The sequence below is a fragment of the Haemaphysalis longicornis genome, unplaced genomic scaffold, assembly GCF_048455015.1.
Source record: "Haemaphysalis longicornis isolate Haplotype H1 unplaced genomic scaffold, Haemaphysalis longicornis Haplotype H1 scaffold_8, whole genome shotgun sequence".
Taxonomy (NCBI): Eukaryota; Metazoa; Arthropoda; class Arachnida; order Ixodida; family Ixodidae; genus Haemaphysalis; species Haemaphysalis longicornis.
Window position 1 is genome coordinate 57,888,708 of NW_027526445.1, and position 66,769 is coordinate 57,955,476.

General features: G+C 47.2%; 1 long non-coding RNA gene across 1 annotated transcript; it reads right to left on the reverse strand.

Moving 5' to 3' along the window:
• Positions 1 to 17,050: 17,050 nt before the first annotated feature.
• On the reverse strand, positions 17,051 to 60,745 carry LOC144149464 (uncharacterized). The gene is made up of 4 exons (XR_013318313.1): positions 60,610 to 60,745; positions 60,205 to 60,327; positions 41,885 to 42,015; positions 17,051 to 17,740 (listed from the first exon to the last, which is right to left on the reverse strand). It is a non-coding gene; the product is annotated as an uncharacterized LOC144149464 (long non-coding RNA).
• Positions 60,746 to 66,769: the final 6,024 nt, after the last annotated feature.

Genomic DNA, 66,769 nt, shown 5'->3' on the forward strand with positions numbered 1-66,769 from the left:
ATACATTGCTATTTACGCGTTCACATCTGCTATTCGTTCCACGGTGACGCGCAGTGGACGCAGGAAGGTGTCCTGAAGACATACCGAAGACTTCTCTTTCGTTTTTACTGACGAGGATTATATAGCTTCGTTGCGACTTATGTTCGTTCCTGTAGAGACTGCCAGCCTCGTAAGTCTCCTCAACCACCACCAACCTGCGAACTCCAGCCTCGGAACAGCCCTGCACGCCCATTTGCTAGAGTGAGCATCGACCTCTACGAGCCGCTGCGGTACACATCCAGAGAAGACCGGTGGATAATTGTTTAGGTAGACCACTTCACGCGATGCGCCAATGCACCAGCCCTGACAGCGGCCACATTTTGGACGTGGCAGCTACCTTCTCTGTCGTTTCATCCTTCTGCAGGAAGTGCCACGAGAGCGGGTTCGCGGCAGAAGTCGCGCCTTTTAATTAGAAGTTGTCAAACCGCTCTTTGCTGACGGCAACATAGTTCATCGCACTTCCACAGAACGCTCCTACTGCACTCTTTCAGACATTCTGTGTATGCATATTTCATCACATTCTTCAAACATCGATTTGGTACTTCTGTTCGTCACATACGCGCACATTAGCGCCACGCAGACCACTACCAAATTTTCACCATTTTTGCTCCTCTATCAACGAAAGTCAAACTGCACGCTGGACACGGTCCTGACTTGTGGCTCTGGCCTGGCAGTTCACCGAGGAATGCCACCAGCTGGCTAATTTGTATACTTATGAAGCCCAGCAGCTAAAGCAATCTCTTCATGATAGGTCCAGTGCACTACACGATTTCTCGAAGAGCTCCCTTATGTGGCTTGAGGTTCCACGTCCAAGTCTAGGCCTCTCCGACGCCCTTAGCAAAATGTCGCGGTTCTTACGTGTTATCGGGTAGCCAGTTATGCCTTCGTCAGAACTTCGAAGCGGCTGCCGCAAGCCTCTGCATGTGGGAGACTTTATCTGTAATATGGTGCGCTTGTTCCGCAGTCAACGTGAGTTGTGAGGAATGCGCATTCTTCTTGCACTGGGTGTTTGTAGCATAAAGTATGAACACCACAAGATGGACACGTTCTTAGTGGCTATGCCCGAAAATAGGATAGGAGCAGGTGGTGTGTGCACGCTCAGCTTGGACCTCAGCCCCGGTTTTACTATGCTAATTTGTACTCTGGCGTAGCTAGACGACGTGACCATTTACACGAACTGCTGTCCATATAGACTCCATAAAGTATATACATATATATACATATATTTATATACATATATATATATATATATATATATATATATATATTTATATATATATATATATATATACATATACATATAGATATAGTTAACAGGCGAGGATGCCAGATAAATATAAATTTCCAAGATTAAAATTAAAAAGCACTCGGCTGGGTGCTGATAGTTCATACTGAGGGATGCGCAAACATCACACCTAGTCCTCTTATTCCACGGAAACTCGTCGCACAATCCCGTTCCTTTACCTCTGTGGCAAATCCCCACATCACAACATATTTTGGTAATCGCTTGTCGGTGCCTCGTGTCATTATGCCCCAGCGGAACGAGCACCATCGCGGAGCTATGGGGTTACATCGTGCGGCGGAAAATATGGCTTCAATCCTACATGTACAATGTCTCTAGACGTAGCGTTACTCGACAGTGTCGACGCAACACCGGGGAGATCGCGTATGTTCAGCCGGAAACTTGGCGCAACTCGCCAAATGGACCACAGTAGCGGGGCAAAAGTTTTGTAGAAAGGCCCATACGGCGGGTAGGCTTTTAGAGGACGGCAAGGGATTCCGGAGCGAAGTGCGCCACCCGATGGCATCGGTAATACATCGTTTTCTGATCAGCTTGGGAGGAACAAAGCCGGTTTCCTGCAACCTGCCGAGCATGGTCAGCGCGAGCAATGGCATCCCAGGCGGGGTGCGATCGCATTGAGGGTTGGTCTACCGAACTAGGCATCTAGGCATGATGGTGTACAGTGGTAGGGTGCGCTCACGGCCATTAAGGAGGTAGAACGGCGAAAACCGAGAAGTAGCATGCCGTGACAAATAATAGGCAAACGTCACATCAGGCAGCAAGCCGTCCCAGTCGCGGTGTCCCAACAAAACGTAGCAGGAAAGCATATTGGTCAGAATGCAATTTATGGGTTCGGTAAGTTCGTTATTCGGCGGATGGTACTCTGTAGTTATATTATGTTTAGTAGAACAGGATCGGAGCATGTCGTGAACGACTTGTGAGAGAAAGCCACGGCCACGGTTAGTATGCAACTTAGGTGGCGCACCATGCTTGAAAATTACATCGCGAAGAAGGAAATCTGCAACATCAGTAGCACAGCTAATCGGCACAGTACGCAGGATGGCTTCGCGTGTGGCGTAATCCATGGCAAAAGCAATTCACATGTTTCCCGATGTCGACTGGAGAAAATAGGCGAAGCGTCCGGGCAACCCAGAAGTAAGGTTCTACCGGTATGTTGAGTGCCTGTAGTGTTCCCGCAGGAAGCGATGTTGGTGTCTCACGGCGCTGACACTGATTGCAAGAACTCACGTAGTGGCTCACGGAACGGTACAGGCCGGGTCAGAGAAAACGCCGTCGTACGCTTTCTTACATGCGAGAGATGCCCAGGTGAGCAGCAGTAGGCATGTCACGAAGCTGCTGGAGGACAGAGGATCGCACGTGCTCATGGACTGCGAGCTAGAGTTCCGGCCCGGGAGGGCGGGTATTGCGGCGATGCAAAATGTCGTGAAGCCCAAACATTCCCGTCGAGGCATCAGGTGAGGCAGATTTGATGTTGGCGATGGGCGATCATAATGATGGGTCACGACGCTGTTCTACTGGAGTGGGCAGGAGTCGGGATTTAGCTCAGAGAAAGACTGCGTCGTCGTCATCAGCGTGAGGTGGGTCCACCGGGTGGCGATACAAGTAATCAGCATCTTAGTGCAAGCGTCCAGATTTGTATTTTATGTCGAATGTATATTTTTGTACATAACCTGCCTAACGGATCTTTTAGCGAAGAAAGCCAGCACAGCACATGGCTGTCTGTTATGACTGTGAATGAGTGGCCATGCAGATAAGGGCGAAACTTGGCGACAGACCCAACGAGGGTGAGGCACTCTCCATCCGTAATGCAATAGTTGTGCCCTGGGGTGGAAAAACGACTGCTAGCTTATGGCAATAAACCGCTCAAGCCCACCCTGTCGTTGTGACAAGGCAGCCCTGATTCCGTACCCAATGGCATTTGTGTGTACTTCTGTGGGCGTATGTCAGGTTCGGTGGGAAAATAATAATTACAAGAGAAGAACTTTGGAAACGAGACTAGGTTTTATAATACCCGGAACTCACAAGGACACACATAGCAAACAGAGACCACTAAAGAGTAAGATGGAAGAAAACAAAGCTAGAGAACAAGGTATAAATTAGCGAGAATGCGGCATAGCAAACGTGAAAGAGTTCAAGAAGTGCGAAACAGTCAAGGTCCAGGAATGCAGGGCGAGCACACAGTAATTGTTCGCTGCGGGGACGGGGTTCTCCTAATTCGCGTTCCAGTAGTGATGTTGCGGTTTTGAAACGTCCAGGTGATGTCGTGGCGGCGGTAGTAAGGCGCGCTCCCAGCTCCCGTCACCGTTGTGGCGAACGCAGCTGTCTTGGGGTGTCGCTGTCACACACCGACGCACGGGGAGACACCTTCCTGGCGGAGGAGAAGTCTTGGAGGCTGCAGTGGTGGATGACCTCCTGGGGCACGGCACGGGTCCGGTCGCCCGACCGCCGCGCATCCCGGTCACGCTCCACTCCCGGTGTTCCTCTTCGGCCGCTTCTGCCGCCAGCTTTTGTCGTTGGCCGCCTCCGATTGGCTGGCCCGTGAGTGCGAGATAGCTGTCCCCGGAAGACGATGATGATGGTGTCGTCGGGATGTTTGCAACGTACCCCGTATAGCATATCGTCGTTGTCGTCTTCATGTTCCAGTTCACTTCGTGACAATGTCCCCCCGCTTAAGCATTTTTTCGTGAAAAATGTTTCTTCGTCGTCCACCCCACCAAGCACACGGTCCTTGAGGTGAACAGTCACGTAGTATCCAGTCCTCACAAATGCACTCGAAACGTCCCAAGAGAAAATACAAGTTCACAAAACACTGATCATAGTACATGAGTCAAAACACCAACCATATGTACACATGACATTCAAGTGAAATCTCGGACCAGACATCAACGGAAAAGGCAATCAGGCAGATAGTTTATCTCTTTTCCGACAGTGGCAACGGTGCTACTCCCTGCCTCTTACGTACACACGTCTCACCGCGTAGTTACAGGGCTTTTTATTTAAATCATATGGTTCCCGCACAAGTGCGAACTTTCTGACAGACCATGTAAAACCCTGAACAATATGTCTTTTGGTGACTTTTACATTTCGTGAGCCACTCGTGAGTCGTAATACAACTCTTTTTTCGGTACTACGGATCTTCTCCTTGGGTATTGAACTTCGATTCTTTGCCCGACTAGAATAGTGCCTTCTTAGCTTGAGAGGAGGGAGATTTCTTTTTGACACTACCTGGTCTTTTCGGACTGAAATTTGGGGCTGTGGGACCTTGTCTTTGACAAGAGTCTCTTTCGCTACAGAGCGGCGCTCCGGCGGCCGGATGTCTTCCATACTATCTCTAACTACACCATCAACCTCAAGCCCAGCAGACGCGCCAACAGAAAAATTTCATGTCGCTGCCTGCGCTTTCACAGAGATTGTGGTGTGTCGCTTAGCATGAGGCACCGTCTCGCGTTTTGTAGTTACTTCAGGTTCACATGCCTGGCTGGCTCTTCGTACCTCTTCAAACAGCGGCAGAGATTTCTCTGCGCTAAATCTGGAGTGTACGACAGGTTGGGTTTGATCAGGTGCTTCTCGAATACCTTCTGATTGAGATGCGGCCTTGAGCTTCGCTTCCAGTTCCGCGAGCCGTAACTTTAGAGCCAAAGTTTCTTTTTCAATTTCTTCACGTGCTTGCACGTTCTTATCCCGCTCCTTCTCTATTGCGGCATGCACCTTCTTTATCTCCGCTAACTCTCTGGCCGCCTCGAGCTCTAGAGCCACTTCCTCGCACCAGAGAGCTTGCTCCTCTAGTACCCACTCTCTAAGCTCGTCGCCGCTCAAGCCTAAGCGCTTCCCCAATTGAAAAAAGCTCTGCTGTGTCCATGTTGGGTTTCTAGGGGTATACACAACGAACTAGTCTCCTCCTGCTTTGACGCCAGTTATTGTCAGCTTCGGTGGGGCAATAATAGTTACAAGAGAAGAACTTTGGAAACGAGACTAGGTTTTATAATACCCAGAACTCACATAAGGACACACATAACAAACCGAGACACTAAAGAGTAAGAGGGAACAAAACAAAGCTAGAGAACAAGGTATAAATTAGCGAGAATGCGGCATAGCAAATGGGAAAGAGTTCAAGGCGCGCGAAACAGTCAAGGTCCGGGAATGCAGGGCAAGCACACAGTAATTGTTCGCTGCGGGGACGGGGTTCTCCTTCTTCGCGTTCCAGTAGTGGTGTTGCGGTTTTGAAACGTCCAGGTGATGTCGTGGCGGCGGTAGTAAGGCGCGCTCCCAGCTCCCGTCACCGTTGTGGCGAGCGCAGCTGTCTTGGGGTGTCGCTGTCTCCCACCGACGCACGGGGAGACACTTTCATGGCGGAGAAGAAGTCTTGGAGGCTGCAGTGGTGGATGACCTCCTGGGGCACGGCACGGGTCCGGTCGCCCGACCGCCGCGCATCCCGGTCACGCTCCACTCCCGGTGTTCTTCTTCGGCCGCTTCTGCCGCCAGCTTTTGTCGTTGGCCGCCTCCGATTGGCTGGCCCGTGAGTGCGGGATAGCTGCCCCCGGAAGAGGATGATGATGGTGCTGTCGCCATGCTTGGAACGTACCCCGTATAGCACATCGTCGTTATCGTCTTGATTTTCCAGTTCACTTCGTGACAGCGTATAAGGGTCAAAGTGAGCCAGTTGTGGAGAGTTGGTGAGTACGGATATGACGTTGGAGTTTGGTAAAAGCGGCAGCATGGTCGAAGCCCCACGAAAACCGAACGTTTTTCTTCAAGAGGTTGGTAAGAGGTCTAGCAATATCAACAAAGTTCTTGATGAAGCGGCGAAATTACGAACAAAGTATGAGAAAGCTTCGAACATCTTTCGTTGACCGCGGGACTGGAAAGTTTCAAACTGCGCGATCTGCATCAGGGTCGGGACGAACCCCGTTCGCGTAGACTAGGTTTCCGAAAATCGTGATTTGCTCACGACCGAAATGGCATTTGGAGGAATTCAGCTGGAGACGGGCTCGTTGGAACTGGGTTAGAATGTCCGAAAGGTCCTTGACATGGGTCGTAAAGGAGGGAGAAAATACGATAACGTCGTCCAGATAACAGAGGCAGGTGGACCACTTCATGTCCTGGAACAGGGAGCCTATCAAGCGTTCGAATGCGGCTGGAGCGTTACAAAGGCCAAATGGTATCCCTTTAAATTGTACAGACCTTTGGGTGTTATGAAGGCGTTTTTTACGGTCCATTTCATATGCGGTGATTTAACAACATCCAGACCGAAAGTCAATGGAAGAAAAATACTTAGCGCCGTGAAGGCAGTCAAGGGCATCATCTATCTTTGGGAGGGGTACACATCCTTCTTTGTGAATGCGTAGAGATGTCCGTAATCAAAGCAAAACCGCCATGTGCCAAATTTTTCTAAACCAGCACTACTGGAGAGGCGAATGCACTGCAAAGACTTTCAATGATGTCCTTCGCGAGTGTCGTATCTGACTTCCTTTTTGATAATTCACCGCTCTACACAAGTGACTCTGTAAGGGCGTTGTGACTGGGTTTTTACTGGCGATGTGAATCCGATGAATGACTGACGAGGCTTTCTCTAGGGAGCGATTTTTAAGTTCGACAATGTCCCAAAATGAAGCCAGGAGGCAGCAAATCTGGGGCCACCATTTCCGCAATCGGTTTGGTCGGTGCAGCCGCGTCCCGAAAGTGAGGGCCAGTATTTTATCGGCAATCGATGCCAATGCAAACACATGGAATTCCTCTAAAGCGGAGAGAATGCCCAGAGTGATGGCAGGCGGCAGAAGTTGGGTAGAAAACTTAAATTTAGGAAGGGAAGAGAAGTCCCATTGTGCGGGATTCGCGGACTTTGTGTGGGAAGGTCACGTTGCGTTCAAGTAAAACTGCTGGTATTGGAGAAATGACGTAATCGCCGCCAGGAACAGAGAGGGATGTACACAGAGGCACGTAAGAAATAGCTTGAGGCGGAAAACGGGTGTCTTCGAGGCAGTACAAGCGGGGAAGGGATCATTGATGGTGATTGGCGAAGATAACAACAGATCAGTGCAGAATGGTCCGACAGAAAATCCTGGCACAGAATGAGGTTATGGGTGCAATGGTCTAAAACGGTGAACAGGACAGAGGTTCATGACCAGCAATCATGACGCGTGCAGTGCACATGCTCGCGAAGGCCGCAGTTGCTCCGTCAGCGACTCGGAGAGAAGAAGTGACTGGCGTCAAAACTTTGCGCAGGCGGGAGCTAAGTTGCGCACACATCACGGACACCTGCGCCCCGGTGTCGATCTGTCCACTCACAAATACACCGTCAACTCTAACGTCGAACAAGTTCTTTTCGCCAGGTAGCATTTTTAGAGGATTTTCGGGTCATCGGGAAAATGCAGCGGTACCTATGAGCGCTGCATCGTCTAGTTTTTCTGGTTGGAGCGTGGGTATGGCAAGGAAGAGCGCCAGGGTAACAGGGACTGACGGGTCTCCGGTGATGCCGAGTGACCGGACCAGTGACTGTTGGTAGAATTATAGAAGTTTGTCGGTTGCGTCTAATGGCTGGCGTAAAAGCGTCGATTGCACTCGTCGATGTACCAGGAGAAGTTGGTCGGGCGAAATGGGAACGAGCGGTTATGGAAGTACGGTCGACGTGGCCGGCATGGCAGCAGCTAAGCAAATTGGCCAGACGTCGGGCATCCTCCATTCATGTGGGTTGCGGTACTGGAAGCGCGGCGATATATTGTCGCGTCGAAGCGCTTGAAAGGAAAGAACAGGGCGATGATTTGGATGAGTGAGTGCCGGCGCAAATAGGCTGGAATCCGAGATGGAGGAGCTCGTGGCGTACCACAGCTTGTATCAGATACCGGAGGCACACTGAAGGGTTGTGGGTTAGGCTGAACAGCGGCTAGAGCCATGGCATCAAGTTCACGATGCACAATATGTTTAGTTTTTCGGAATTCGGTGCCGCCTCTGTCGAAGAGAACTGAGCTGGTGTTAGCTGTACTTGTCGGCGCACGACGAGGGTGCAGCCATGTTCGGAAGTCGTGTGAAACCTTGAACGATGCGGTGACTTTTCGCCTCCTGAAAGCGACAACGTTCGCCGATAATACCGTCTACTTAATCACACTTCTTGAAAACCAGTAGTTTGAACGCGTCGTGCGCTATCCCCTTCAAAAGGAGTCACACTTTGTCTTCCTCGGAAAATTGTGGGTCAACCTTTTAACCAAGGGCCAGTACCTCGACAATATAGGTGACGCAGGACTTAGTGGGACCCTGCACGCGAGTAGCGAGATTGTTCTCTGCTGTTAGCTGACTACTAGCGGACGTCCCGAATTTGGCTTTGAGGTCTTCCTTGACGACGTCGGAGCTGGTGAGGCGTGCCTCGTTCGTGAGAAACCATGTTAGTGCCGTACCTTTGAGGCAGAAAGACAGGTTGGCGAGCATGATCATCTGAACCAAGCGGTTGTGGCCACTAACGCGCTCGCACAAAATGATCCAGCCTTCTACATCATCGTAAGCCGTTCCTTAAAAGAAGGCAGGTTCCCGTGGTGTGACAAAATGATGTGGGGGCCACTCAAACAGGCAGTAGCCGCTGAGGTTTCGTTTCGAAGCGGGGTTGTCATTGCTGCAGTAGCCTCTGATTCGTCCGAGCGAAGCTCGATGAACGAAATCTGGCCGCCGCTGCGAAGCTCCGTCATTTCAACAGGCCCAGCACTTTCACCACAAGTCGTTACAAGACCAGGATGCCGTAGAAAAATGTGTTTGCACTATTCAAAACGCAAGTGGCTGGGAACCACTGGAACATACTAAGGGATGCGCAACGGTCCCAGCTCGTCCTGTTCTCCCACGGGAACTCGTCGCACAATCCACGTTCGTTTACCTGTAGCGAACCACCGCACCAACACATAGTTTTTTAGTCTATTGTCGGTGCTCGTGTCTATATAAATAAATATCTATATATATATATATATATATATATATATATATATATATATATATATATATATATATCTATATATATATATATATAGTGAACGAAGTCGACTGACACGTTTCCCGTTTTTGTTGCCAACGGTTTCGGAGTTAGAAACTCCTTCTTCAGGGCTGTATTTTAATTTCTCACATTGCGTCTTTATACAAAAACTTCTGTGAGGGAGGGTTACTTCCCTCATCCCTGCAGGAAAGCTCGCGGGTGAGGGGTGTTTCAAACAGTTTGAGCAAGTGAGACATTCCTATTGGCTAGAAAGGTGGAAGGTGAGGGAAGGGGAAAGAACACGGACGAAAAGGCAGCACGAAAACACGTAACAAGAGGCACACAAGCAAACACAAGAACAAAAACAAGAGTGAGTCCTACGCGCTCCGCAAATGGTGTAAAATAAGTAAGCGGGGAAAAAAAGGGGGGGGGGTGAAGGGGACGGACATAAGATGGCGGCACAGGCATGGATCTTCGATTCAGTCAAACTCGAAAGACCGCATGCATGCACGGCCCGCCCAGTCGACGCATGGTCCCCGCGCCATACTCGGAATTTTCTGTCCCATTTTGGGTTTTGTTTTACTACTGGTTAAACCTAAAAAAGCTCTCGTCTTGGCGCCGCTTCGACGAAACCGAGTGGTGCAGCCAAGCTTTGCTACGCGGCCAGCGAGCCGCGGAACAAGTCACACTGGGATTTGGTTTCATTTGCGGCGCATTCTTCGGCCGTTTGTCTGTCAGTGGTGCGGCGGTCATAATTCAGGCCTCTGTGCGTCGGCGGGCCCGCGGGGCGCGCTCACAGCTGTTCAAGGTCACTGATTAGTCTGGTGGTGGTTGCCGAACGGGCGGGGAAGGGGAGGCGCAGGGGCGGCGTTTTACCCGTTTGTTTTGCTTGACTTCGTCCCTAAAGCGGGGTTTCCTTTTTTTCCTTTTTGCTTTCTTTTTTAAGGTGTATGCACGCTCTCGGTTCCGCGCTCACCCCCTCCATTGCCCGCAGGGTCCCGATATTTTCGTCCAAGGCGCAGCTTTTTGTCACAAGAATGAGAGGCGGCCCGGGTCCTCATTGATGCCATGGGTGAATGCCTGGAATTTATGTATAAAGTAGGACTCCCCCTGCTCGCGTTCGAGGGTAGAGCGGAAGCCGGACTGCAGGAGAGTGATTCTGATATGCTCAATGGAATGGTCCGGCAGGCGCATTTGTTTGGAAAATGGTAGATCCGGCTGTGAGGTGACGTGGGATTTGTGGTTGTTGAATCTGAGTCGGAATGCATTCTCGGTCTGGCCAATATACTCCTTGCCACACATTTCGCAGTGCAGTCTGTATACGACGTTACTGGAATCACAGTCGAGACTTTCTTTTATTCGGAAGGAAAATTTGGAAAAGTTAGATTTTGTTGTGTCGGTTGGGGTGATGAGGGGACAGATTTTGCAGCGCGTTTTCCCGCATGGGCGGCAGCCTGAGTGTTGTTTCGTGATCCCAATTTTAGCCTTAACAAGCATATCTCTTAAGTTCTTGTCTTTACGATACACTACACGGGGTGGTTCGGGGAAGACAGCTGACAGGTGCTCACTTTGTCTGATCATGTTGAAATGCTTGCTCAGTATGTTGTTCACTCGCGGCATGTTCGCACCGTATGTTAATATCAGGTTGGTCTAGGGTGTTTCCGTTCTTTGTGAATTGGCTTTTGACAATGCTGACTGGTGGTCTGTTGGGCGGGCTCGGTTGATTGCGTCATCAATTATATTTTCTGGGTAATTTTGATTCAGAAGGGTGTTCTTTAGATTTTGCGAGTTTCTGTCAAATTCTTGGACATCAGAACAGATTCGGCGGTATCTGTATGCCTGCGAGTATGGTATTCCAACTTTGCAATGTCGTGGGTGGTTATATATATATATCGTGTCAAAAGATAAAAACTCACACAGAGCGCGAAACAAATAAGGTTAGTAGAGACAGAGACAAACGAGAAAGACGTAGAAAATAGAAATAAGTTGACTGACGTTTTTAGGGAGAGGACTCCCTTTCTTCAGAGTACAAAATAAGTTCGTTTCAGAGTTAAATATATACAGAAAATGTAGCAAGGTCGAGGGCAAGGTAAGAAGAGGGAGAGTTTGTACAAATGGATCATGGTTGGCGGGTAGCAAAAGAATGAAGATAGAGCGAGAAAATAAATTATGAGAAGGATAATAAGAACACACAGTCCCGTGTTACGAACATGGGAAAAAAAAGAGAGAATAACCAAACACATAAAAAAAAATTAAAAATAAATAACAAGGTAATATTCCCCTCCCCCGTGGCAACGGGGGTGAAAGAGGGGTAAAAACAAGATATGGCCATGCACGTGTTTGACATGGGCAAAAAGATTAGTCACGCGGAACAAAGAAGTTTCCAAGAAGATATGCAAATTCACACAATGGGTGAACATCTGCTCATACACACCCGTTCTGAGAAATCGGGTAAGGTCATTGAAACATGTTTCAATGACCTTACCCGGTTTCTTAGAACGGGTGTGTATGCGCAGATGTCGCCCTTTGTGTGCATTTGCATATCTTCTTTGAAACTTCTTTGTTCCGCGTGACTAATCTTTTTGCCCATGTCAAACACGTGCATGGCCATATCTTGTTTTAGCCCCTCTTTCACCCCTGTTGCCACGAGGAAAATTACCTTGTTAATTTTTTCCCCGCTCTTTGTATACCAATGTACACTCATTTCATGTCGAAACTGCCTGTCCTACTGCTTTTGGGCGCGACCCTTGCCTCCCACCAATAGAAGCCACGTGTCTCTTGTTTCAATGACCTTACCCGGTTTCTTAGACGGGTGTGTATTTGCAGGTGTTCGCCCTTTGTGTGCATTTGCATATCTTCTTTGGAACTTCTTCGTTCCGCGTGACTAATCTTTTTGTCCATGTCACACACGCGCGTGGGCATATCTTGTTCTGACCCTCTTTCACCCCCGTTGTCACGGGGGAGGGTAATATTACCTTGTGTGATGCGGGTTGTTTTTCTGGATGACGAGGATAAAGTTTATCGGGCGGAGAAGAAGCGAGGCCGTTTTGGCTACGGACAGGGACCAAATTATATTGACGGGACAAATTACAAATTAACGTGCACAAATGAACATTCAGCTAATCTAATGACAACAGTCCTAGGATAACAAAGTCCCCTGCGAGAAGTCCCACTCCAAATTGTTCGCGCTCACGTGTAGGTCCCGGTCGGTGAGTTGACTCGGTGCGCAGGGCTCGGTGCGCTGGGCTTGGTGCCCTTGTCAATGCCGGGGCTGTGCCCGATGTCGGTGTCGGTGCCGGGCCGACGAACAACACGTTGTATTCGGCCCGGGTGTTCCGTGGACAGTCTCGACTAGAAGAGACCAGGTGTTTCTCGGTGTGAAGAACTCCTGAGCGTTGACGCCCAGCTGAGAGCTTCAAGAAGGAATGTGCGGCTCCGTGACGAAGGCCCCCTAAGCGTTCTCGCCCAGCCGAGAGCTTCTGGAACCACCTGCTTCCTGCCTCCAGCGCTCGCCACCTCCTCTTCCTCCTCCTCTTTGCCTCTCGCGCCCTGCTTCCGCCTCCGCACACACCTCGTCTTCCTCGCTTCGACCTGCCGACCCCTGTCCGGTAAGCAGCGCCTCCTCACAATTGCCCCCATCGAAAGAAATGTTTTGGGGGAAAAAACACTTCCGGTGAAAAGTCCGTCGATGGTCACAGTGGAATGTCCAGTCAGCTTACACGCAAGGCACCACGTATCACCCCTACCACCAGAACACTTTCACGTCATATAGTAACACTTCCAAAACACTGCATAACAATGAATCCAAACAGCACACAATCAAACTCAAATACAAGTACTTATAATACAACACTCTGCATCTCCTAAGTCACGGCTTACAGAAACCACCCAAAATAAGTAGTGACTAACAGAACCAGAATTATTCCAACCAAACTAAGGAGTCACCGACGTTTTAAACAATACCAAACAATAATTAAATTACCACCGTGCAAAACCGTCCAGCACTGGATACGGGAGGCTGTCGTTCAAGGTTGCTCGAGTAACCCGCACACAGTTAACAGAGTACAACCTATGAACCTAACATGTAACAATCAACCAGTTTTCTTTCCTAAAAAAATTTTCAAACCTGTTCCTCTCGTTTAGGCATGAGATTTCTAGCCATGTCGAAATCGTGTCTTCAGTCCCGTTTGTTCACATGTCACTTCATCTTCACCTTCTTCCGGCGCGTCCACTCCGCACCCTTAGGGATGGGATCCCTTTTCTTCTGAGAGCGAGCTCTTCTGGAGCACCTAAGGCACGAAGCCTGGCTCAACGGTTTCGCTAGAAACCGGCGCTTTACTAGCTCGTCCACTACCTTTCGCGCGCGAGCGATTCTTCGGGCCCACTTGTAAGCTCGCACGCGGCGGGACAATTCAGGTAGTAGTTCGCCAGTTTGCGTTTTCTGACCTCCCCGACAGTGCGGATAATTATTCTTTCCTGTTATCTTGAACCGTCGCCTGCATGTCTGTTTCTTTCTGTGCGCTCTTGGCACGAATTGCTTATTTGGCCTGCATTTCAACTCAGGTCGACTCTCGCCTGTATCAACAACACGACGCTTTGACCACTTGACCTCCCTCTTATCTGCAGGCTTGCTGGAGGGTGCGCACTTATGCTCCAAAACATTTGTTACAGGTTGGTCCCTCTGGGTTTGCAAAAGCTTTTTACCGGGTCCCACGAGCTCGTGCAGTGAGTCCCTCTCTTTTTTTCGAAGCTCTTCATCTACTCCCAAGAGCTTCCCTGCACGCTGCAAGGATACCTCCATGCCACACTCAACACGTGCACCGTTTCGTGCCTGGAATAAGTCTTTCACCTGTACGTGTGGCAGTTCGAAATCTGTTCTTTTTTCTTCCTTTCCGCACGCGGCCTCTTCGCTGCCACTGACCCGCATGCCCTCTGTCGCACGTGCGTGGAGTTCCAAACTCTTTTTCCATCCTTTTTCGGAGACGCGGCGCTCTCTGTCTGCAATTTTGAGATCTAAAGCTAGAGTCGCGCGCTTGTTCTCTTGCAGCTGTATTTCACGATCTAGCTACTCGCGTTCGAGCTCAAGCCTGCGAATTTCGGCTTGTCTCGCGAGTGCTCTTTCTTGTCTCGCATCCTGTCTTTCCGGTCTTTTCTTTTCCATCTCTCTCTCGACCCATTCCTTCAGCTCACTGCCCACCAGGCCTAACTCTTTTCCCACTGCGAGCAATTTGTCCATGTCCATTCCGGCGCCAAGTGCTCTGCTCTCCTCCGCGAAAATTCCCTCCTCGACTCTCTGGAAGTTACGCAGAGAGTCCTGCCGTGGACGCCATTTTGTGATGCGGGTTGTTTTTCTGGATGAGGAGGATAAAGTTTATCGGGCGGAGAAGAAGCGAGGCCGTTTTGGCTACGGACAAGGACCAAATTATATTGACGGGACAAATTACAAATTAACGTGCACAAATGAACATTCAGCTAATCTAATGACAACAGTCCTAGGATAACAAAGTCCCCTGCGAGAAGTCCCACTCCAAATTGTTCGCGCTCACGTGTAGGTCCCGGTCGGTGAGTTGACTCGGTGCGCAGGGCTCGGTGCGCTGGGCTCGGTGCCCTTGTCGATGCCGGGGCTGTGCCCGATGTCGGTGTCGGTGCCGGGCCGACGAACAACACGTTGTATTCGGCCCGGGTGTTCCGTGGACAGTCTCGACTAGAAGAGACCGGGTGTTTCTCGGTGTGAAGAACTCCTGAGCGTTGACGCCCAGCTGAGAGCTTCAAGAAGGAATGTGCGGCTCCGTGACGAAGGCCCCCTAAGCGTTCTCGCCCAGCCGAGAGCTTCTGGAAACACCTGCTTCCTGCCCCCAGCGCTCGCCACCTCCTCTTCCTCCTCCTCTTTGCCTCTCGCGCCCTGCTTCCGCCTCCGCACACACCTCGTCTTCCTCGCTTCGACCTGCCGACCCCTGTCCGGTAAGCAGCGCCTCCTCACACCTTGTTATTTATTTTTATTTAATTTTTTTTTCTCAGTGTTTGGTTCTTCTCTCTTTTTTTTCCCCATTTTCGTACCACGGGACTGTGTGTTCTTATTATTTTTTTTCTAATTTATTTTCCCGCTCTCTCTTCATTCTTTTGCTACCCACCAACCAATATTCATTTGTACAAACTCTCCCTCCTCTTACCTTGCGCTCCCCGTTGCTACATTTTTTGTATATACATAACTCTGAAACGAACTTATTTTGAACTCTGAAGAAAGGGAGTCCTCTCCCTGAAACGTCAGTAAACTTATTTCTATTTTCTACGTCTTTCTCGTTTGTCTCAGTCTCTACTAGCCTTATATATATATATATATATATATATATATATATATATATATATATATATATATATATATATATATATATATATATATATATATATATATATATAGGGTTTGGAAATGAGGGGCTCGTTAGGAAAATACAGAAAGAAATGCCGGCAGAAAGAAATGCCGTGGGTCCGGTCCCCACTCTGGGCGCGTGTTTTTCTTTCTTTCTCATGTAATTAATAAAAAAAAATGTAACGTAACTAACAGTAAAAAATAGTACAACCATTCCCCTATGCCTTCTTTGGCGTTGAAGATTGCCGGCATTTCTTTCTGTATATATATATACATATATATATATATATATATATATATATATATATATATATATATATATATATATATATATATATATATATATATATATATATATATACATATATATATATTTATATATACCGAAAAATAGGTCGGCAGTCCTCAACGCCAAAGGCGTTGAAGACTGCCGACCTGTCCTTCTGTATTTTCCTCAACGAGCTCCTCATTTACTATTTATATATATGTATATATATATATATATAGCGAATCAGAATAGGAAATGAGGGGCTCGTTGAAAATAAGACAGAAATAAGAATTGGCATTCAAGAAGACCTCGGAAAGCAAAGGGGAGGATGTAGTAGCTCAAGATAAAGAATTTGGAAAATAAGAAAGTGGAGAAAAACTGCCCGCCAGGTGGGATCCGAACCCACGACCTCCAGAATACCAGTCTGGGGCGACCGATTGCACCAGACCGGTATTCTGGAGGACATGGGTTAGGCCCCACCCGGCGGGCATTTTTTTCTGCACTTTCCTATTTTCCAAATTCTTTATCTTGAGCTACTACATCCTCCCCTTTGCTTTCCGAGGTCTTCTTGACTGCCAATTCTAATTTCTGTCTTATATATATATAAATATATATATATATATATAAATATATTTATATATATGTATATAAATATATATATATATATATATATAATAAGTAAAGATTCAGATATCCAGCAACAACAATAACAAAGAAGGTTTACTCACATAAAGGCAACGGGAATTTATTTCATCATAGTGCAGTTACATGGATCCCACCCGGCGGCATGTTGTTCTCCACTTCCTTTCGATTTCTCAAATATGTGCCCTGTTTAACAGAATATCTCCCTATTTCTTTCTATCTCTCTCTCTCTCTTTCTCTCTCTCTCTCTCTCTCTCTATATATATATATATATATATATAGTGAAAGAAGTCGACTGAGATGTTTCCCATTTTTGTTGCCAACCGTTTCGAGTTAGGAACTCCTTCTTCAGGGCTGTATTTTTTTTTCATATTTCGCCTTTATACAAAAACTTCTGTGAGGGAGGGTTACTTCCTCGGAACATTGCTGGCGCTAGGCTGGACAAGGACGACGAATTACACACAACTGGACTGCACACTACCAACTGATTTATTAATCACAACAAACACAACTTATAAAGGAAAAAATTCAGATGACGTGAAAGGTGGAGTTAATCAGTCTCGCTGAAAATGAATACAATATTTGTCATGCGCATGCGCTTGCCTACGAACTGTCAAGTAGTGCCATCTCAGTTGTCGACAGTACAATCGATGGCGAACTGATATAGTCTTTTTCTTTTCGGATGGCGTAAGCTTCCCATATCTCGCGGGTGATCGTTTCTGAAGATTCAGAGAGGATCGTGGTGCTTTCGAATTTCGCAGAGCACCTATGTCTGGCGCAGTGGGCAGCCAAGTGTCCTGGGGCTGAGACTTGCTTGCACATATTGTTGTGTTCTCTGAGTCGTTCGTTAACGCAGCGTCCAGTTTGGCCAATGTATGCCTTCTTGCATGACAAAGGTATCCTATAGACAACCCCCGAGCAGCATGCGACCAACTTACTCGTGTTGCTAATGCCACATCCTGTTTGTTTAGCATCTCTGGTTTTGTTAGTCATCTTTCACAGCATTTTTAGTTTTTTGGGAGCAGAAAAAACAACCGGGACATCATGCCTCGTGCCAACCTTCTTTAACCTGTGGGAAAATTTGTGGATGTACTGCAGAACGGTCGGCTGCTTCTTTGGTTTTTTGCTGTCTTTCTCTGTGTTAATCTTCTTTACCACTGGTTTTAACAGTTTCTGCAACAGAGACAAGTACTTGATTAGTGAACCCACTTTTTGTTAGACGGTCAATTTGAAAAGATAGACTTTCAGTGACTCTGTGTTCGCAGGATTTTTTGATGGCTTGCGACATGCAAGAAGTGGCTATGGCTCTCTTAATTAACTTTGAGTGCGCCGAATCGTATGGCAGCAGCGCCTTCTCTCCTCTCGTGCGATAGCACCAACACGTGTGTGACAGTCCTGTCTTCAAGTTAATGTCAAGGAATTGAATGGCGTCATTGACAGGTTTTTCATATGTGAAATCAAGGCCCTGGTGCGCAGACTCAAATGCTGCAATGATTGGAGGGATGCTACTTTCAATGTCAGTACCTGGCATTAAGCAAACCAAAAAATCATCCACATACCGGAAGCATTTCTGCACATGCAAATCTGGTAATACACTTTCCAAAATGCGGTTGCCTTGTGCCAAAAATATGTCAGAAAGCACCGGCGCTATACACGAACCTATTCCAATTCCGTCGGACTGGACTAAGGGAAGCTCTCTTGATGACACGTCGCAAAATTTATTTTTTTGTGTTTTTCTGTTGTGCCTCCGTATTTACTTACGTTATATATATACTTACGTTATGCTAGTGCTATACCACCCCCAAACGATTAAACAAATACCATACCGTATATACCGGAGCAAGGGGAGGGAAGCCCAGCACCGACGCGTACGCTAGAGGTCGTGAGTTTGGATACCACCCGGAGGGCATGTTTTTCTCCACTTCCTTTCGATTTCTCAAATGTGTGCTTGTGTTCAAGGGATAATAAATTACACCTCACTTTCTTCCCCTCTGCCTTCCTTGGTCTTCTTGACTGCGTAGTCTTTCTTATATAGATGTAACATTGTAAGCTTACTTGTGTCCACTGCAAGGCAAATGTTTCCCACAAATATCTCAAGCAACGCCTTTCGAGGGAATTAAGGCCATTAGCGTGAAATCATAATCATTAGGCGGTTTGTAGCAAATGTACTCAAGTCGTTCATTTAAAGCACGCATTGAAGATTTTTCTTGTGCATATCGCCACACCCCCAGTACTCTTCCTGGGCAATCGAATTGGCACGTCTTTGAAAAGGCAAGCACGCATGCAATTTTCTTAGCAGAAACAGTTTTCTTTATCGTATGCGGGTGGAAGAGCAGTCCCAGAACAGTGACACCAGTGCCGTCATGGTAAACGTCTGTTTTGTGTTGGTGACAGCGCCTAATGGAAAAGATTGGGCGATAACATGTTTCGTGGCAGGAGGCAGTGTTACCTCGAGTTGTCTGTGCGGTGACGTGCGCTGTGGAATTGCACAACAAGTTTCGGTTTTCACATGGCGATAACACGAAATGTCAATGTTATGGTACATCTACCGAAGTGTACTACAAGGATGACTTGAACTACTAGTTCGTCCAGCGGAGCAGACTCCTTCGGCATCTGCAGTGCCTTCATGCACACACCATCACATGCAGCGCTCTTCCAACCTGTTCCACGTTCGCGAAAATATGATCCGAGTGACCATGCCAGAGTAAATACCCCATTGGGCTCCGGAGGCTTTAGTTCCCTTCGAAGTAACTTCCCCTCGTACTAGAGTGATCAGTTCGCTAACAATACAGAGAAACAAGCGCCTAGTCGTGGCAAAAGCGTACATTAGCCATCATACCTTAACCAACAAAGAGTTTCGCTAGTGAACTGATTCCTAAGTTGAAGAAGGGACTAGTTGTGGTAACTTGATAACGCCAGCCAGAGAGTGGGGATAAATGCGCCTGCTGTGGATTTGCTTGTCCCTCGCATGTGTGCAACTCGCGTGGCTATCTGTTCAGGCCATTGACGTCACAACGGCCCTATGCATATTTCTTACTCAGCCCAATATAGAACATCATTGTTTCTTAAAAATAACACTGGCCCAATTTTTTCGCCTGGAATAAAAGGTGCAGATGCGATACAAAAAGGAGGCTTTACCAAGCTAAAAAATATTTTGGTTGCGCACTGAAAGCTTGTCGACATGATCATACATCAGCACAACTGAAAGGGATATGATTAGGCAATTTTGAGTATACCCCAGAATAAAAAAAAAACTTTGCATTTCGCCCGCAAACAGAAACCCGGGATTATAATGCCATTTTCACAATCAAAAGACGGTTATGAAATAAATGCGATTAGTGCTTATTTTGCCTGAACTTTCTGTGTTCTAGAGTGTAGATGCTAAGGATAGAAAACACCCTCTCATTATAAACCTGACGTTTCTCGGAAGGGAAAATAACTGTTTGGAGGCACTATACTGGAAATACCATTGCGCAGGGAGAGGGGAACTAAAGTGTTCTTGTGATTATATGCCACTTCATCTGCAATGCGGCAGAGCTGGTCATCATTGTAATTAGTTCAGCGTCACCATTCAGTGTAATGATGGCCGGGCTTTTGTGTTCTTGATGCCCATTTGACCACTAATAAATTCATCTCCAAGGTCAATTGCATAAACTGAATTCTTTTTACCTGTATGACCTTCTGTTAGCCTTCGCATTCTGTATAGAAAACTTTATAGAAGAGGGCATCGGGGGCATCGAGGGCATCGGTTCACGCACATTATGAATAATATGTCGTATTTTTCTTGATTAACATTAACCTTGTGCGAGCCACTATTAGATGATTTTTATAAAATATTGACCACAAATATTTCGTTTTCAGATAATACATTGCAGTACAAACTATAGATGACCAGAATTTCACTGACGTGAAGCATTTCAATGATCAAGTCACCATTTAACCTTACATATGAGCCGTGGACGAGGCATTTTGCTTCTTTTTAAAAATGACTTACGGTAATTATCATCTGTTCAAAACAAGTTATAACTAATTGTGCATCTAATTAGGTGTATAGATTTGTGTTCTTCTGAATATCCTCATCAAAAAGAAAGCTGGATGAGTGCAGAAGCGCACGTCACAAGCAGAGACAGTTGACGCTGTGCAGTTTCCAAGTAAACCTTGATTGTGTAAACATCATTAAATGTATGTAGCTGTCTGCCCGAGCAGCGTCCAAAACAAAATCAATGCGTAAGTTTTGTGCGTCATATTTGATTGCTTTAAAACCGAAAATTTCGGAGTGAAAAGGTCCAGAACAACAAATGCGTGCTAAAATATAAAAAAAAAGTGGTGCGAAAGTAATCCGGCCCTAATCTATTCTCGTCGTACGTTTTTTTTTTCTTTCGGACATTCTTTTTGTTCTATATTTGCGGGGCGTAGCTAGAAGCATGTATGAACAGAACATGTTTCTCCTAATATTACAGTGTGGTTCTGGTCGTTTTTGGAGTGTTTCTGGGCTACTTCAGCTTTCAAGTTGGGTTATATTCGAATTCTTCTTTGCAGCCTCTGCCGTGTGTATTTTCGATCAGGTTATATTCCCGAAACACGTAGGAAAAAACGCATTCAGGCTACAATATTTAGTCATAAACTAAAAGCAGTTTTTCTGTTTGTCTCGCGCGGATGACGCTCGCATGCTTTAGGCGACCTATAAGTAGCCTAATATACTCTAATTATACTGTGCGCATGCTACATTTGCAGCACACGGACCTCCCTAAAAATCGCCCAGTGAAGCCATTCATCTCAATCAATGTTTGTATGTAGTTGTGTCTGTAGGGGAAATTACATACTTCCCTAAAGCAACGCATATCTTCTCAGTTGCATGTAACTACTGTGAGGAAATAGTGTTCAGTTCTGGGACCTGCCATGCATCTAACCATCCTATGATCGCTTCTCCGAATCAAACTCCCATTGTTGGCCATACTAGGTGCATATTCTATAAAATCTGCGGCACTGTTTTTACGGGGAATTAGTTGATGTTTATTGTAGTCGAAAGCATCTATCCAGAATAGAGATTTTTGTTTTGTGCAGAAAACACATGAGGCCCTGAACAGGTTACCTCGAAAATCGTTTATAACATGACTTCACTTAGAACAATAAATACTTCACAGTGGGTTTACGGGCTTTTATTTCTGTATTTTCTAAATGCTATAGGTTTTGTTTCGAAGTGTTGTGTACCACGTATAAATACCAGAAAATTGGAAGTTATTCGTATTGGTTGTCTTCCAGTAAATGATCATTAAAGGGTAACAGTGTCGTCGTGTTTATTTCGTAGCGCAAATTTTGTAATCTTCAGGATTTGTTGTTTTTAATCGAATTTTTAATCTGTTCTAATTCGCAATTAAAATTCGAGCTTTTTACATTGTGCCACATTGGGTCAGTGGCTAAGGCACTGCTCAGCTGAGGGCAATGTTGCAGGTTCTAAGAAGAACTGCCGCATCTGCTGTTTCCATGGAGGCCAAAAATGAAATCATTGTGTATAGAAAATATAGTGGATCGTAAAGGCACACATTGTGAGATTAATTCGTGTTTGGTAAGGCAAACCAATACCCGTGGGACGAATTGATTAACTGAAAAACAATGTGCTGAATAAAATTCATCAACCCACGTACAGATTGTTGACTAAAAGCAAGGGAAAGAATTTGTATAAGGGCAGGATGAGTAAAAAGTTTGCATAACTACCGTCAACCCTCCTAATGAGACACCAGGATTATTGCACACGTCAACAAATGACGGTTCATTGAAACACAGGACGAAATCCAGTCATGCTCACAGCATCGAAGGCTAAGGTAGGGCATGCGTACTTGTTAATGTTTTGTCAAATATTCACAGAGTCAGTTTTCGCTCCAAGATAGAAGCCGTGAGAAACACTAGTTACTATTTCCGAAAACTATTCCTTCTTTGGCATTGCCACCTCTTTAGATTTTGCTTACATGTAGACTCCATTACTGGCAACTTGAACCATTTTTAGCTTGCATTATAAATGCAAGGCAGGAATGCAAAACGAGGTGGTATTTGAGGTTGTCACGTTTTGTAGCAGGCAAAAACCCAGTTTTACACACTTCACTGTAACACGAGGAATTACCCGAATACTCCGAAATATTTCTTTTGGCCGTAGTCATAGTATTTTAAAAGCTGTTCTGCATTAGAGGAGTGTGCGTTGTTGCCTTGAGTTAGACAGAAGTACGCTAGATAGAAGTACGCCATCAATTTTAACGAAAAAACTTCACCGAAAAAAAGATTGTATGGCTTTCTAACCATACGGCCAAACACATTAATATATTTGTGTCTGTGTGTAATGTAGGGAGACAAGTTAGTGCAAATATAGGCATCACATACGTCAATAAAAACGCTAGAAAAAAATGCGAAAATGTTGCATATTCTGATTAGAAGCCGTGGAGGTATACCAGATGCGGTATCTTCTGTAAAAATTGACAATCTCCATCTACGACAAGAAATATACTGCTCCTGAAGTTAATACTGTTCTCCAATCAAAAAAGCTTGGATTAAAAATAGTTAGGATCAGGGCAACTTCAATAGATGACATTCTACAGAACTTAAAGAAAGCACTGATCACTGGTACGCATTTTTTGCTAGTCTTAGGTAGTATCTTCATGTGGCGTTTTCATGTTCGTAGGCAGAGTGGGCCCAACTGTTCTTTTGAAAATGAGAGATGTTTTTTGTGGTTAAAACATCATCCGTTGTACCAAATTATTCATGCATACCGTTTCACGAAATATCTTACTCTGTTCAAATTATTTCTTGTTGCCTACATTGCGAAAGCAGTCTTGCAAAAAAAATTCCCACATCTCCACAAAGTGAATTATGAGGAGTGAGCGAAGCACAGCGGATCGTTCTTACCACAAATATCTCGTGGCATTGCCCACTCGCGCAGGTACACGAGTGACAATGCGTGCGTACAGCATATACAATTCCAGTGCAATTCAATCCGATACAATTCAATTTATTCCACTGTAATTCAGTTCAATCCAATTCAATCCAACCCAAACCATTTCAATCCAAGCCAATCCAAGTTAATGCAATCCAAATCAATCCTATCCAATTACAATGCTCCTCACGCATGCGCAAAACTGTGTTGAAGAACGCCAAGCCCCGCACAAAGCGAGGTCCTAAGGTGCTTCGTCCCTAAACGTATTTTTTTACAAATGCTACTCCTTTGCGATGGATGCCATGTAGACCTTATACGGGGCCAAGTGGATCCGAAAGTTGAAATCCCGGTGATTACTGTGTTCCACATTGTAGCTGCTATGGATAGAGAACACCCACCCATTATAAACCAGACGTTATTCGCAAGGAAAAATAGTTGGTGTGAGGCAATAACCCGGAAAGAACGTTGCACATGGACAGTTGGAATAAACTTGTCTTGCAGAACATGCGCCAGTTCATCCTACATGTGGCAGTGGTGGTCATCATTGTGATTAGTCCGGCGTGGCCATTCAGTATAATTATGGCCGTGGGATTGAGCTCTACACGCCCATTTGACCATTATTAAGTTATTGGCCAAAGTCACTTGCATAAACTGTATTTTGTTTACCTGTGTGACATTTTCTTTGCCACAGCGTTCTCCAAAGAAAACTTTTATATCCGGGAGGGCATCATGTGCCTCAGCCAGCGATTCATGCCCACTCTGAATATTAGTTTGTATGTTTCTAGGTTAACATTACCAGTGTGTTTGCCACTTTCACATGAGGGCATTTATAAAAAAAATATCAATCGCAACCGTTTTGTTTTGCGATAACATTTTGCAGTACAAATAAAAGGTGTCCAGAAATTTTCTATGGTTCATTGATTTGGTATATTTCAATTGTCCAGTCATCATTTTATCTGAAATATCAGCCGTAGACAAGCCCTCTAGCTTCTTGTAAAGTTGACACAAAGTAATTGTCATCTCTTCAATACAAGGTATAACTAATTGTACACCTGATTAGGTAAATAGATTTGTGTTCTTCTGAATATCCTCATCAAAGAGAAAACTGGATGAGTGCAGAAGCGCACGTCACAAACACAGACAGTTCACGCTGTGCAGTTTCCAAGTAAACTTTGTTTGTGTAGTCAACATCAAATTTATGTAGCTGTCTGCGCGAGCAGCGTCAACAACAAAATCAATGAGTAAGTTTAGTCCGTCATATCTCATTGCTTCAAAACCAGAAATATCGGAGTGGAAACTTCCAAAATAATTAATGCGCGCAAAAATTTGAAAAGAAACAGGTGCGAAAGTAATTGGGCCCTAATCTTTTCGGGTCCTATTTCTTTTCCCTTTCGTTTTTTTTTGTTGTATATTTGCGGTGCTTAGATAGAAGCATGTATCAACAGAACGTGTTTCTCCGAGTCTTACATTGTGGTTCTGGGCGTTTTTGGAGCATTTGTGTGCGTCTTCAGATTTTAAGTTGCGTTATTTCGAATTCTTCTTTGCACCCTCTGCCGTGTATATTTTCGGTCATGTTATATTACCGAAGCAAGTTGAAAAAAAACGCATTCAGGCTAAAGTATTTATTTATAGATTAAAAGCAGCTTTTCCATTTGTCTCTGGCGGATGTCGCTCGCGGCTTTGAGCCCCCTATGGGTTACTCGGCACATGCTTCATTTGCAGCACTCGGACAGCCCTAAGAATCACCGAGTTGAGCAATACATCTCAATAGATGTTCGTTTGTTGTTTTTGTCTCTGTAGGGGAAATTACATACTTCCAAAGGCAACGGAAATCTTCTCAGTTGCATGTAACTACTGTGGGGAAATACTGTTCAGTTCTGGGACCTTGGCTTGAATCTAACCATCCTATGATCGCTTCTCCAAATCTCACTCCCATTGCGCAATACTAGGTCCATATTCTACAAAATATGTGACACTGTTTTTACGGAGAAATAGTTGCTGTTTATTGTAGTGGAAACCACGTATCCAGAATCGATATTTTTGTTTTGTTCAGAAAACACATGAGGCGCTGAACAGGTTAGCCCGAATTTTTTTTAAATATCGCTTCAATTACAACAAGAAGTACTTCAGAGTTGGTTTACGGGTATTTATTTCGGTATTTTCACAATGCCATAAGCTCTGTTGCGAAGTTTTGTGCACCGCGTTTAAATACGAGAAAATAGGAGGTTATTCGTATGGGTTGTCTTCCAGTTAAGGTACGTTAAAGGGTAAGCGTGTCGTCGTGTTTATTTCCTAGCGCATATTTTTTAATCTTCCGGATTTGCTGTTCTAAATTGAATTTTAACCTGTTCTTATTCGCAATTAAAATTCGGGATGTTTACAATGTGCCGCATTGGTTCAATGGTAAGGCACTGCTCAGCTGAGGGCAAGGTTGCAGGTTCTTAGAAGAACTGCAGCGTCTGGTGTTTCATGGAGGCGAAAGATTAAATCATTGTTTTGGTGCGAATACAGCGGATGGTAGAGGCGCACAGTTGCTGACAATATCTTATTGTTGGTAAGGCGCATCTCTACCCGTGGGACGAATTGATGTACTGAAAATCAATGCGCTGAATAACATTCATCTACCCACGTACAGATTGTTTCTTAAAAGCTAGAGAAAGAATTTGTATAAGGGCAGGATGAGTATAAAGTTTGCATAACTACCCTCATCCCTCCTAGTGAGACACCAGAATTATTCACTTGTCAACAAATAATGGTTCATTAGAACACAGGGCAGAATCTAGCCATGCTTACAGCATCCAAGGCTAAGATAGGGCGTGCCTACTTGTTAATATTTAGTCAAATAATCACAGAGTCAGTTTTCTCTCCAAGGTAGAAGCCGTAAACAAAACTAGTCTACTATTTCTGAAAAAAATTCCTTCAATAACATTGCCACGTCGTTCGATTTTGCTTACAGGTAAGCTCCATTACTGGCGACTTGAAGCAATTTTAGCAGGCATTAAGAATGCAATGCAGGAATGTAAAACAAGGTGGTTTTCGAGGTTGTCACGTTTTGAAGGCGGCAAAAACCCAGTTTTACACACTTCACTGTAACACCAGTATTAAAGGAGCCATGAAGAGAAAACACAAGTTTGGTTCATTCGAAAGATTGCCTCGTTAGAACCATAACGACACCACTTATAACGCAAACTTCGCTCAAATAAGCTACATAATTAGGAAAAACGGGAATGGTCATGCGACCCACCAGCTCATTTCCCGCAACAGAACCTATGCCGTCACATGGGCTAAGCTCTGCGATTGGCGGAGGCCGGCAAAAGCAAACGCATGTTAGGCAGGGCTTACAGCTTGCATAGCGAGCTAAATGCCCGTGAAACATACTGCACATTCTTTTTATGACAAAGAACGGTGGAGTAAACGGTTGAAGGTCCGAACGAACTCGCAAGCGTGTGCGCCAATGCGTACGAAACTAGCGCGCCGGCCGAGCTCGACATCTCGCCGTCGCGCAGACGAATTTTCGGGTTCGAGGCTCTTCGGGGCCAACGAACCGATCCAGCACGCACAGCCGCGACCTTGCTTCGTATCGTAATCCCTTCACAGGAGGTTGGCCGTCATATCGCCAACCAGCAAAGGTAAAAATAGAAACGAGGGGCGTAAGGAACAGCAAGAAGCGACGAGATAGTGCCAGTCGTCGCGTAAGTTTCGAATGGTGTTGGTTTGCTGCTGTCGTTACGAGCTCGTTTCCAGTTTACAACCACTGAAAACTTCAGTTTGTTCAGTTACGGCAGGGACCCTTACGTTAGCTCACTCCTGGAACATGCTGGCGCTCGTTGCCGACTTCGTCAAATCGCTCTGACCTTGGGGAAAAAAATGCCGTAAACACCGCGCATTGACGCTCGTATCTTTCTGGTCGAAGCAGAGAGCTCGCGCGAACGGCTTTCCATACACGACACCGGCCAACTGGCATAAGTGATACTGCTACTGAAATTGAACTATTATTAACCGTAATCAAAATACGGCACATACGTACCAGTCTATATTCGTCCGTCGCGACGGGGCTGACGAGGCAGCGGTGCCGACGGCTGGGCGTTCGTCTGTTGTGGCTATCGCGGAATGGTCGCTTTCACGTCCACCGCTTTTCCCACAACTCTTGCCGCTCGTGCACTTAGAAGCATTGAGCGTTTTTGTGGTGTGAGGTTGTTAAATGCAAGCCCGAGCTCCTCGGCGAGAGTTTTGTTCTCCGGATCAGGCGATTCCATGACTAGGGCTGCGGGTGCACTAGGTTTTACTAGTATTTTTAAAATGGCCGCCGTCTCGATCGACTCCCGCGTGTGGGTGCTATATGGAGTCGACATACTAAGTATCTGTTTCATGGACCGGCTCTATGACGCCATTGTACACGTCACGGAATGTTCAATTTTAGCGGGAGATTTAAAATTTTGGCTTAAATTGCCTTATTTATCAGTGAATAAAGCATCATTTGCTTCCGGGAAAGCGCTTGGGGTACTATGAAACACCTAATCTTTCGAATAAAACAAACTTTTGTTTTCTCTTCATGGCTCCTTTAAGCGCAATACTCTGAAATGTTTCTTTTGGCCGTTGTCATAGTATTTTGAAAGCTGTTCTGCATTACACGAGTGCGCACTGTTTGCTTCAGTTTGATTAAAGTACGCTAGATAGAAGTACGCCATCACTGTTAACGCAAACACTTCATATAAAAAACACCTTGTGTGTCCTTCGAACAATATGACAAAACGCATAAATTTATTTTTTTGTCTTATGTAGGGAGACAAGTGAGCTAAAATATAGGCATCACGTACGTCAATGAAAACGCTAGAAAAAAGCAAAAATGTTGCGTAATTCAATTAGAAGCCATGGAGGTATATCAGTGTCGCGGTGCCTTCTGTAAAAATGGACAATCTCAATTAATGGCAAGAAAAGGAACGTTCTTGAAGTTAATACTGTTCTGCAAGGAAAAAAGCTTGGAATAAAAAATGGTTAAGATCAGGCCAACTTCAACAGATGATATTCTACCGAACTTGAAGACTGCACTGATCACAGCTACGCATTTGTTGCCTGTCTTAGGCAGTATCTTCATGCGGAGTTTTCATGTTCGTAGGCAGAGTGGGCTCAACTGTTCTTTTGAAAATGAGAGGTCTTTATTGTTGTCAAAACATCATCCCTTGTACCAAATTGTTCTTGTATACCGTTTCCCGAAATATCTTACTCTATTCAATATAATTCTTGTTGCCTACATTGCGAAAGCAGTCTCGCAAAAAATTCCCACATCTCCACAAAGTGAATCATGAGGAGTGAGCGAAGCACAGCGGATCGTTCTTACCATAAATCACTCGTGGCATTGCCCACTCGCGCATGTACACGAGTGACAATGCGTGCGTAAAGCATATACAATTCCAATGTAATTCAATCCGATACAATTCAATTTATTCCACTCTAATTCACTTCAATATAATTCAATCCAACCCAAACCATTTCAATCCAAGCCAATCCAAGTTAATGCAATCCAAATCAATCCTATCCAATTACAATGCTCCTCACGCATGCGCAAAACTTTGTAGAAGAACGCCAAGCCCCGCACAGAGCGAGATCATAAGGTGCTTCGTCCCTAAATGTATTTTTTTTACAAATGCTACTCCTTTGCGATGGATGCCATGTAGACCTTATATGGGGCCAAGTAGATCCGAAAGTTGATATCCCGGTGATTACTGTGTTCCACAGTGTAGCTGCTAAGGATAGAGAACACCAACCCATTATAAACCAGACGTTATTCTCAAGGAAAAATAGTTTGTGTGAGGCAATAACCAGGAAAGAACGTTGCGCATGGACAGTTGGAATAAACTTGTCTTGCAGAATATGCGCCAGTTCATCTTACATGTGGCAGTGGTGGTCATCATTGTGATTAGTACTGCTTGGCCATTCAGTATAATTATGGCCGTGGGATTGAGCTCTACACGCCCATTTGACCATTATTAAATTATTCGCCAACGTCACTTGCATAAACTGTATTTTGTTTAACTGTGTGACATTTTCTTTGCCACAGCGTTCTCCAAAGAAAACTTTTATATCGGGGAGTGCATCATTTGCCTCAGCCAGCGATTAATGCCCATTCTGAATATTAGTTTGTATGTTTCTAGGTTAACATTACCAGTGTGTTTGCCGCTTTCACATGAGGGCATTTATAAAAAAATATCGTACGCAACCATTTTGTTGTGCGATAACATTTTGCAGTACAAATAAAAGGTGCCCAGAAATTTCCTATGGTTCGTCGATTTGGTAAATTTCAATTGTCCAGTCATCATTTTACCTCAAAAATCAGCCGTAGACGAGCCCTCTAGCTTCTTGTAAAGTTGACACAAAGTTATTGTCATCTGTTCAATACAAGAAATAACTAATTGTACACCTAATTAGGTAAAGAGATTTGTGTTTTTTCTGAATATACTCATCAAAGAGAAAACTGGATGAGTGCAGAGCGCACGTCACAAACACAGACAGTTCATGCTGTGCAGTTTCCAAGTAAACTTTGTTTGTGTAATCAACATTAAATTTATGTAGCTGTCTGCGCGAAGAGCGTCCACAACAAAATTAATGCGTGAGTTTTGTGCGTCATATTTGATTGCTTGAAAACCTCAAATATCGGATTGAAAAGGTTTTGATTGCTTCAAAACCTCAAATATCGGATTGAACATTCGAATTGTTCTTTGCCGCCTCTGCCATGTATATTTTCGGTCAGGTTAAAATCCCAAAACACGTAGGAAAAAACGCATTCTGGCTACGATATTTACTCATAGATTGAAAGCACTTTTTTGTCTTTGGTGGATATCCATCGCGGTCATTATGCGAGCTATGGATTATATACTTTGCACATGCTTCATTTGCCGCTCGCGAACCACCCTAAAAAAGTTCCAGTTGAGCCATAAATATCAATATATGTTCGTTTGTTGTTGTTGTGTCTGTAGGTGAAATGGCATGCTTCCGTAAGGCAATAGAAATCCTCTCAGCTACATCTAACTACTGTGGGGAAATACAGTTAAGTTCTGGAACCCTACTGTGCATCCCATTATCGAATGATCGCTGCTCCGAATCCTACTCCCACAGTGGGCCAGACTATGTTTGTATCCTACGAAATATGTCAGTGTTTTTACAGAGAAATAGTTCTGCTTATGGTGGTCGAAATCATGAAGCCAGAATCGAGAGTATTGTTTTGTGCAGAAAACACATGAGGCCCTGAACGGGTTAGCCCGAAAATCTTTTATAATATGGCTTCACTTACAGCAAAAAGTACTTCACAGCGCGTTTACCGGGATTCATTTTGTATTTTCAAAATGCTATACGTTCTGTAGCAGAATCTGGTGTACCTATATATACCAGAAAAAAGGAGGTTATCCATATTGGTTTTCTTCCAGCAAATGATTGTTAACGGGTGACCGTGTTGTCGTGTTTATTTCCTAGCGAAAATATTGTAATCTTCCGGATTTTTTGCTGCTTAATCGAATTTTTATCCTGTTCTCGTTCGCAATTATAATTCTGGCTTTTTGCAATCTTCCACATTTGCTGAGTGGCTTCGGCACTGCTCAGCTGAGGGCAAGGTTGCAGGTTCTGAGACGAATTGCAGCATCCGGTGTTTCAATGGGGGCGGAAAATAAAAACATTGTGTATCGCGAATACAGTGGATTGTACTGTAGCACAGTTGGTGAGATTAATTTTCCTTCCTTTGGTAAGGTTGGTAAGGCACACCTATAGCCCTGGGACGAATTGATGAACTGAAAATCAATGTATTGAATAACATTCACCAAACCATGTACTAATGGTTTGTTGAAAGCAAGAGAAAGAATTGTTATAAGGGCAGGTTGAGTAAAAAATTTGAATAACTACCGTCATCCCTCCTTGTGACACAACTGAATTATTGCACATATGCAGAAAGAATGGTTCGTTGAAACACAGTGTGGACTACAGTCATGTTCACAGCATCGAAAGCTAAGGTAGGCTCCGCGAACTTGTTAATATTTAGTCAAATAATCACAGAGTCAGTTTTCGCTCCAAGATCGAAGCCGCAAGAGAAAGTAGTCTACTATTTCCGAAAACAATTCCCTCTTTGACACACCCACTTCGTTACATTTTGCTTAGATATACGCTCCCTTACAGGCAACCTGAAGCATTTTAACTTGCAATCTGAATGCAAGACCTCAATGAAAAACATGGCGGTATTCGAGGTAGTAACGTTTTGTAGCTCGCCCAAACCCTGTTTTACACGCTTAACTGTAATACCAAGAATAAACGCAATACTTCTAAATGTTTCTTTTCGTCGTAGTCATAGTATTTCGAAGGCTATCTTGCATTAGACGAGTGTGCCCTGTTTGCTTGTGTTAGATAGAAGTACGCTATATAAAGAGGTTCTGTGAACTTTGGAGAATACAGCCAAACTCAATAATTTATTTTATGTGTTATGTAGGCAGACAATTGAGTTCTAATAAAGGCATCAGGTACGCCAATGATAGCACAAAAAAATTGCGAAAATGTTGTGTAATCCAATAATAAAAGTCGTGCAGGAATACCAGAGTGCCGATACCTTCTATAAAACTAGAGAGCCTTAATTACAGCATGAAAAATAACCTTCTTGAAGTTATTACTGTTCTGCAAAAAAAACAACCTTGGGTTAAAAATTAGTTGAGATCACCCAACTTCGAATGTGACATTTGCAGAACTTAGAGACGGCGCTAATCATTGGTCCGCATGTTTTGCTTGTCTTAGGCAGTATCTTCATGCGGGGTTTTCCAGTTCGCTACAGACGGTGCCCAACTGTTCTTTTCATAATGAGTGAATCTTTTTGTTTTGAAAACATGAGGCGTTGTACCAATTTGTTCATGTTTACCGTTTCCCGGAATATCTGACGCTATTAAAATTGTTTCTATGCTGCGGACACCGCGAAAGCAGTCTTGCAAAAAAATTCACGCATCTCCATGCAGTGAATCTTGAGAAGTCAGCGAAGCACTCCGGGTCATTTCTACCGTAAATCACGCGTGGCATTGCCTACTCGCGAATGTAAATGAGTGACAATGCGTGCGTACACTATATACAATTCCGATGCAATCCAATACGATACAATTCAATTTATTCCGGTCCAATACATTTCCATTCAATGCAGTCCAACTCAAATCCTTTCAATCCAATTTTATCCAAGACAATCCATTTAAATCCAATTCAATCCACTGCTCCTCGCGCATGCGCAAAATTGTGTACACGGTCGCCAAGCCCCATACAGAGCGAGGTTCTAAGGTGCTTCGCCCCTAAAGTTACTTTTTTACAAATGCTATACTCTCCCGATGGATGTCAGGTACACCTTGTATGCGGCAAAATAAATTCAAAAGTTTATGTTCCTGTGATCACTGAAAAAAAAGGTTGTAGAAAGAAGGAGGAGATTACATCAATGTACTCATAAAAAAACGCGCTCTTGCATTCCCAGTCGTGGCTCTCAATCGGGTGTGACATATAATGGTGAAAGTATAAGAATTTGAGCGGGAGCCAGTTTGAGTAGCCGTATTGTATATTGAGACGAAGGGAGGCATCAGTGCTGCTGGTATGTAGTGAGATACCACGTTTTTGGAAGCAATTACACTAATTTTATACAAAAATTTTACGACAACTCCGAAAGTCCGTAATGTAAAATTTGAAAGCAGCTTTAACTCCCATCATCTCGGAGAGAGCCCATGGCTGCTGCGTTTCCGGAAGTGATAGCGTGGTACGCGAACGGACGATGGTGTGCGATATCTGGGGTATTCCAGAGTTTCGTCGCTCCGTTTGCTCCATCTGTACCATAGTTAACGGGCTGTCTGGGACTTCCCTCGTCAACTGCGTATTCGTTCCGGTGGCGGGATTAGCTCCACGGCCCGCCTTCACCACGGCGGGGCCTTTAGTTAGATTGGGTGCGTTCTCTTTGGCGTGCGGGCACGCGCAGGCGAAGTTTACCCAACAGGTTAAGAAAAAAAGAATCCACTTTGTTTGCGTACACTAGAACTCGGTTACTCACGACCACAACGTGCATGCCATCCTTTAGCCCTTATTGAAGTAAGTGAAATTTACGCGGAAAGTTGGGTGCTTGGTGAATTGATCCAGCGGTAGAGCGGTAGGAGGTGCAAAACCGCCCCGGGCAGCAGCAGTCGTTGCTGCAGGTTTCTGCCAATACAGTAATCACGGAATAGAAGTACCTTAGGGAGTGCTCAAGCTTTCTATTAGCAGCGCGACCACAGCGAAGATTGTTAGGAATTGTGCCTCAACCATCAGCCAAGAGTGCCGCTGTTTAAATGATCCACGCGACTGAGCTGACCACGAAACACTGTTGTACCTGCAGCGCGTATAAGGTGTTAGGCTTTTGTACTTTTTGTGAAATTGAAAAAATACAGTACGCTAGGTTTAATTTTCGCCTCTGTTCGTATCTCCTTCCTCGGTCGACACTAGATGTCAGTGAAGAGGCAGTCGCAAATTCCTTGGCGGCTTCGGGAAACTGCCCTCCCCCGAACACTTTCAACGTACCTTTATCCATTGCGCTCCTGCTCGACGTATCTCGCGAAACTTTCTTTCTAAACGTCTTTAGCTCGGTTGCGTCAAGGCATGACTGCGCCGCGAAACTACACAAGCGGCCACTTACGAGCTTGCCGTCAAACAATAAAGACCGAATTTGCTCTGCATACCTAAATTTGCTCGGGTTTTATTAAGCAATTTCATATTCTATGCGGAAGTAAATGTTAGTCAACCGATTCTGCCGTATTGCTTCCAAATACTACTCCTGTCAAAACAATGAATAACCATGTTTTCCTCTCAATTCTTCGGATTACAACCAAGGGGGTAAGAAAAAAGAAATGACTTTGTTTTCGTACACTAGAACTCGGTTACTCACGACAACGACCTGCATGCAGTCCTTTAACCCTACACTGATGTAATTGAAAGATACGCGAAACGTTGGGCGCTTGGTGAAATGATTCAGTGGTACGAGGTTCAAAACCGCACCGGGTAGCATGAGTCCTTGCTGCAGAAGAGGCCCTTAACTTTGACGTCGTACACGTAATGAAATCGACGCGCCTTCTTACAGCAATCGTTTATGTAGCAGGTAAAACGGTTCGACTGCATTTTTGTGACGTCAAAAAAGATCCATAACAAAATGCAGATGTTGCTCTAGGAACCGAATAGTTACACTAAGAACGTTGTCACGTGAACTGATGGTGGGGTTGTCTTGACCAGCTCGGAGAGATGGACGTACGAAAGCCCATAGCGGGTTTGACAAAACACGCAATTAATGCACAGTTAAAACCCTGAAGCAATCACTTAATAAACAAATTTCACTCAACCAATAACCCTCAAATAGATAACGAAAAACAAAAAATATACAATTCACAACAAAATTCAAGTCTCTACAATGAAGTCTGACACCATTACTTTAAGTCCCCTCAAACAATCACCTTCTAGATGACCTCTCTACAAAGACAACGTCATAGCCGTGTCCTGCAATTGCGTCCCTATTGGGCTGGCCTACCCCGGTGGCTTTAATGGATCCTGAAACATGAAACAGTGTGTGAGGAACAAAACAGATCAGACCTTGACGGAGTGAAGTTGTGAATAGAAAAGTTTATTGTTAGTTTTATTAACAAACAAAATAGCTTAAATTGCACAGCGCATCGCAGACAATAAGCTCACCCCCAACACGTTAGATAGACGCAAAACTGAGCGCTGCATGTACAAGGCTAACAAAATTGTCAAACTGGTCGGTTCGATTTTACAGAACTGACTCAAACTCATCGCTGTCCGCTTTATACGAAATAGCACACTAATTGTGTCTTAGAGTAACACCTTTGTTCCTTTTTAAATGCGGAGCATTTCTTAGGCTCGCGATGTTGTCGGCGCGGTCCACATGCTCACTGCGTATGCGCGTCGCGTCGAGGCGCAGGTGCGCGTCTCTCCCCCGTACCCTCCTCGCTCTCAACAACAGCTCCGGCGGTGCGGGGGGAGGGCTTCTGTGCGCGCATGCGTCGTAGCTACAAGTGCGCTGCGTCGCGCTCAACAGTAACGGCAGCAGGGCGTGTACACGTGATAAGGGCGTGGTGGGTGCGTGGAAGGTTCGCGCGCTTGTGGACGGCAGTATACGTATGCGCGTCTCTCCCTCGTAGTCCTCTCCCTCGAACGCGGGCGGTGTGTATATAAGCGGCGGAGCGCGCGTTCGGAATTCAGTCAAGGGCGTCTTTGCTTGGCTTTCGCTTGACTTGGCGCTTTGCTTGACGGCACCAAGCAATAAAGACAGACTTTAACTTTACACTCCTTGCCTTCGCTACTCCTTCATTCCATAAATAAAAATAATAAAGACGAAATAACAATTAAGCATTCCCAAACCATACCCAATTACGCAACATTCACGTGATACCCCCACCACTCTGCGACGCATTTACTCGAGTTCCCCCGTGGGGATATGCGGGCGGGTTTTTTTCTTTTGAGCAGTTTTGATGCATCCCCTCTCAAAGGGTGCTCGGACACATGACAAATCACCCGCCGGTCTAAGAGGTTTTTCTCAAAAAGCTGCTTACCATTGACCGCCGATGTCCGCTTGTTCTACAACACCTGTTCACTTCCAAGGTCACACTTCCCTCCACTTTCATTTCACTTTCACAATTTATCACTTATTTGTAGTTCACTCCTCCTCACAGACCCCACACGTCATGTTCACCCAACGTTCACACTCCTTTTGCCAAGATCACATTTTCTCAAACCCTAGATACCCCAACTCTTCTCCTACACATCGCTGCAATCAAACACTTCCATGATCTCTAGTCTGTAACACTCTTCCTCTATCAGCAAAACAAAACGTTTTTTCCTACGCCCGCTAATCAACCTGCACATTGGAGCTACTTCTTTTATATCTATATTTCATACCCTTACAATTCCTTTTCGTTTCAACTCGGTACCTAACTTATAGGCAGTTACACCAACATACTCATACAATCTGTTTGATCACATCACCTAGTCAAACACATCAATATTCTAATATTCGTCATCCCAATTTGTCAATACGAACTTCGTCACTCACTCATTCATATCTGTATTATATGCAACTACACCAACCTTGCCCTTTTACTATAAAACAATATTCATGCTGCGCCACAATACACAACTTATTCGAAACCAGTAAGGGTCCTATTCCCGTCCAAGTCAACTCCGCGTCCTGCATCAGGTTTTTTGACCCATGGCTTCATCCTCCTCTTACATTCAGCACCCTTCATAATACTTTCGTCTCTGTTCGAACCACTGTGAATGTTCACTTCTCTCACTGGCCTATAACCCAAGCCCTGTATCCAGTACTTGCCTACTGCCAGCTTTCTCTGGATTTCGCGAATCTCGCACGTTCTCTCCGTTTGTGTCTAATTGGCGCGTCGGCGCTTGCGCTATCCTCTGAAATTAGTACTCTGGCTACTGCCGGAGAGTTCAATGCCTATCACGTGGCCCACACGACCTTGGCTGCGGTGCCGATTACAGAGGCAGCCGTTCGTCTTAGATGCCTTAGCTGGTCTGCTGCGCGTCATCTTGGTAGCGTGCGATAACTATACGAACTTCACAGCTCCCGCATCACTTTTCGCACAGCTCCCCTCATGCAGTCGAACCTTCCGAAGACCCAAAGTTTTTTCCTCCTCTGTATCACCCGATTGCGTAAACGCGTGCACTTTTTCTCGCCCCCTTGCTTCCCAGCCAACTTATGGGGTGCAGGCAACTGCCTTTTACCAGGGACCAGCCCCTGTCTTGTGCCCAATCTAAATTTCATCAGTCGTGACTCTTCAGCAACAAGAAGGAGCTTGGTCAGGCGGAGCTGCCCTAGCTGCTCTGATATACGCTTACTTGGCGTCGCACTGGTGACCCCGTTTATAATCTCAGACGCTTAGCTGTCCGGTGAGCTGTCTAAATTTGCACTGGCCTTCTGCGGGACAAGTGTACTCTGAATAGTCATAGGCATTTTTACCTCACCAGAAATAAAGATTTCTGTCGAGATGCTATAACTGCCAGTTCACGGAGTGGCAGGTACCTCCGTCTCAATTATTAAACTTTCAGTGACCGTGACATCTACTGAGTCATCATAGTATTTGGCGACCGCAATCTGTCCACGCCTGGCGTATTCTCAGTGGGCTCATCTGCAAGCTCCTTGCCTGCGGTGGCGCCACATTCGCCACTTCACTGCCTCGCCTCGACTACGCCTTTCTACACATCGGGCAGTCTAAAGCAACAGCTGGTTTTTTAAATGCGGAGCATTTCTTAGGCTCGCGATGTCGCTCGTCGATGTTGTCCGCGCAGTCCACACGCTCACTGCGCATGCGCGTCGCGTCGAGGCGCACGTGGGCGTCTTTCCGCCGTGCCCTCCTCGCTCTCAACAACACGTGCGGCGGTGCGGGAGGAGCGCGTGTACCCCGTGCGCTCCGACGCTCTCAACAACAGCTGCGGCGGTGCGGAGGGAGCGCGTCTGTGCACGCATGCGTCGTAGCTACCCGTGCGCTGCGTCGCGCTCAACAGTAACCGCGGCAGGGCGCGTACACGTGATAAAGGCGTGGTGGGTGCGTGGAAAGTTCGCGCGCTTCTGTACGGAAGTGTGCGCATGCGCGTCTCTCCCCCGTACTCCTCTCTCTCGAACGCGGGCATTGTGTATATCAGCGGCGGAGCGCGGGTTCGAAATTCAGTCAAGGGCGTCTTTGCTTGGTTTTCGCTTCACTTGACGATTTGCTTGACGGCACCAAGCAATAAAGAGAGACTTTAACTTTACACCCCTTGCCTTCCCTTCTCCTTCATTCAATAAATAAGAATAATAAAGACGAAATAAGAATTAAGCAATCCCAAACCATACCCAATTACGCAACTTCACGCGATACCCCCACCACTCTGCGACGCATTTACTCGAGTTCCCCCCATAGGAAGATGCGGGCGGGTTTTTTATGTTCTTTTAATCGCAGACTCATCATGATCTGCGACCTGCGTTCTTTCTACCTCACGTAACTCATTGCCATCGGCGGTCCACGTGCCTTCAGTCTCACGTATTGCGTCTTCACCGTTCTTTCCGCGCTCCTTATCATCGAGGCGCGTGTTAATTCTGCATTTTCTCGTTCCAACTATGCCACTTTATTAAACATTGTGTCTTTTTTGCCTCAGTCGTTCTTTTCACCGCCTCGAATCTTTCCTTTCTTTACGACACTTTTAATCCAACTATTAAAACAACTGCCCCTTGTTCAAACCTCGAGTTTGAACCAAGTCAGCAACCTTCCTAAATCCATTCTCCCAATTAGTAAGACACGTGACTGGGCCTGAGAGAAATATCCTTCCTGAGGATAAATATATCCTGGCAGGCTGGCCATTTGTTTTTATTGTTACATAAACGGATGGTAACATTGCCTTGACCAGCTCAGAGAGATGGACCCAAGAAGCTTGATGACGAGTTTGACAAAACACACTTTTATTGCACACGAAAAAGCCCTCGAGCGAACCATTTATAATCAATTGTACTTAACCAATAACCACTGAAATGACTAACTAAAAACCCTTAAATACGATTCAAGATAAATCGAAAAGTCTCTGCAATCCAAAGTCTCTACACCGTTAGTTCAAATCCTCTCAAAGAATCACCTTGTAGGTGACCTCTCTACCACCGAAACGCTCTAGTGTCATACGACTGCGTCACTGTTGGACTGGCCTACCCCAGTCGTCGGCAGTTACGTGTCGCACCCTTGCCTGGCCGTGACCCGGTGGTAGCCGTCATTGTCTTGGTTCTGTAGTGGCGTGCACCTCATCTTCTAGCAGCGCCACTATCATCATCCGCATCATCCCACCATCAGCATCAGCGCGGCTTGCCCGGCTGCGTGGGTCGTGCCACGCGCCACAGAACAGTTCGAACACGACCCAGTGCCAGGGCAGTCGCATGCCATCGCCGCTGTCGAAGTGCCGACCGGGCCTTGTACACCCGCAATAAATGTAAGAGAGCCACAGCGCATACATAACCTAGTCCATGGCTCCGTTTCCTACAGTTTGATGACGGCTTTCGATGCTCACGGTCGTTCCTTGTACAGCGTGGGCTCCGCGCGTCATGACGTTTCCTCTGGCTACCCCCTGGTAGCCGCGGGCGCTGGAGGTCCCAGGTAGGCCACGGCACGATGAAAGCCCTTCTGGGCCGTCGAAGCGAAGGTCGACGGAGCGTCGACGTTGGCTGCAGGTGCCCGACCGCCACCGCTGGGGCCAGGAAGACACAGCTTCGTGATGCGCCTATGATGCTGCATGCGGTGCGAAGTCGTCCCGCTCCCGCCGAGGCTTGGTAGGCATAGTCGATAGCCTTGTCACGTCCCCCTGGCTTGTTCCTTGCTTTTAGCTCACGTGCTCCTGCCACGTCCTGGTTTTTGCCTCCCCCGTTGTCCTTGTGCTCCGGGATTTTCACCCCTCTGGGCTTGATGGCTGCGCACTGTCATTGGCTCCTTGCATTTTCATGAGCATATATAGTCCTAATGCAACTGGTCTTCTTCAAAGCGCTCTCTGATTCAGTGATCATTGCACTGCCATATTTGACCGTGATGCCTCGGGGTTTAGGCGCTGGGGTTTGTTCATTGGTGCACTCCAACGCGCGCATGTCCAATGGCCGTTTCTTGGTTCAATTTTTTGGGGGGTGAAGGGGGGTTTCATGCATCCCATCACATGGGGTGCCCTGACACCTGACAAACCCTTCAACGAAGAATTTTTGAGGTGTTTGTAGGTATTGTTTTTATTGATAGTTCGACACTCTCGTAACGCTGCTTACTGACCCTTGGTCGGATTTCTCTGGCACTTATACATCGCTCAACAGAGTTTATTGTTACCAGCAACGCTCTGTATTAATCGCGTGCTTCTTCTTAGCTTGATGCTAACACAGAGGTAATTCTTGTTCTTTTTGTGCACTGCTTATTTCCTTTCACCCGGATGTGCTGCTAAAAATAATGTTTGCTTTTCAACATCTCTCGCTTCATATGCATTCTTTCGGGAGGGGGCGACTTTCTGTTGTTTCTTCAAACAGTTTTTTCTGCATCTCTTATGCTCCGTATAAATCGGCTATTGTGACTCTCTGCTGTTCAACTGCGAGGGGCATGTGGGATTACATCGAAACCCGGTGTTCTCTACGTGGCGTTATACCGCACGGGCTGGTTCAGCCATTGACCCACGGACCGCACGATTTGCGTTGCGGAATTTAGGGGCTGTACCTGACTAACGAAGTCCTTACCAGGCACGCTGAGAATATGGCGACTGATCCAAAAAAGCACTGATCCAAGTAACAGCGGAAAAGTAAAAAATAAGAATTCGCGTGTCGATTATGGCTTTTTAGTGCAAATCAATGTTTAAGAACGGCATACTAACAAATATTTACTTTGTAAAAGCAGCCTAAACTTCCAAGACTTGTCAATTATCGAAGGGATTTGAATGTGAAGGAATATTGTAAGACTGAACGTATGTGTAAACGATTTCATTGCGGCATATTCATGCTATATTTGGAAGTTGCAATGCCTGACAATCCAGGACTATAATTGATATTTTTCTAAATAAGTATAATTTATCAAGCTTGGCTGATTGGCTAACTTCAAAAGTATCATAATGCAATTACGTATCGGTTACTTCTACTCCTTCGTTCATCGAACTGACTAAAATCGTGGCCTCTTCTTCGGTCGTATTTTCTCTGGTTTCTGGCATAGTTAAGAGAACAGCGCTGTTTGATGCATCAGGTGTGTCCCCAAGCTCATTATATGGTGTTCCGTACTTGTGCCGCTGCGGTGTGTTAATTTTAGTGTACGCGGGTAAGAATTTTAAGGGTGGAAGCCCGTACGTTTTATTTCTCTGGTGCTTTCGCAGTGTTCGTTTTCTTTTATTATATTTTAAGTTTCTGACGCTTATAACATGCTAAATTATACAATTGTAGAGCAGTCTTCCAAGCTAACTTAACCTGGCCCGTTTGCTAGGTACAATTCTCAAAGCTTGAAATGAGTATTCTAAGGGCGCAAGCCTAGCATAAATAATGTTTGAGATGGCATGCAGAAGACTTCATAGCACCTAATGCAGTGCGCAAAGCAGTGGTTGCAGCAAGCGCATCGCGATGCGTAGATACGTTGACTCCACTCCGTTTTTCTGTATACTTGTTTCACATGAACGTTATTACTAGGCCCTACGCTTATGCTAGTCCTCTGCTATACAACGCATAGGACATTGTCAGGGCGCTGGCAGGCGACATTTGTTCCAGGTTTCTATCGTAATCATTATTACATGCGGGAACCGTTTACTTAACCCTATTTTAACAGGATTAGCTGTCGAAGGGTTCTATTCCGCACTGACAAACGGAAGAAATAGTACACCGTTACCTTGCCCGATGGTATGAATGGAAGCAGATGATCAAATGCATCCAAGTAGTTCATTTGGAGCTCTCTTTGGTTCTCAATCCTCTTCAGGCGTAGGGAAGAAAATTTTTCATCGTCGTATTGCAGTAATTCAGCTGAAAGACATTACACTGACTTATTTAGGTGGCATTGTAATCACGGGCGTAGCCGAATACATCCCAGATACAACCACAAAACATACCACAATACATAACACAAAACAAAACACAAAACAAAAAACATACCACAAAAATTCCGAAGGTCCACTCAAACACCATTTTACAGCATTTCTTTACATGTGTGTGTTTTAATATATGTATATGTATGTTTTAGTATATATATAAATAAACAGGTATGCATTAATGTATTTATGTATCTTTGTATGTTTGTATGTATGTGTATTAGTATGTTATGCATGTGTTTATGCATGTAAGAATTCACCGGTGTATAGACGGATATGTATGACTATGTTACCATGTCTGAGGTTGTGGAAAAACATTTTTCACAAACCAGTGCACATTGTAAAATTATCTTGTGGAGGTCTACCAGGGAGAAATTGAAAAAATAATGAGATTTTAGTAAGCTTATTTGTATAAGCTTGGCTTATTTTATAGCTATGGCTTATTTTATAAGTAAGCTTATTTTATAGGCTTCTTACAATCCTGGCTTGGACCACGATTTTGTGCGCTTAGCCGCTGTGGGTCACATTTGCGTACAGGCGTTGCCCATGCCACCCGCGCAAGCACCCATCGGTTGGCCAGAGACACAGGAAAGATGGTTGCGACTGCATGTCGACTTCGCGAGGCCGAAGTCGACATGCTTGTCATCGTGGAATCTCAAAGTAAAGGAATTAAGGCCATTCCCCTGGCTCATGCGACCTCGCGCAGCTCAGTGAATGCCAAGCGAGCGCTATTTAGTATATTCTGTCTGCCACACACAATAGTGCCTGATAATGGCACGCTAGTCACCGGATGGGAGTTCAACGAGTTCTTGCAACAGAACGGCGTAGTTCACGTGCGGGCACCCCCCTACCACCCACAGGGAAATGGACTGGCCTAACGTGCGGTGCGAACCATCAGAGACGAACTAAAGATGGACTGCAGGACTAAAGAAGTGTGGGTACGTAGACATGTCAACGACGCCAACTGAAACTCTTTGCCGCTATAGAACAACGCCGCTCCCGTCAGGACGCTCACAATCAGAAATTTTGCTGGGGGACAGGCTCCACACGTGACTAGACATGTGTTTCCTCCCAGAAGCCAAGCTACAGGGGAAGTCCACTCTGCTGACAGCGCAGGGTGGAACTTTGCACCGGGAGATCTTGTGTATCTTTGCAATTACGGCCGTGGTGACAAATGGACACCTGTCAAGGTCCGGTCAACCTCGGGTGCACGCATCGTGTCTGTTGACACGGAGAGCTGGCTTGTTCACCGGCACATGGACCTGCTCAGGCGGAGAAGCATCAAAGAACTTCGACTTCAGAGGATCCCCTTAGCCCCCTGATAAGCCCGGACCCGCCAGTACAAGAACGCGAAGCTCCAATTGCTACTGCCCCCGGTCTTCCGGACAATCGGCCCCCAGAGCTACGACGTTCCACACGTGTCACGAAGCCAGTGGAGCTTTCTGGATTCTAAGGAAGGAGGAATGCCAGGAACTGTTGGCCACCGATAAACAAGCGCTGCCAGTCTACGCATGCGCGCGCCTTCAATCTTATCTACCTCTACCGTCTTCCCTTACCTTTCGTTCTTATAAAAACCCAAGCCGAACAATAAATGCTCTCTTTTGCCCTGGTCACTCTCGTCGTGCATTTCTGGGTGCGGCCCAGCCGCGGGGCAGGTTGCAACAGCCCCAGTGGATGAAGGGTTGCTTAAAGGACACGGGTGTTTTATTCTCAGTACACACCCATTTGGTGTGGGTAGAAGTGTGTCCTGTGATTCCAGAAATGCATCGAAGAAGATTAAAATATATTTTATGTGCATTCGACGCCTGATCATCCCAAGAAACGTTGGTAAGGAACAACTTAGTACAGTTCTCGTCCCCAGAATTTGCGGAATTCTGGTTGCCTAACGGCGTGCAGCACGTTCGCATTTCTCTGGATCGCGCTGCGTTGAATCGGGCCGCGGAACGCAGCAGGGTGCAGACATTATACCGAACGTTACATATTGATGATGGCACTTTGACATCATCCATTTTCAAAACACGCTGGCTCAGCAACAAGTTTAACTACTCCTCGGCGAAGACGTTTCGTCCTATCAAACCGGCCACGGGTTGCATATTTTTCAAGGTGCACACAAACAACGTCGCGGTAAAGTTACATGCCCTTATTGTTACAGGTATCTCGCGACACGATACCATCTCAAGGGCGTCGCCAGTGATGACGACGAGGCAAACGGTTGTGCTTCCTGTCCTTAATTGGTCGTGCCACGCTAGGATGACCTGATTCATTGCGCTTTCTTGCAGAAAGCTAACATTTGACCCCATGTCCACAACAAACAAAAGAGGCGCGCCAGCGAAACGGCATAATATAATTGCGCTTGTTCCGCTGCTGAGATGTATCGTTACCCTTTCAATGGCCACTTCGCTTCTATGATAGGTAGCTTGGAGGGAAGAAAGGGACGCACTTACTTCCCTGGTTCTGCCCCGTTCGAGGTGGGTGTTAGTAGTGGTGCTTCCCCGGTTCATTATTTGTTGCCAGTTTCGGAGCGATGTACGCTTAAAGCAATGGTTAGATATGTGGCCGTATTCACTGCGAGTTTAGCATTATGCGCGCCTCTGCACGCTGTATTGACGGCCGGCGTTGAACTGCCTTTATTTGTTTTACAGCTCAACTGTAGATTTCAAAAGGCATTCTGACTTTTCTAACCATGGACGTAGTTCTGCCATTTTCCTATCAGTCTTCTGAACACTCCGAATCGGTGAGTTACTTCTGTTTTAATACTGCTTCCTTGTTTTCTCCCTAACGGCCACTTCCACGGCTTCATCAAAGGTCTCTTTGTGGCATTATAGAGTAAACGTTTGCACGGGCGTTGCTAACCCGTAAAAAACTGGTGGAGCACCTGCTTCTTCAGTATCCTTTTGCGAGCTTCCCTATTGGACCCGTACTCCGAACCCTCATACATAGCCATGACAGCGGTGCCCACCATGCAGAGGCGGTTCGCAAAGAACTGCGCGTCTTTCTTCGCGCCCTGTATAGCAGACATCCATTTCTGTAACTTCACTCATTCTGTCTCCGTTTTAAATAGCTTGGACTCCAGTGCTTTGAAGTATGAGAATTCTGATGCTGCAACAGCGGCTTCCTTGTGCTGGCAAAATTATGCCCCCGCTGGAACCATATTGTAGAGCGCAATCACCACAAGCTGTTCTTCCGTCTATCCGCCTAAGCGGCCTACTTATTCCAAAACATGCAGGAAATCCTGCACGCTACCCTCCTTGGGGAACATTCTCCCTAGTGCCATGGCACTTCATCTTAACGCGTTCGCTTGGGCATCTGTAGCTCTGAGACCTCATTTCTCCTCCGGCATGAGGTTGAAGGCTCATGTTCTAAACTCCGTGATTTCAATTTAGTGAATACCACCGCTCCCACCTTTGTGACTCCCACGATAAGGGGATAACATCAAGCTCCCACCTGGGTGGGTCTACAGTATTTGAGCGGAAAAGAGTCAATGCAGGTTTGGCTAAATAAACAATTTACTTAGGAATGAAGTTCGGCTGGTGCTGACGCGCTCACCCTGCAAGACAACCTGACTCGTGGAAACGGCTGGCGTTGGACCTCGGACTGCGCTTGGTCTGTTCGGCCAGGAACGTCGGGACACTCCTTACGTGGCACGGTGATGTCCAGGCATGCTGGCGGTCAGTGGGGGGGGACTCAAAGGGCTGCTGCAGGCTCGCTGGTCGGCGTTGATGGGTACGAGTGATGATGGTCGTCTTGATCTCCGCCGGGATTCAAGAGCATTTTTGGATGTATCATACGGTACCTCCGACGGCGGCGGGTGCAGAGAGCTTGATCGACGGGCATTGAGGCATTCGTATGGCGACCCCCTGTTCGTGGACCGAATCAGAGCTGCGTGCTGGTTCGGGGAAGTGAGGGCTGGCTGGTCGTTTCGCGCCTGCGCACATAGCCGGTGCGTCCCCGGGAACCGGGGCGTGGTGCAGTATGGGAATGTCTGCCGAAGATGGTCATTGCTCGAAAGCGGACTGGCACGCGCGTTGGCTCTTGTGTTATTGGGTGCACGACCTCGGCTCACGGTATCAATGTCCGAACGCCCAGCTAGCCGGCGCAGTGGCTCTGTGGCTATGGCGTGGTGCTGCTTAGCACAGGGACGTGGTTCTATTCCCGGCCGCAGCGGCCGCACTTATTTGATGCAAACAGCCGAACCGACTGTGTGTTCGAGTGGTTGGTGTATTAAAGATCCCCTGATGGTCAAAATTAGTCTGGAGCCCTTCAGTACCGCGGGACGCATCACTTGTAAGGTTAAACCTTACTATTATTCAGTCAATCATGGTCAGCGCGGTATGTTTATTTCCAACCAAGAGTTCCTGATGTTTGGTTGGGCTATGGCTACACCTCTTGTACCGTCACACGGCTATTGCCTAAAGAGTTGTTTCTAAAGGCAACCGTGTTTAAAACGTTATTGCCGAAGCGGCATCCTGGTCATTCCATACGGTATACACGCGCGTGAAAGAACACTGTGACCATTGCCGCAGTGCGAAACGCATGTTTCCTGTGGTTGAATGTGAGACCAGGAAAGGAGTGGGCGGAGAACGTGTGTCATGGCACAAGGTAGTGATGACTCAAATGGTCAATGCGTTGACGTATGTTTTGAAGCTGTAAAATCTATGAAGTATGTTTTGAATGTGCCCTACCAGTTACGGTTTGTACATGCGGATAACCTGTGGTGGTGGTGGTGGTGAAACTTTATTTCCAAAAAGGGTCCTGAAGGACACCTGACCCGGTGTCAAGGTGTAGAGGGCATCTCCCGTGTCGGGACGCGAAGCCCGAGACTCTCCGCCGCTACGCGGGCCTTCTGGACAGCCCAGAGTTGATCGTTAAGTTCACTGCTCCTGACAGCACTGTCCCACTTGACCTTATCCTCCAGATAGGAGGCTTGCGTACACAACCACACAACATATGACCCAAGTTCAAACGCCCACACGTAGCAGTTCCGTCGTAGTCCGAGTCGATGTGGCTCATCCTCCAAGGATTGGCGTATGAGTCCGTTTGTAACATGCGGAGAGTGACTGACTGCGCCCTGTTGAGTCCTTTGTGTGGGAGCGCAAATTCCCGTCGATTTAAGTAGAAGTGCTTGGTGAGCTCGTTGTAGGTCTGAAGTTGATCCTTGAAAGTCCTTTGTGGAGACGGGGGTGGTTATGAGGGTGCGCGGCTGCTGAGTCCTCGCGCCGCCTCGTGTGCGGATTCATTGAAGTTCCGCGGTCCTCCCCCGACGTCGCCCGTGTGGGCTGGAAACCAGACTATCGAATGATTAATAATGTGTCTATCTTCCAATAACTTGGAGACTTCGGCATCAACCACTCCCCTGGCGAAGGCTCGAGTGGCCGCCCTAGAGTCGCTATAAATGACCTTATGTTGAGGATCAAGCAGAGCAAGTGCAATGGCCATTTGCTCAGCAACCTCCGTATTCTTGGTAAACACGGAAAGTGCGTTCCACATCCGTTCTTGAGCATCAATGATGGCTTTTGAAAAGGCCTGTCTTCCATTTATCTGAGCAGCATCTACTAAAGCCGACTCCGTAGGGCTCTCGAGAGCTGCAGCTAGAAGTGCCTTGGCTCGAGACAGTCTCCTTCCTTGATTAAAGACAGGGTGGACGTTTCTGGGGAAAGGACGGACCACGAAGGAGTCTCTGATTTCTCTGCTAAGGTGTTTAACACTCTCCTTATTCTGTTCGGTAAAGATGCCCAGAGTGACCAGAATGTCTCTGCCTGCTCTAGTGCCTGACAGTCGACCTACCTGCGCAGTGTGCTGGGCTTCTGCGATTTCTGATAACGTATTGTGAACCCCTAGTTCCAGAAGGAGATCTGTGGATGCATTGATAGGAAGCCCCAAAGCTACCTTAAAAAATACGTCTATCAAACCGTACTATGTGGACTTACCCGGACTACGAGTCCATCCTGTGGAGCAAACACCTTCGGCACCTGCAGTGTCATCAAGCAAAAATCACGACGCTGCAGCGCTCTCTGAACCCGTTCCCCGTCCGCGAACCCCCCATTTGGGCATGCGCCACAACGCGTGTAACAAAGGACTGAAAACGAACAAAAGAACGAGGATCGAGACGCGTTCTGCCTGTTTGCCAGCGCTACTGCATCGCGGTCTAGTGTGTTTTCGCACGGTGTTTTAAGCCATTAAACCAAAAAGAAACCGTCGCCTTCAAAGCGAACGGCATGGACAAAACACCCGTCTACAAGGTCAGCCACCACCTTCGTTGCCTCGAACTCGAATTAGGCGGTCTTACAACTCGAACAAGGGCCGTCAGGACCAGCACCGCCAGCCAAAGCACCCCGTGCAGCGGTTCCACCTCGAAGATGGTTTTTCACGCACCACGCACACAACAGCCGTTTCACGGCGACACCTTAGAGTATGTGGAGGACCGGCTGGTTGATTTCAATCGTATAGCTGAGTTTAACGATTAGGACGACTATTATAAGCTCCACAACGTTTACGTTTCCCTGGAAGAATCCGCTCGAACACGGTTCGTAAATCATGAGCGCAAGATGACCAGTTAGCCAGAGTTCCATCGTAATTTGCTGAACACCTACGGCCGCGAAGTCGGGAAAGAGAAAGGAGAGCGGGCTCTTCAGTCCCGGGTTTAGAATCCAAATGAGAGGGTGGCCATATATGTTGCAGACATGTCGTTCCTGTTCAGGCGCGGTGACCCCGAAATGAGTGAAGCCGTGAGGCTGCGCCATCTCATCCGTGGTTTGCAGGTATAGCTTTTCGCTGGGCTAGCTCGAAGCCCTCCTGCGGCCGTAGCAGAAATTTTACGAGGGGCGTCCACAATGAAAGGCTCGCTGCAGCAAACCGCCACGCATTACGGATGGTACGTGAATATTGCCGCTTTTGGATCACCATTTGACATGGGAGCCCCACGGGAAGTGGTGCGTAGCGTTCTGCGCGAACAACCGAAACTACTACGACGAGGGGACAACCATCCAAACGTTGGTACCATAACCGGCTTTATCCATGAAGAATCCATGAAGGAACCACTAACGTCTGAAGTCGAAAGGTGAGTTCCAACCTACAAGGCTGTGCTGCGCACCCCCATTCCCGTGACTCGCCCAGTAAGTGCTTATATAGATGTGGTCCGCACTCCTGCTCCTATAGCGCCAGCTCACCCGACTCAGATAACGAACTTCATAAAAATAAAATAGTGTCCGCTGAAATTATAGTATTGGTATATAATCACTCAGTAACCGCTCTAGTCGGTACTGGTGCCGATTATTGAGTCATAAATGGCTCCCTCGCCGCAAAGCTTTGGAAGTTTACAACAACCAGCAATAGCTCGCCAATCCGCAGAGCGGGCGGTCACCTAGTTGTGGCATTTGACATGTGTACTGAGGAGATAGAAATTGGCGATATGACCTTTCTAGGTTGTTTCGTTGCGCTGCATGACTGTGCAAACCAGCTTATACTCCTCCAAGACTTCCTTCGCGAATCCGGCGCAATAATAAACCTAAGGGAGCTGGTCGACACACTTCCCGCCCCACAAACACTGTGCGACGAGAAGGCTCTGTCAAGAGCGCAACTCCTCATCGGCAAAGACGTGACGCTGCCGCCTCAAGCCAGCATGTTTGTCACCGTTGAATGCGAGCTAGCCCCGGCAAATTGTGGCATCGTGGAGCAAAACGTTTCGCTTCACCTCGCTCGGAATATTTGCGCCTCCCTTGGTGTGGTTGACCTTATTAATCGACGAACCGAAATTGTCTTCACGAATTTCGGCGCCAGGCAGCCTTCGTCGACTTCGAAAAAGTCAGCGACGGTACCAAGGTACACCGTATACCGGAGTCATGCACCTTAACTAATGTAGCAAGAACTACAAAGGTTGACGTGAACCCCAACCTGACAGCACAACAACAGCTTCAGCTTCTCCAGATTATAGAATCTTCTAGCAATTGCTTTGCTACGTCATCAAAAGTATTTCAGACCTGGCTAACTTACATTGTATCATAACCGACGAAAACGTGCGACCCATACACCAGCGCCCCTACCGTGTTTCCACAAAGGAACAGGATGCTATTCGTCTGCAGGTGAAAGAAATGCTCGCCGACGATGTCATACAACCGTGGACGAGTCCGGGGGCATCACCTGCGGTCCTCGTAGAAAAGAAAGACGGTACAACCCGTTTCTGTGTGGATTACACGAAATTGAACAAGGTGACAAAAAACATCTGTATCCTCTCCCGTGTATCGAAGACCCATTAGATTGCCTCCGCCTTGCTCCGTTCTTGCCATAGATTCACGTACGCAGTGGATATTTGTAAATTGAGGTAGGTGAAGGAGTCCGCGAGGAAACCGCATTTATTACTCCAGACTGGTACTACCAATTTAAAGTGCTTCCATTTCGATTTTGCACCGCTCTTGCCACGTTCAAAAGGATGATAGACGCTGTTTTATCGTGCCGCACATAGCAGGCAGGGCTTTTCTATCTTTGTAACGACGTTGTGGTATTTCCTGAAACTTTCGCTTAGAATTTGGCGCGACTCCATTCAGTACTGGAAGGCATTGGTTCTGCACAACTTTCTCTCAAACGAGAAAAGTGCGCTTTGGGTACCCAGGAACTGCGTTTTTGACCATGTTGCCAGTGGTGAAGGCATCGGGCTCCATCCAGACAAAGCAGCTGCTGTAGCCGCATTTGTAATTCCAAATGACAAAGGAGCTTTCCGCCGATTTTTCGGCCTCTGTGAATGCTATCGACGCTTTGTGCTGAATTTTTCGAAAACAGCGCAGCCCTTAGCCCGTTTGACTAGAAACGATGTTTCTTTTGTTGGGACCCAGAGGAGACTGAAGCATTTGATGTACTCAAAAAACAGTTACACGACACGCCTCTCCTCAGCCTCTTTGATGAAGCTACAGAAACAGAAATTTAAACACATGCAAGCAATATTGGCCTAGGACCAGTACTTGTACAGTGGCAAGATGGAGTCAAGCGTGTAATAGCATACACCAGCCGAATTGTTTCACGCGCCGAAGCCAACAAACTCCACAAAAGAAAAACAATGCTTGGCAGTCATGTGGGCAGTAAACCAATTGTGGCCAAATTTATAAGGGCGACCTTTTAAAGTGGCAACGGATTATCACTCCCGCTGTTGGCTGGTCATCGTGAATGAGCCCTCAGGGCGACTAGCCCGCTGGAACCTCCGATTACAGAAGTTCGGCGTCACCATAGTGTAAAAGTCGGGCCGCAAGCATAGTCAAGCAGACTGCTCGTTACGTTCCCCTGTTGCTCAGGACTAAACCGATGCAGACCGTGATGGCGGCTTCCTCGGGGCCATAACCCCAGAGGCCCCGGCTTAATAACAGCGGGATGACTTAGCTCTCAGTCCCCTAATTTCGGTCCCCTAATTACCCTAACCTCGAAGGCCAAAACTCTCCGTTGCCTTTTATTTTCGCACGTCGTTTTGTCTGTTTAACAACGTCCAGTACAAGAAGAATTTTCGCCCCATTGCAACGACGTACAGTCGGTAAAACGCTTGTCTACACCAGCGATTTCAACTTCAACCAGCTACTGCCGAAAACTGCCAAAACATACTCGTTCCAAACATGTCGGAGGCAAAAGCGAAGGGCTAAGACTTCAGAATTCCACAGTCGTTTTATTCCAATCCCGTTCCGTCGGGGCAGGATAGGGCTGAGAGTACGAAAGCTGTGTTATAGACAAGCCTTTTACCGGCTGTACCTACTCGTCCCTCCTAAAGCGCTCCTTGACGAGATCCTCGGAGCCTGTCACGACGAGCCGTCCTCCGGCCATGTCGGCTTCTCCCACCTCTTGGCATGCTTACGCCTCACGTATTACTGGCCGAAGCTGACTGAGAGCGTGAAATGGTATGTTAGAACCTGTCGTGACAGTCAGAGGTACAAGACGCTACCGACACAGCCAGCAGAATTTCTGCAGCCCATAAATCTCATCGAAGTACCTTTTAACTATTGGGGACGGACCTTTTGGGTTCTTTTCCTCTTCCCTCGTCTGACAACAAGTGGAGCATTGCCGCTACTGATTAGTTGACTGATTATTGTGATACCAAAGCTATTTCTCGGGGCACTACCATGAAGGTCGCAATTTTCTTTGTTGAAAACATAATATTTCGCAGTGGTGGCCCGACTGTAGTCATAAAAGAAAGAGGGGCTGCTTTCAGTGCGGGACTGCTTGACGACGCCCTCAAGCTTAGCTGTACCAGCCACCGTAAAACACCCGCGTATCACCCTTAGTCTCATGAACTTACAGAATGGTTGAACAATACAATATCAGATGTAATCTCAATGTACGTAGACAGACCACCGCAACTGGGATGACATACTTCTAGGTGTGACGTTCGCCTACAATACGGTGGCACAAAGAACACTGCACTTTTCTCTTTTCTGTTGAGTATATGCTCTGGATGTCGCCACAATGCTCGCCTCAATGCTTCTTCCTGAAGGGTGTGCGAATGTAATTATGGTTCTGAAGAGTTCTGAAGAAATCGTAAGCGCGCAGGAGCTTCACCCCAGCTGGCACGAAAGCCCATTCGACACCAGCAAACCCGTGATGCACGGCGGTAGAGCCTCCGGTAAAGTCACTTAACGGCCAAGAGAACAAGTTTGGGTGTGGACATCGGTTCGTTGACGAGGCCACTCGGAGAAGTTACTGCGATGCTACTTCGGACCATACACACCCTTGCACCGGATGGGTGACCTGAATTATGAGGCTATTCCAGAAGGAACAATGCGTTCCCCGATCCCCTATGCGAGCCGAGGTTGTCCATGTTGCACGGATGAACCCTTATCGCTCTCATTGAACTCTACTTTACACAACTGTGGTGTTGTGTAAAACTGTCCTTTCTCTTGTTTGTTCGTCTAGGCGACGTATAGATAAAGCATCGGGACGATGCCTTTCAGGGTAGGGGGGTGGCCGAGCAGTGCGAACCGAACTCCACATCGCTCCGTTCAATGTCTCTTTTTAGACATTTCTGCGTTTGCTAATCGTATTCCAAGCTCACGAGTCTGGACAAGTCTGGAGTAATGGCATTCAGCGGAGCAAGTTTTGCGATGTCACCAGCATTTTTCACTTTTGAGAGAAAGGATTTTCTAACTGCAACGCCACCGGTCAGTGAGGCCTAAATCCTATATAGAGCAAGGGCGACAACAGCTCGCGCTCGCATGGTCTGCCTGCTGCCCGCCGCTGCGCAAGTGAGCATGCCCTGCCCATGCAGCCACCACTGCCGCTGGCCACGCGCTCCTCGGTTCCCTGTGTCTCTTCGTCGGCGCGCCGCGCCTACCTTCCTGCTATGGCCTGAGCCGCCTGAACCCAATGCTGCTGCTAATGCTTCAACATCTACCTTACCTTCCCACCACATGGAGTGTGTGGTTGAGGGCGAGGCCATCGTCCCCCAAGATATTGAAGAGCCCGGCTGGCTGATCAGCTGCAGCAAGATCACCACGAACTCCGCAACCACTGGACCTGGCGCCGTGACGGCGGCATACCCTGACAGCAAATGGACCTCTGGTAGCGAACACCTAAATCAGCGCCAACGGTGCAAAGCCCCTCCGCTCGAAGACCCGCTGCCTGAACACGATGTCAATATGGCCCTCCGCCCTCAAGGAGGCCTTGACCTCCTTGACCGGAGGCCTTGACGACCGCTACTCTTGCCAGTGAACTGCAGGATCAAGCCAAGCTCCCTCGCCATGCAGGAGACCAGGTTCGTATCCATTGTCGGTGCAACTTTGGGGTTGCGAGTACCCCCGAAGAAACCCGTGCCCAGCACTACCTGGAGCTCCCTTCCCTGAACTGAAAAGGCACTGTGTACGCTCTTCCTAACCATATCCCCTCCCCCACGCCAAGCGCCACAGCGGTCAGCGCCCTATTCACAGTGCCCCCGGAGGAAGACGCAGACCCCATCCTTCAAAGCATCATAATATACACACCCTCGCTACCGATCACCAATGCCAGAAGATCACGGCTCCACGATAGTGCCGGTCCTATTTTAAGGTGGTATCGCTACGTATTGGATCCGCTACCAATGCGTAACCACGATATGCTACACCTTTAGGAGGAAGCAAGAGGCCTGCTATAACTGCTAGCGGTCTGGATATCGCAAAGATGTCTGCCCACAGCCATCCCCCACTGACCACTGCACTACCTGGAGCACCACGCCTCCTCCAACCAGCCACCCCTGCACACCGTCCTGCATCGGCTGGTTGTCGCAATCGCTTGCAGCCCCGGTGCAAGACTAGTTTACCTGCTGATACCCCGAAAGCACATGGATTCCCTTTCGCCCCGTGCGCAATCACTGGTGTCCACCACTCTACATGACCACCCCCTGCACCACACTTCTGCCAGAACATAAGCTAGTCACCCATTTCGGCCTTCCTTCCTACAGCCAAGTGGACCAAGGACTTCCCCGACGACCTCGCATCGGTGACCAAGTGCAGGTAAACCCCCAGAGCCTACCAATGACCCAACGTACCCTCTCACCCACTGTTACACCTGACCCAGCGCCACTTATCATCACGCCATTCGTGAAATGAAAGTTTTGCGTGAAACAGCAATCCGCCTCCAACAAGAAAACGCGCACTTATGCAAGAAAACCAAACGCTGCGCCAACGTCTTACCACCGTCCCCCAACCCTGCCACCTCCTTCGTAGTACCCTCGCCTACACATTCATTCATTCCTTTTAATTATGCCCAACCGCACACCCTCAGCCATCCTCTACGGATGCTCCCTTACTCCTCAAGAACTCCGAGCTGATAATTAGTTATATGTCTGCGTCACTTCAGGGCCAATTGACAGCACTGTAACTGTCGAAACAAAATTTGCATTCGGAAATGGGGATGGATGCGCTCATTCGCTCAGAACCCACCGCACTCCACGAACATAAGTCCTGCCGATTCCCCCATACCCATAGGTGCCGATAATTACCTCCAAAGACGCTATGGCGTGTCAATGGAACTTCCGCAGCTTCAAGACAAAGCAGGCATCGCTTCAAGCTTTCATCGCCACACCGTCTCCCACTCCTACAGTCAAGGCGGGTCCACATTTCAAACGGGTAAACTACAAAGCTTACGGACACTCTGATTGTCCTCAGCTGGCAACTCTAATACAGCGCAACTACAGTGTAGAACAGCGAAGCCTGCTTTTCCATATTCCAGTCATATTCACGACCATCCTACGCAAACCTATTGGACACAGACCTCTAAACGTAATTAATATCTTAAGCTCTCCCAACAACACGCAACACAAATTCCATGTCATCTTCTAATCGGCTCTCCCGCTTGCAGGCCACCGAAATTTTCCTTATTATGAACGATCCTAATGCCCATCACATTGCGTGGGGCTACTTCCGCATAACTCGTAAAGGGCGCCTACTGTGGGAGCCGGTCCAACAACTCCGCGTCACCAAGCACAACAACCCCTACCGCTCCAGACGCATAGAAAACAGCGTACAGCGCGACACAGGCCCCCATATCGCTCGTTCGTATAGTCTAGGTCCTCCCACTTGGAACGCCTTTCCATATACCTTGAGCCACGACCGCTTCACCACCGAGTGGCACACCACAATACACTTCTCTTCACAGGAACACCCACAGGACATGCATGTAATTAACCGGGATGCATTTTGTTTACACAGTCAACATATGGCTCCCCACGTCCATGTCAAAGACACTGACCTTGAGCAGTGGGTCGCCAACCTTTGCAAGCTAAACAACCACACGAGAAACTCAGACCCGAAAATTCGTTCCGCCTACGTGGAGTCACAAATGATGTATCTAAGGGAAACTTGCAGTAGGCTCGAGCGATGGTAGCGCAAACACAAGCACCTTCGGCCCCTCCGCCGCCGACTCGAACTCCTCCGAATGTGGCTCTACCTCTGCGACAAAATACGGGGTACCCTCAACATGCGTTGCACCTGGGCTCTATTACGACACCTAATTGGCACTTCTAGATCCAGCCAATCCCTTACGTATCAAACAGATTCTTTACAGGCATGATGTCATATCTCGCCCTAAAGCCCTACATACCCACCTCTAATTCCTCAAGACGCCATTGCTTGCTACAAAGGAGCTTCCCACCCAGCCATCATTGTTGAAATTTGTCGCTAGAAATAGTACAGGCCATCTGTTACTAAACCGCCGGACAACACCAGGCGCGGGCACCATCACTAACAAGCTACTCCGACATCTTGACGATACTTGTATTGATCATATCACCTCTTTGTTTAATTACCACTGGGAGCATACAGTTTCGCGGCTCACTCCTTTCTACAGCTTTCCCTATGCCCTCTCGCGACATGCCCCAGGGCGCCGTTCTTTCTCCGCTTCTCTTTCTGGCAAGCGGAGAAAGAGAAGCGGGTTTCCACTCTTCCCAGCTCATGGAAACCCGCAAATATCTCTCTAATTCAGAAACCCAGCAAGACTCTTGCACTTGAACATCTCCGCCCTCTTTCGCTCTCTTACTGCCTAGACAAACTCTTGGAGCATGTCATCAACACCCGCCTTACTACCTACCTTCAAGAGAACCACCTACTCACACACCATATCATTAGTTTTTGTCCTGCTCCTTTCGACCCAAGAAGCTATCCTCCAAATTCGCGCTCACATCATCGCCGAGCCACCTAAATCCGACAACGCCGCCATCTTCGCACTTGATCTACATAAACATTTAGAGCATGCCTCGCACCACGCCATCCTTGACTCTGTCAGCCCCACAATCTTGGGAGTCACACACAAACCGACATAGAAAACTATTTCTAACCGCACCGCTACACAGTTCCGCGGCTCACTCCTCTCTACAGCTTTCCCTATGCCCTCTCGCGACATGCCCCAGGGCGCCGTTCTTTCTCCGCTTCTCTTTAGCCATCTATGACACCTCTCACTCACGCACTTGAACACACCAACAACCTCTGATCTGTGATCTATGCTGACGACATGACACTATAGGGGCCCAGCTGCAGCGATGCAATGATGGAAGATACTCTCAATGAAGGGGCCTCTATAGTACACCAGCATGCCCAGGCTGCAGGTCTCTCTTGCTCTGTCCGCAAATCAGAATTGCTTATATTACCTCTATGGCGATCCTGGTCTACCTCCCTACAAGGTGCAGATGAATCCATCAAGGTCTCGCTCGATGGAACCATTATTCCCCATGTCTTACAAGTCCTCATCCTCGGCTTCATCATACACTCTACTCGCAGCAGCACACCCATGATAGCCCAGCTTCGCACTTACTCCACGCAGATCATTGGCCTCATTAAACGAATCAGAACCCGTAAAAAGGACCTTGTTTAATCTGGGGACCATCGCGCCCTTCATAACTTCATCTCTCGCTTCTGCTTTCACCTACCGTACGCCGGCCTCACCCTTGGCAGTCCTTGGACGCTCTTTTACAACGTGCCTTTCATGCGGCGCTTCTCTGGTATACACAGGCCCCTACCGAACGTCTTCTTGCCCTAGGTCTGCACAACACGGTGATGAAGCTACTTCAAGCACACCGCACTGCCCAAATCACTTGCCTATCCCAAGCTACCACCGGCCGCCCGCTGCCTTCTTGAACCGGCGCATCTCAACCCACTTATTCCACTCGAAACTATGGTTACCATCCCTCAATCAATCCGCTCTAGCATCTACATTAAGCCCCTTCCTCGCAATATGAATCCCACCTTCCCCTAACGTCTTAAATGTAGACGCGGCTGAGTATCCGAGCAAGCCCGCTTTTGGCATGGCGGTGATAGGAGCACCTGGCGCCGACCCGCAAGCTTCAGCCACGGTTCTCACCTCGACTTCAGTCATCGTGGAGGAGGCGGCAATTGCCTTCGCTCTTACCCAAACACCCACCCCTCTGAGTATATATAAGATTCGCACTCCGCCATCCGAAATTACCCCAAAGGCACCATTTCATCACTAGCCCTCAAAAGTATTAGCACTCGACCCCGTCCGGACCCATGACGCTGCTGCGCACCCATGCCCCCACTGGCATAGTAGATAATGAGGCTGCCCACCACCAAGCCCGACCTTTGAGACACGGGACAGGCGCATCTATTCTGTATAAACGACTGGAATGCCTTACCTTCAGTCATATTCTTCCTCACTGATCCATCGCGTTTTAAGGGTCTTTATTCTCTTATTTAGAAGCTGTTGAAAATATGTAGCAACTGATTTCGTGTGAGGAGTATAACCCGTGTTTACGATGTGTGGACGGTTCTCTTAAGTTTATTAATGCTCTTTCTTACTTACCACTTTATTACAGTTCCCTCACGAAATGTTTAGAGGAAACTGTTGTACCTGGCTTATGTATCCCCCCTTAAGTATCCCCCCTATGTACCCCTACTAAAAGCCCTCTGGGCTATTAAGATAAAAAATAAATAAACAAAACACGGCGTTCCCGAATTGTCCCTTTCGGTACTGCTCACATACCGGGACATCACCTAATATCTCCGCCTCCTTCCCAGACAACTTCCCCCTTGTCACCCCTTCTTCACTGCCGAAACTGCCCAGGTATGACGCCTTCGTCAGGCGCAATCCTTCCATCACCGCACTCTATTAGTGAATACGTACCCTCACCTGTTTTCCTCTCCCAACTGCCCTTGTGTGATGCGCTTGACACAATTTATCAGTCGCTCTGCGAATGTCCCCGCGACGCCTTCCCCTCTCTACCCTCCCACACCCTCCAACCCTCCCCCAACAGAGGCGGCAACCCTCTGGGCCACCGGCACTCCCCCACCTAAAACTAAAGTTCCAAAGTGGATTCTCTCTCTCTCTTAGGGGGAGGGGGCGATGCCGCAGTGCTGTCATCGTGGGAGCACATTAGTGCATGTTTCACGGCTACTTCCCTGTTACAACCCCCATTGGGGAATGCGACACAACGCCTGTAACTATATAACTGTAAAAGAAAACAATGACGAGTACCGAAACGCGTTCTGCCTGTTTTCCAGCGCCACTGAATCGGGGCCTAGTGTGTTTTCTCCCAGTGTACCTAGGCCATAAAAATCTCCGATTTTATTTTTCCCGAGTCATTATGATCCGAGTGATCATGCTTTAGTTGAAGCCCCAACGGCTCTACAGCCTTCAGTGCACTTAGAAATGATTTTCTATCGTTATACAGCGACCAGTACACCGACGACTTCGGAGCAACAAGCGAGTAATCGTAGCAAGAGCATGCAGGACGTACCACACGGCTTCTAACAAAGGACTTCCGCTAGTGAAGCGATTCCTTGGTTGATGGAAGGACTAAATGTAAACACTTGATAACGCCAACTGGGGAGTGGGTACAGTTGCGCTCGATGGTGATATGCTGATTCCTCTCATGTGTGCTACTGGCGTGGCTATCTGTTGAGGCCGGTGACGTCACACCTTCCCTAACTGTATAAGTTTATCAGCGCAGAATAAAGGCTGATTGCTTTTCATGATATCAGTGCCTCGGTTATTACCGTTAAGCAGAATATTTCTAAACCCTTCTGCTCCCCCTTCCCCGGTTTTCTTTCCGCTGAAGCCGATTTACTGGGCGCCATTCCGAGACTCCTCCTAGCCAACTCTGAACCCTGTTTCGCAACTGGTCCCAAGCAGCACAGGACTGTTCGGCCTTACTCAAGCCGGTGTACTTTGGCCGGTGATTTTCGGCCCCGCCATTCTCCGGCAACCATGGTCGGCCCATGTCAAAATGTGGGCCTTTTGGCCGTATGACTGTCCAACGGCCAGTGTGGGTCGGCCAGTCGACCGGCTTACGTTCATACGGCCAGATTCCAGCCGTAGGGCTCCGGCCATCCCAAAGCCACCCGTGTGCGACCGAAGTACGGCCACAGGAGGACAGCCGAGAAGCGGTCGTCGGACTCCAGCCGGACTAAAGCTGCCGGAAATTAGGCCGTGCTGCGGGCATTGTAGTTCAGCCACAGTACGTTAACTGTACTGAGGCCGGTGGACGACCACTGCATGCAGCGCAAGCAGATGACTCAATGGCGCTGTCCAGTAGCACAAACCCACTATTTTGTGTCCACTGCACCCACATCAAAGTGAGCCCGCGCGCAACCACCAGCCGTCCAGCCTTCAGCGCAGCCTGGCTTAATTATCATCGTCCGTTTACACCAAAATTAATTTATTGAACAGTGCTCACAAATGGTCGTTCCTTTATATTGCTGTGCCTCTTTTAGTGTCGAATACAGCAAATATTCATTTCTTTGCACAGCTGGAATAGATTTATTGTCCAGGCCCGGATATCATCTGTGGAGCGGCTCACCTGTAATAAACAAGGAAGGATGGAGGGGGGGGGGGAACAGAGAAGGCGCATACTTTAGAGGGTTGAATTTCACAAAGATGGAAGTGCCACTTTTAGGCAATTTCTGTTAAGACAATAATTTGATGCTCTGAATAAATCAACTATTTTTACAACAGCTGCTTGACCAGTGTTTTTGCATATAAAACCGGTGCGAATGCCTTTACGGGCGGTTCTTTACTCCTCGAAACACTAAGCAGCATTCAATATAATTTATTTCACACAAACAGTATGTCCAGTATTTACCCATTTTTCTTCAAAGAAATGTTCTACTGGATCAGCTTTTCTGATGATCTTTCACAGGGCTGATCCTAGAAGAGATCAAATAGGTACTTTCAGTTTCAATATATTTTGTATGTTGTTTTCATGAGTTACGTGCACACTCCTGAATAGTCCAAAAAAACTTAAATTTCCACCAAAGTCGTACTACGTTAAGAAAATTCTAGACGTGTCGCGAATGACGCCCTTCTTCAGATGGCGGCAGTTGTATCCCTGTGTTCACGCATGTACAGGCGTAAGACAAGAGTATCATATTTTCTTTCGAACAAATAACTTGGCAATTGTAGTATTCATACAGCAAACCTTGCCTACTGCAACTAATAAAGCAATAAATATTTCATTGGTCAAGTTCGAATGCGTACGGTTCTCAACCCTTTGCAGGCGAACTTGCGGCTCCACAAGTTTTTTTATTTATTTGTTTGTTTGTTTGTTGATTTGTTCAGCTATTTATTTATTTATTTATTTATTTATTTGTTACCTGCTTGCCTTTGCATGCATTACAGCAGGGAGATACATAATACTAAGCATCAAATATGAGACCAAATAACAAAATAATTCGACAAAGCGCCGTGAAAATCGTCAATATAAACAGTGGATAAAATCATGCGTGGAAGATAATTACACTCTCTTCTTGATTTAAAATAAAATGAATCGCGCAAGGCGTCACCTTGCGCGAGCTAGGAATTTGCGTCAAGCTAGGAATCCCACTTTGAGATATGTAGAATGGCGCTTGGTTATACTTCTCCCCATCTATTCCAGTTTTCGAATGATAGATATTCCGAAAAAATTTCAACCTCGGGCTTCGTGTGTGATCTTTCGGTTACCATTTAAGTTTAATTTTACTTTCCCAAATCCTAAGTTGACAGTGCCAACAAGTGATACGAATCGCACAACGCTATTCTGTATGTTTTCGAGCGTATCAACCAGCTCTTTGTGGTAGGAATCCCGGAAAACACATGCGTACTCCTACATTGAGCGCACACGAGTGAAATACGGTTGTTCTTTTTAAGTTAGGTGAAGAGGTCCGCTGAAATTTTACCTCGGAAAGACAAAAACACGTTCAGCCGTAACTTTTATGTTGTGAACGTGCCTATTCTCTAACAACTCGTTAAATAAACTCCTCGTTATTTATATTCCCCGGTCGTTATTAAAGCAGTGTAATTTACTGTATACGCATTCAATTGGAATGAAAGTTTTCTTGTAAAGTTGACGTGAACACACATTTTAAGATCCAACGAATTTTCTGAATCAGCACACCAGGATGTTACTAATTTGAATCATCCTGCAAGTATTCGGAATCACATTCATTTGCAATAGTCCTGTAAAGTACAATGTCATTCGCGAACATTTTTAACAAAGATTTGAGGCCACAAAAATAAAACATGGCCCGCAACTGAGCCTTGGGGAATTCCTGAGGTCGCGGGAACATATGCGGACGAACAACCATTGAGAGCGACCAACTTCTGTCTTAGCGAGATATACTCGGCTATCCATGCTATAACCGATTCATTCAGCTTATTGCCCGCAAGGTACTAACAAGAAGGTGATATGAAACACCGTAAAATGCTTTTTTGTCGCACAAGAAAAAAGTCAGCTACTTTAAGCTTAGCTATTGCTAGAGCCAAATCGTGCGTGAACTCAACACGCTGCGTTGAGCAAGAAAAACCCGAAGAAATCCGTGTTTGCTAGGATGCTGGCGATTATGTTTAACCAAATGAGTCATACACCCAGTGTAGCTAATCTCAATTTCAAACACCGCAAATAAATTAACATCCAGGTTTCGTCATTCACAAGGCTTTGTTTTTATGGCAAATTCAAAATAACACTTGTTTCTAAATAGGGAGTCATAAATTGCCCTGAAGTAACAAAGTGCAGGGCACGAAGTTGAGCCTACCAATGCACGAGCTTAGCCTTTTCTACGTTTATCACAAACAATATAGTGCACATTGTTTTTCGCAGTATTACTGTGAGAAGAATAGCGGGAAGTTTGCGCTTTTGCGGGGCCTTGCCTTTCTTTGGTGGGGAGTCCTTGACATGGCGCTGGTTGAGCTCCTGCGTGGTGGCCGCTTGGTCGACACCATTTAAGGCCACCTATTTTGGTGAACCACCGCCATCTCGAGTCGGACATCGCTGCCGGGTTGATGTCTCCAATGGTCTCCATTTCTTGCGGGGGCGATTAACCTCCAGCTGATGCGTTGACGAAGCCTACGGGCGAGGCGTGGTAGCGGCTATGACTGGCGAGGCTTAGCTCACCCGTCGGTGTGGCACAGTCTTCTTGTGGCAATAAATGGCATTTCGATGGCCTAAACGTTTTCCTGGTAATGTCCAGTGAGTCCTTGCACCTTGAGCGTTAACCTAGAACACTCATTACTGTTTGGCAAACGTAGTTCGTTCATTTAAAAGGCAGAAACACCGAGCGGACCAAATATGTCTCTGCGCCATTTGACACCCTAACAGCTCTTTCTTCAGCAAGGGAAAAACCGGTCCTACATCGGCGGGTCTCCATCCAAGCGCGTCTGTGCATGAATTCTCGGCGCCCAGACGCACGCCGTTGTTCGCAAAATGAGGTATAACTTGAAACCTTACGAAGGCCTGTCCCCTCTTCAACACCGGTTGCCGAAAATTCTGCGGCCTTTCGCTTGCCGTAATTCGGCCGAGGACCGCAAACCAAATGAAAAACTTACATTCTGAGGCCGTAAGTCAGCCGGTCTCCTTTACAACACCGGCTTCCCGAAGAAAACGAACATTCTGGCGCCGGACGCACGGTTCACCATTGAAAGAGTGGATGCGTGGCAGCCGCGCTACGGCCGGTCTCCTTTCGAACACCAACTGCCACAAGAATGCGGATATCCTGTGGCCGGTCACTTGCCGTGCTTCGGCTGAACAACGCTTCCCCAAGGAAAAACGGATGCCCTAAAGCCGTGATCCGGCCGATTTCTTTCTCAACATCGGCAGCCGAAAGGCAACTGAATATCTGGCAGCCAAGCAGCTGTCGCGGTGTCTGAACACGGGCGGCCGGAGAGATAGCGAAGCGCTGGTTGTCGAATGTTGGCCGTTCATCGTACGATTAGCGGCTGCCAGAGCCTGGGTGCTTGCCGGACATGCCACAAAGCGGCCATAAACGGGCCGGTTTTGGGACACACTTTCTGTGCCGCCTGGGGTTATAACAACGATTATTCCCGTCGCCACATCCGATAACTCTTCCGCGAGTTGCGTAGTCGGCTGACAGTGGCTGTAGCGCCGTTATTAGATAATTGCGGAGCATCAACAACACTTCGAAAGGGTGCAACACGCCGAATGCCACCGCCACTGCCGCCGCCGAGAATGTATCTGTGCCGTTTCCATCTAAAATTCCGCCTCGCCCACATGCTGCGGGTCAATGCTGGTTGAAAGAAACTTGCCCCGTTGCCATTTCGCGTGACACATATTTCTTCTATCGCTTGAAATCATTTCGAGCGACATTGTCGCATTGGCGGTTTTCGTTGAACACCTGGCCATGGTTCAGCTGGCAGAACAATATTAGATCTTAGCCTTGCTGCATATAGTCTTCCTCCCTTCTTTCGGTTGTGTATTTCACGCCTAATTATACACCCATCCCCGGTTTCCGGTTCAGGCATGTACAGAATAGGTGTAGAGGGTGAGGAAATGCGCGCACTGCACGGCTCAATGCCGCTAACGATGACATGCCCGTTGTGGGTGTGGGAGATATAAACATCGTGGTCGGATGGCTCGATGCATCCTGTCAGCTGTCCTCCGCTATCGAACAGTTTTTGTCTGTGTTGCTGAGTTGCAATAACGGCCCAACCACACGCAGCGGCAAATTCGACGTACTCGCGAAAACATGTGCGCCAAAATAAGCGAGTAAAGAATTAGCCTTGCCGCATATAGTCTTCCTCCCTTCTTTCGGTGGTGTATTTCACGCCTAAATACGCACCCATCCCCGCTTTCTGGTTCAGGCATGTACGGAATAGGTGTAGAGGGTGAGGAAATGCGCGCACTGCACGGCTCAATGCCGCTAACGATGACATGCCCGTTGTGGTTGTGGGAGATATAAACATCGTGGTCGGATGGCTCGATGCATCCTGTCAGCTGTCCTCCGCTATCGAACAGTTTTTGTCTGTGTTGCTGAGTTGCAATAACGGCCCAACCACACGCAGCGGCAAATTCGACGTACTCGCGAAAACATGTGCGCCAAAATAAGCGAGTAAAGAATTAGCCTTGCCGCATATAGTCTTCCTCCCTTCTTTCGGTGGTGTATTTCACGCCTAAATACGCACCCATCCCCGCTTGCTGGTTCAGGCATGTACGGAATAGGTGTAGAGGGTGAGGAAATGCGCGCACTGCACGGCTCAATGCCGCTAACGATGACATGCCCGTTGTGGTTGTGGGAGATATAAACATCGTGGTCGGATGGCTCGATGCATCCTGTCAGCTGTCCTCCGCTATCGAACAGTTTTTTTCTGTGTTGCTGAGTTGCAATAACGACCCAACCACACGCAGCGGCAAATTCGACGTACTCGCGAAAACATGTGCGCCAAAATAAGCGAGTAAAGAATTAGCCTTGCCGCATATAGTCTTCCTCCCTTCTTTCGGTGGTGTATTTCACGCCTAAATACGCACCCATCCCCGCTTGCTGGTTCAGGCATGTACGGAATAGGTGTATAGGGTGAGGAAATGCGCGCACTGCACGGCTCAATGCCGCTAACGATGACATGCCCGTTGTGGTTGTGGGAGATATAAACATCGTGGTCGGATGGCTCGATGCATCCTGTCAGCTGTCCTCCGCTATCGAACAGTTTTTGTCTGTGTTGCTGAGTTGCAATAACGGCCCAACCACACGCAGCGGCAAATTCTACGTACTCGCGAAAACATGTTCGCCAAAATAAGCGAGTAAAGAATTAGCCTTGCCGCATATAGTCTTCCTCCCTTCTTTCGGTGGTGTATTTCACGCCTAAATACGCACCCATCCCCGCTTGCTGGTTCAGGCATGTACGGAATAGGTGTAGAGGGTGAGGAAATGCGCGCACTGCACGGCTCAATGCCGCTAACGATGACATGCCCGTTGTGGTTGTGGGAGATATAAACATCGTGGTCGGATGGCTCGATGCATCCTGTCAGCTGTCCTCCGCTATCGAACAGTTTTTTTCTGTGTTGCTGAGTTGCAATAACGACCCAACCACACGCAGCGGTAAATTCGACGTACTCGCGAAAACATGTGCGCCAAAATAAGCGAGTAAAGAATTAGCCTTGCCGCATATAGTCTTCCTCCCTTCTTTCGGTGGTGTATTTCACGCCTAAATACGCACCCATCCCCGCTTGCTGGTTCAGGCATGTACGGAATAGGTGTAGAGGGTGAGGAAATGCGCGCACTGCACGGCTCAATGCCGCTAACGATGACATGCCCGTTGTGGTTGTGGGAGATATAAACATCGTGGTCGGATGGCTCGATGCATCCTGTCAGCTGTCCTCCGCTATCGAACAGTTTTTGTTTGTGTTGCTGAGTTGCAATAACGGCCCAACCACACGCAGCGGCAAATTCGACGTACTCGCGAAAACATGTGCGCCAAAATAAGCGAGTAAAGAATTAGCCTTGCCGCATATAGTCTTCCTCCCTTCTTTCGGTGGTGTATTTCACGCCTAAATACGCACCCATCCCCGCTTGCTGGTTCAGGCATGTACGGAATAGGTGTAGAGGGTGAGGAAATGCGCGCACTGCACGGCTCAATGCCGCTAACGATGACATGCCCGTTGTGGTTGTGGGAGATATAAACATCGTGGTCGGATGGCTCGATGCATCCTGTCAGCTGTCCTCCGCTATCGAACAGTTTTTTTCTGTGTTGCTGAGTTGCAATAACGACCCAACCACACGCAGCGGCAAATTCGACGTACTCGCGAAAACATGTGCGCCAAAATAAGCGAGTAAAGAATTAGCCTTGCCGCATATAGTCTTCCTCCCTTCTTTCGGTTGTGTATTTCACGCCTAATTATACACCCATCCCCGGTTTCCGGTTCAGGCATGTACAGAATAGGTGTAGAGGGTGAGGAAATGCGCGCACTGCACGGCTCAATGCCGCTAACGATGACATGCCCGTTGTGGTTGTGGGAGATATAAACATCGTGGTCGGAT